At 37.2% G+C, this 72,089-nt stretch overlaps 1 long non-coding RNA gene across 1 annotated transcript; it reads right to left on the minus strand.

The window, feature by feature from the left end:
* Nucleotides 1-41,645: 41,645 nt before the first annotated feature.
* LOC143269484 (uncharacterized) lies at nucleotides 41,646-47,135 on the minus strand. The gene is made up of 3 exons (XR_013045909.1): nucleotides 47,017-47,135; nucleotides 43,807-43,920; nucleotides 41,646-42,097 (listed from the first exon to the last, which is right to left on the minus strand). It is a non-coding gene; the product is annotated as an uncharacterized LOC143269484 (long non-coding RNA).
* Between the last annotated feature and the right edge of the window lie 24,954 nt (nucleotides 47,136-72,089).

The raw sequence follows: 72,089 nt of genomic DNA on the forward strand, positions 1-72,089 counted from the left end.
TTATCTCTTTTGTTTATTTTGTTGTTCACTGAATCACCCCAAATTCCTATGATCATGCTTAGAAATCAAAAAATATTTGCTGACAAACATATTATATGTAATAAATATGTATTTTCAAAATCACACCAATGTCAGAAAGTCATATTTTGAAGGAAACAAATATACATAGAAACCACCTGAAATCATTTCAGTTGTACAAATGGATTCTATGAATCTTTTCATTTGCTCAAAATGTATGTTCATTTTTAGACAGAAATCTGACATTGTATTAAGTTAAAAGTGTAGAGTATAAATCTTGATTTATATCAATCCCATGACTTCAAAGAAAATAAAATTTCCTCAGGAAGCCGTGAGAGCAAGGCCTGCTACTCACCCATTGTAAGTGGACACAACAATTCAGTAGACCTTGTTGGTACTCTCTACCTCCTTTTTATGCCTCTCATGATTTTTATTTGCTCTTCAGCTCTGTCGATGAGCTGTGATTTTCACAGGCTTCCAAAGCATCTCAGATTCATTTTGGAAGAGGGTAAAGTCTTAATGAACAATTTTTTTTTTTAAAACAGATCCACTGAAAAGTTCCTCTAATTTGAAAGATTGTTTTAAGAAACCACTGAACCTTGGCCTGCATCATACTTCCTATTTAATCTAAGGTAATTGAGAATATTTAATTTCCACTAAATATTCATGTTTTCTATTTTTACGTGAAGGAGTTCTTTCTTTCTTCATGCTTAGATTTCTGTCTACAGCCTATAATAAGGAATATAGAAGGGAGGCCATAAGAGCAGACCTTTGCTCAGGAATGCCTCAGAAGGGATGCTTACAAGGTAGAATATTCACTTCTTACATCTCCTTTAAGACTAAGATATGCTCCCAAGACCACTTCCTTTCTCTGGCTTTCATCTGGATTTTACCATGGCAGGAAGAATTATCCAACAGACTTCCGTTTACATACCTGGACAAAATCTAGTAATCACAACTATTTGTAAAGTAATATTTTTCCATCTACATGTAAGAAGACTGAGAGAAGAAAAGAAAAAAATCACTTAAAAATTCAGCTAAAGTTTAATGTTATTTAAATTCAAATACACAACCCTAGAGAGTATACTATTATATTAACTGCAATAGTGTTGTTTCAGAAATGCAAAGCCTGTGCAATCAGACTGTAAGCAGCTACCACTTGCCCTGTTCTCACCATTCTACTCAGCTGAGACAAACCCTCCTACCGCTTGGCCAACTTTCGATTCAGACTTCAGAACAGTCTCTGATCCTGTGGGATAGGACATAACACAGTATCTTAAGAGGTAACATTACTACTGCCCATGCTAGCTCTGAGCCCAAAGCCACGGCCAAGAGCTTCCTTCAAAACAAGAGCAAGTAACTCTTTAGGTGTTGTAGTTCAGCTCCCGTCTCTCGGCTATAATTTCTCACTTAACAGAGGGCTAGCACTTTGCCATGATGCTAAAGGGTCATCTCCCACACCTGAAATTCCTTCTCTGGGCTGACAACTGCCTCCCTAAGCTTAGTCACCTAACTGAACTGTGTTTGTCAGATTTACCTAAAAAAGACTTCCAAATATATCATTTACAATCTTATAAATATTCAATTCAAATTTTCCAATGTTGTAAATTACAACTTCCTTTATTTCCATTTTCACATTCTATTGCACCAGAAAAGAACTGACTAAGTCAGGTAAATTCAGTTAAATGTTCAAATGTAATCAGTTTTGGATCCCCTCCCTCCATTTACACCTTCCTGCTAGAGTGATACTTAACTTTCAGTGTCTTAGACAAAGTCCTCTATTAGGATATGGAGAATCTGAGGAAAGCATTGATTTTTAACATTTTACATTTTTAGAATATGGCTGATACAATTAAATGAGACGTATGTGTGTTAAACACTAGTGTCACTTCTGATACATGATATTTGATAAGGATAGACATATTTTCTTAACCTTAATTGTTACTCATTCTCATTTAAATAGAATCCCATCACCATCATCTTTTAAATTCCTTTCTTCTAATCCTGATTCGGCACATGAATGGTTAGCTTTCCTCTCTGGAAATGCTCAGAAATGAATGTGCCCATATTCCTCTTTTTAATGTCTTCTTTCTAAGAGGAAGGCCTTCCTTGACAGGGGAAACTGAGTTTTCTCCTCACTCCCATTGGTACAAGTTTTTGAATGGGAGTGGATATAACAGGTGGGGGCAGGAGCTACTCTGGTGCTTTTCTGCCCCATCCCATCTGCATTGCCTTAGGGATAAAACACAGGCAATCTTTGATTCATGACATCTTCTTATACCTGGGTGGGTTCTCCATACCTTGGAGGTGATTGTGTAGTGGGTGACTGTTTGAGCCATCCCCTGAAGTACCACGCCTTGTGAGTAGCAGGTAACTGTTATACTTGCCTATGACTTTAAGGTACATGCCCCTGAGGCATGGCCACTTGGGGACCCTTAAGACCTGGGGTACATGTACATGGCTCTCTTCACTATTTCATGGTTTTGGATGCTGAGATTTTGGACCAGACAGATTAGCATGATACATAGCTGAACTTTCCCAGATCCTAAAATAAATCTCCCATGATTGTGAGTTAATGCCCATATAAATTCTTTTGCTCATTAAATAGATTCCATGGATTAAACTCATTGTCTGGTGCCCAACATGGGACAGAAAACCACAACCCTGAGATTAAGAGTCTCATGCCCTACCAACTGAGCTAGCCAAAACCTCTAAGCATATAGGCTGAAGATGGATACCTAACCATTGCAGAAGAACCTCGGGTAACTGTCCAGACATCCAGCTGTCTTTGTCATTTTAGATTTTTGGAAGTTGCTTACAATGCACTGCCTGTTTACTTAGGTAATATTATATCCTTCTGGGGTCTTTGATGTAGACTCAATAGTTACAATTTTAATTTTCCTTGGTTATGATAAAAGATATGTTAGATGTGAAACTTTAAACTCACAAATACAGGATAGATAGAATATTTTCTTTAATTTTGACAAATGCAAATAGACTAGATATTATAATTGTAATTCCTGCTTGATAACTGTTCTATTAATATGTAATTTTACTATGTTAAAGTTAAAACCTTCCTTTTTGCTTAGATAGAAAAGGGGAAGTACTGTGGGATGTCTTTCTGTATGCTATGATGAGTTGTTCCCACTGGCTAATAAATAAAACTGTTTTGGCCTATGGCAAGACAGCTTAGAGGCAGGTGGGAAATCCAAGCAGAGATATCAGAGATATGAGGAGAAGAAAGGAGAGCAGGAAGAGATGCCTAGCTGCTGCCCAAGGAGCAGTAAGCTGCTAGCAAGCAGACCAGTAATGCCACGGCCATGTTGAAAAATGTAGATTAATAGAAACGGATTAATTTAAGATGAAAGAGGTAGCTAGCAAGAAGCCTGCCATAGTCCATACAGTTTGTAAATAATATTAAGCCTCTGAATTATTGTTTTATAAGTAGCTGTAGGAATGCAGGTGGGGTTGGATCATGGGGTCAGGTGGGAGTGAAGAAACTTACCCCAACACTACAGAATTGTGTCTGTTGTAGTTAATATTGTTGTGATGGACATCCCATGAACAAGGAAACTTATAGAATAAAGAGTTTCTTGGGGTCTTACAGTTTCAGAGGGCTAGAGTCATGACCATCATGGTAGGAATCATGGCAGCAGGCAGGCAGGCATGGTGCTGGAATCATAGCTAAGAGAGTTCAGATGTTGAGAAAAATTACGAGGTAGAGAGAGCTAATTGGCACTGCTGTGGGCTTTTAAAACCCCAAACTTCACATCACATCTAGTGATACACCTCATCTACCAAATCCACATCTCTCAATCTTTCACAAACATTTTCACCAGTTAGGAGCCAAGCATTTATGTATAGGAGCCTGTGGGGACCATTCTCATTCAAACTACCAAGGCACTATTCCAAGAGATCAAGATCAGTTCCAGATATTGCACTTCCTGTTTACTTAGATAATATTATATCCTTCTGGGGTCTTTGATGTAGGTGAAGACTCAATAGTTATAATTTTCCTTGGTTATGATAAAAGATAAATTAGATATGAAACTTTAGACTCACAATTATAGGATAGATAGAATGTTTTCTTTAATTTTGCCAAATGCAAATAGACTATAATTATACTTCTAACTATACTTTTAAACAGTTGTAATTTTTATTAGACTTCTAAATGTTTGATACTTGTTATGAGGTAGTCGGACCTTTGAAAGATGTGGCCTAAAGGACATTTTCTAATCACTGGGAACATGGGTTTGAAATGAATGTTTTGACACTAGCTACTTCTTAATCTCATTCACTTCAAGACAGGAAGTAAAAGCCTCCCTAACACCCATTCTCAGCGCAATGGACTTCCTTAGTACAAGGCTCCAAATCAACAGGGCCAAAGGACTATGGACTAAACCTTTCCAACTCTGAGCTAATATATACTTTCCTACTGTTGAGCTGATTATGTCATGTATTCTGTTGCACTGACAGACAGATGACTCACACAAAAATCCATCTGGGTATCAATAATTAAGGTATATTTCAACTCTAGATTTGAATTAGTCCCATTGTTTTGATTTATACGTATAAAGTATCACCCCAAATCCTTTATATTACTACGAGTTTATTGCTCCTATATTTTCTAATAATCTCATGATAATATAGGAAGTGAACTGCCCACCATAATGGTAAAAGAAAAGAAAGGAATATAAGACAAACATTGAAAATATGCTTTTTTCTGCTAAAGATGCTGCAGGCTGCCTCCTGTGAAAAGATGAAGTGTATATCTAATTCTATGAAGTGACAAAGTTCTAAGAGAACTCAGGGAGCTTCTGTTCAAAATTCCAAAAAGGGAAATTCATAGTCCGACTAGTTCATCTGAGAAGAGATTTCAGATAAACTCTCATGAACAGAGACAATAGAAAAGAAAATAATGGTGATTGGAAAATGGAAGGTAGAGGATCAGAGACAGGAATGGAAGTATTAGTTAGATGGGGGATGACAGCCAGAAAAAGTCAGTAGAGCTCAGACATGGGTCTAGTATGGACAACAAAAGACTCATAATCCTAAAGCATGGCCTCAGAAGACCGAGAAGGGCTGACATTGTGATAAGTATACTTAGGAACAGTGAAAACAAATGAAATGTCACCAAAGTCAGCAAAAACAGAATTAGCAGAGCAGAATTAGAGGAAAGGATTGGAGTAAGAATTCAGAGACCTAAAACTTACAATTTGTTTCTGATGCTCATGAGTTCCATCTGTGTGTAAGTCATCATTTCTTCATCTTTGCCATTTAATAACACTGGTTCAAATATATTTATATTTTCCAACATTTTCACTTTACAATGATGGAATTGATAGTTTTAAATCTAAGTTATTATGTTTAGCAACTGGGTAAAAAAATCTTCAAATCTCAGTCCACTTCTTAATGAAACAGAAAGAAGTAAAGATACTTTAATGTGCCTTCCAGAATCTTTTTTCCTTATGTTAGACAATGGCTGTGAACCCAGACCATGCCTCTGATTTGGAACATATTAAAATTGAATGAATAGAACAGATTCTCCATTCAAAAAATGGAGAAAAGTAATGCATGTAAAATGGTTTATAAAATAACAAGTACATATCATTAAAATGAAATATTGAAGAGAGATATTCTAGACTTTTAACACAGGGAACACAACAAGGAAGAAGTGAGAGGAGGAAGAGGAGAAAGAAGGTTGAGGCACTACGGTTGTCAACAGATGCAGAATTGCTCATGAAAATCTGTATGAGCTCTGTAAGTGACTTTACAAAATGCCAAAAGAGCTGCATTATTGAAATAATTCAGGTTGGTTTAAAAATAAACTTTCATCCTTCAGACATTTCACAGTCTATAAAATCTTTTACCAGATCACACTAAAACTCTTCTATAACTGAAACATCTCCTAGATTAGCAAAAATATATAGATATCACTAAGATTTTTTTTTTTTAATTTTCTGTAAGATGACAGGTAACATCAGTGAACATATCCATAAATCTATACTCAGGAGTTCTGCTAGCAATATTTAGACTTAACAGTTTTTACATAAAGAATAAAAATAAATAAAAATATTTTTATTTATTAAATTTGTTCTTGGATAATTCCATACATATATAATGTATAATACATTCTGGTTACTCTTATTCCCCACACTCTTTAATCCCATTCCCACCTCCTCCTCTCTGCAAGTCTCTTTCCCAAATTCATGTCTTTGTTTTTTGAACCATTGATTTTAACAAGGACCGTTGGCCAACAGGTTTGGAAATATCCATTAGAGCCTGGTAGGCTCACTCATGGGTATACTATACACAACTATAGAAAGTCACTACCTTCCAGTCCTTCAGTAACAGTTTAGCAAGAAGGTATGCAAGCATTCATGAGATCTTTGCCTCAATAAATGACTGACTGTTGACAAGCCTAGCCCTACACTTGTCCAGTTCAGACAACCACAGATATGGTGAGATCCTGTTTGTAATGGCTGTGTCATGCCCTGGAGAAAACATTTTATAGCCCTCTTTATCTTCTAGCTTATATTCTTTCCACTTCCTTTTCCTTGATTTTTCTTAGAGGAGGTGATATAAATGTCCTGTTTAGGGATGAGAACTGAATCACTTATTCTTACCCATTAGTCTCTGCTTTCACTTCCTGTCATTGCAAAAAGAAGCTTCTCTGATTAAAGCTGAGAGCAACATGTTTTTGGATATAAACATAAATATCTAGAAGGCACTTTGACACCATATCAACTTAGCTAAATGATAGCAGTAAGTTCCTCTTAGGACCTATGAAATTCTCGGTCTTGGGCTTTGATCGGGTTTTTAATACCTGGTTTGATGAATTCCCTTCTATGCCTCCTATGAAGCAGAGTCCAACCTGAGCATGGTTGTTTACAACTCTCATCCCCTGACAGTTGTACCACTATCAAATGAGTGGTCAAGCAAAGGAAACTCAGATGAGTAGAGAGGCAGCCTATAAAACAGAAGTATTTTTTTTCCAGTTACATGACTAATATAGCATGAGTCTTAAATGGTCTTATTAATAAAAAAACCTGAAGCCAGATATTGGGGTGAATTCTGAAAGATCAGAGAAGCAGAACAAGCCACAGCCAACCTCACTTAGACAACTCATCTGATCCTGTTTCCACAAATCCTCAGATTCTGAGTCCTCACCCGAATGGATCTCAGCTGAACTGCTGCTAAAAGCCTAAATGCTTAAAAGCTTCTAGTTCCTGGTCTTCTTGCCTTATATATCTTTCTGCTTCCTACCATCACTTCCTGGGATTAAAGGTCTGTGTCTTTCCCAAGCAAGACTTGAGATCTCAAACGTTGGGATTAAAGGTATCACCATGCCTGGCTCTGTTTCTAGTGTGGCCTTGACCTCACAGAGATTCAGATGGATCTCTACCTTTGGAATGCTAGAATTAAAGGCATGTGTGCCACCACTGTCTGGCCTCTATATCTAATCTAGTGGCTGTTCTGATCTCTAACCCCAGATAAGTTTTATTAGGCTACACAATATATCACCACAGACTAACAGAATATTAATATCTAGAATACATAAAAAATTTAAAACTATAAATATTAAGAAAGCAAACAACCCAATTTTTAAAAATCTGCTTTGGAACTAAACAGTAAGTTTTCAAAATAAGAATTATTAATGTCTAATAAATACTCGTAAAGAAAATGTTCAACATCATTAGCCATCACAGAAATTTAAATTAAACTACATTAAGATTCTATCTCTCCCTAACCAGAGTGGCTTTGATTTAAAAAAAAATCAGGTGACAACAAATACAGGTGAGGTTGTCGGGAAGGAGAAGCCTCACACACTGTTGGTGAGACTGTGGACTAGATAGGTGGAACCACTATGGAAATCAGTATGAAGATTCCTTAAACACAGGAGAAAAAAAAAACACTTTGATTAGATCCAGTTATACTGCTCTTGGGCATATATCTTAAAAATGCTTTCTTAAATCTCTTTCAAGAATAGCAAAGGAAACTGTTAAGATGTGGCATGTCTTTGCTTTATACAAATGCTTTATGTTTTTCATCAGAACTCAGTGGCTGTGTACTTAAAATTAAAAAGTCCTGGTTTTTGTAAGTTGAGGCAATATCTCTTGTTTAAGAGAGCTAATGGCACGTGTATATTATATGCATCCTTTTCTGAAGTGCAAAATTTTATTTTGTGTCTTTCTCTGTCACAAACTATTTCATTCCAAGAAAAAGGGGAGGGGAGTAAGATTAAAAAAAAGAGTGTGTAACTTTGCTTCCTTTCTGGGCATGAGATTATACATTTTTATGGTTAAAAACTCTTCAACTACTGCCTTTATGCATGAATTAACAATCAAACATTGTGATTTCTTGAAAATTTAGTTACAGGGTGAGAAAAATATATTCAGCATGGATGAGGTACTCCATACATTTGTAAAAATCCATCCTGTGATATCCACTGTGCAGGTCAAGAAGGATGTAGAAGATATTGACCTGCCCCTTTGAGTGCATCCATGCTCTGAAGAACCTTTCCAAAAATTGGTATTAAAAACATACTGTCATATTTAACTTGATTAAGGTTAGATTATTTTTATGATTATTATTTCAGAGCCCATCTCCAACTTGAACAAACACCGTAATTTACCAGAGATAATTATGTGTGATTTTCTCCTTTAATGAAAGATAAATAATTTGGCAGTCTTGCTTCAAGTATTTTTCTATTTCAATGCAATTCATTGTTTGATGGGGTGTCCTTTATTCTTGTATGAGTTGGTGTGCTGAATGGAAGAGCTTTCTTTAGATCAATTGTGCTGCTTTTCTGTATAGCCCTGCTATTCACACCACAGTCTAAGAAAAGAGCATTAAAAGCAGATATTACATTAGTTCCTGCTCACAGACATGCAGTTCTTTGTTTATGACTTACATAACTTGCTGTAGTAGCAAAGCTTCATCAAATTGATACAAAAGAAATACAAAGTACATTTTTGAGAACCTAAGCTGCACGGACAAGCTTTGACCAGATCAACTTTTCATTACATTTCTTTTGAATTAATGCAGAAGTCACATTCTCCAGCCACATTGTGGGAGCAGCAGTGATTTGTTGTTTCATTATGTGAGACTGTACATATACACTGAAGTGGTAAAAAGCTAAAAGCCACATAGAAGAAATGCAGGGGCATCTGGCTCCAATTATCCAAATGGTTTCGACTGGATTCTTCACAGTAAATAATATTTGCATTTTCTATCAGTAGAGACTGAACCAAAAAGCAGAAATCCATCCACTCTCAATCTCTGTATGTACTTGACCTGTCCAAACAAACCTCCTGTGACATTAGAAAGTGTGTATATGCCTTATCCAAATATGCAGTTAGCACTTAAAGTACCGCCAGCACTAGTGAGTTGAAAATATAACCTCATTTAATTTTGATACTTAAATTTAAATCATCATATGTTTAGCATCTGTTGTACTGGACAGTGTATCTTTATGATACTCTGCAGTAGGCTCACCAATCAGGCCAGTTGAAGGAGGAAGCAGCCGGCTCTCAGTGTGTGCATCACCCTGAGGTTCAAGCTACATTGGCTTCCACCTTGTGTTCTGCTCTGTGGAGGAGGTGTGGAGCTAGATGGAAACAGGATATTCCCCTTACCTTTTCCATCAGAATCATCTTGATTTGACAGACAAGCAACATCCTGGGAAATATTTAAATCCTTCCACCCTACAGCACTATGAAACCCAAGTTATATTTATAATTTGTACTGTCATTCATCATTTCTTTATACCATCTCCTATACATTTAAATTTCACTTGACTATAGTCTCATTTCTAAGAGAACAGAGAAGAAATAAGAGTTCTTCCCAAATACACTTTTCTATATCCAATGCAGAGATAACTTTCTGATATGTGAACTATACTCTATTCAACTGCATAATCATGTCTTTACTTGGCTGTCTATAAGGCACACCAGAATGTACATCTTAATAGTGTAGATGTCCTTGATACAATATAATAGAATTTGTAACTTCTCATACCTGCTTCCCTCTCCAGCTCAGTATAAGACAACACTAAACCCAGAGAGACAATTCAAAAATGAGGTTAGTTTTCTTCTCTGTCTTCTTTCTACTGTACTTCTACTTATATGTCATAAGTCTTAATTGTTCAGTTCTACCTTCAAAGATTTCTGGAATCTTGTCTTCTCCCCAGAATTTTTATTGATCTATTACAACAGATTTCTTACTCTGCATCTCACCTTATGGCCTCCACTCCTCTCCTTAAGATCATAACTATATTTCATTGTGGGAACATACCAGTACATATGACAAGTAAGGTATCCAGACCTACCTTAACCTAGCTAATGACATTTCATGAGGCCTTTGGCACAGCCACAATGCTGTCCTTCAGAAACAATGTTTATGTGGGCCTTATACTTTCTATAAATTTTTATAGACTAAAATCTTAATAAACTTCATCCTCTTCACTTTGGTTTTCCCTGATTATTCTCATTACCTCATTCTGTCTTCATAGTTATGTTACTATATAAAATTATATTGTTTTACTATTTGACTTAGGTTCTTTTTTGGTGTGGGTATGTTTTCCCATAAGAATATTTCTATGAAGAAATAAGAATATTTCTATGAAGAAATAAGAATATTTCTATGAAACTGTGAGTCTCATATATTTCAAAACCACTCCACCTCTGCATTCATCAAACCTTTAAAAAGTGGCCCCATATTTGTTGAGAAGATCAATACAATGGGATTATATATCACTCATGCACACACATGCACATAGCAACACAGATAAAAAGATACTGACACTCACAGTTAAAGATTGTATATTAACACTCAAACACATTTATCAATAACGGCACACATATGCTAGACTCTGAAACATCATTGTCATTTTTTCTTCTTGTTTAATTTAAGAAACAAACAAACCTTTAACATAGGTAACAATATTTTATACAATATAGTTTAATTTATCTCTTCAAGGTTATTTAACACTATCTGCAGCCTCACTGTATTTCTCTTCTTTCTTTTTGTACTCAACAGACTTCTTTATGTAAAAAAGCTTTTGTTATTTTTTCTCTTCTGAGAGACCTCTTTATTTTGTACAACTTAATATCCAACAGCCATTCCTGTGCCATCACAAAAGTCCTTTCCCCACAGAAGGCTTTTGTGACCTCCCTAAACAGGTCAAACTTCCCATTTAAGCATGATGCTCCTATGACTGAATAAATGGATGGATGAATGCTGATGGTCTTGTTAATGATTATTGGGCCTCTGAGAGCATCTGAGTACTGAAACTTTATCTTTTCTTGAGGCTGTGGCATTTCAGAGTAATTAAAACTCATATGTAGTTACACATTATTCACATTCCCCAACTGCGAGTGATGCAGCCCTGGAGACAGAATGGGCCAGCAGGCTTTGCATGCTTTCCATCATCATAATGGTGACAGAGATGGAGTTGACATTGCAGAAGTTACCAGTGTTTCTATTTACCTACTGATATTTACTGTGTTCCCCTAGGACAACAAATAACATCATTTACTTCGGATAACGTAAGTTTGACAAAGCACTGAACATTAAAAGGAAAAGTGCCTGGACAGAATGAAAACACACTGTGTTCTAGCAAGAGGAAGAGATAGATGGGCTATATAGAAACATGAGTTCATCAAGCATTCAGAATGATGATTACAACAAAGGTTGACATTGGACTATACTATTTCATGTTCATTGGCATATCTTCTAAATATCAATTACAAAAAACGTTAGTGAAAATTATTAGGAAAATGGTATATTAAAAAACAGGAATACAAATTTCTCCTAGTAACAACTGGTTAAGTAAGTGAGTGGTCTCAAATACAAAGGGGAAAGCATGCATTTGAATTTGAGAAATTATCAACAGGTGATTAAGAATCTCATAACACATCATTAAACAAATTCTCCAGACTCCTTATAGGTACCATAAGTATGAGACAGATGCAGAACTCACAGAGACTTTAGGGCATGGAGGAGACCATTGAGATATCTGAGTTATTAGTGGGATTAGTCTGTACTCAGATTTTACTGCTTATTAATTATCCAGGACCTTGTACATACAAATGAAAATGTTAAGTGCCCCCAACTCAATGGGAGCCGACAGACAGCCAAGGGTATCTTTTACACAGCTTAGATGGCTTCTATCCTCCTTGATAGATTGAGGTTAGTTTTATCTCAGAGACCAGCGAATTCATTTTTACTTCTGTCAGCATCTCTACTTGCAAATCCTCCGGTAGCGACAGCCCTGCTGTCCGTTATCTAGCCAGATGGTAACCAGTCCACTCAGCTATGCCTTTCCCTCAAGCATGGCTGTCTTCACTTATAGGTGCCAGTGCTAGGTGACATAACAGAACAGTGGCCCTGATATTTTCTAAGCATCTCTTGAATTAGGTGCTTAGGAGAAGCTCAAGCCATAAAAACCAGCAGTACTGAAGATTCCCAGTATGAAAAGGCAACAGGTCATGTGTCCTATGAAACTCAAGAAGATAAGACAGATTGGATTTGAATAAGCTAGCAGATATCTTGCATTCTGAATAATAAAATTCAACTCCAAGCTTAGTTTGGAAGCATTGAGCTGTATTTCCATGTCTATTTTTTAAAAAGAATATTTTAGAATCATGAATTTCAGTTCTAACAAGTATATATAAATTATTTGATGAATATTTGTTGTACACTCACTTATTTCAATACATGGATTTGTGAGTGAAAGCAGAAAGCCAATTTCAGAGCTCAGCACTAAATACAGCACTGTGGATATGCTATATTACAGAGAAATAGTACTCACGTGGAGGAGGGAAGGTGGGCTTCTGGAAATAAGTAAAAGTTAATGGAACCCAATGTAGATAAACATTAAAACCATTTAAGAAAAAAAGCATGGAGGACCTTTAAGTGAGACTGGAAACTAGAGAATCTCTATATACACAGAAAAGAGGTTGCAAAAGATTCAGACAGAGAGAACAATCTGTCATTCAAACTGGGACTATCAATATTAAACAATGCTCTAAGATCTTGAGACTCAGTCTGGTAAAAAAAAAAAAATAGGTCAAAGAGGCATCACATTCCCACGTGGAACCAAGATAAAGGTATCCATGATGGTCTCCATGGATTTTGCTCTCAGGTATATGAGATTTGTAGCAAGCTGAGGTCTTGTGACATATTATGGCATATTAGGTTTCCCACTGAGGCAATGTCAACAGAGGAAGAGATATTTTAATATGAATGTATTTTATAGGTAGAATTTGGACCCAACACTTTAAGAAGGGCATAAAAATCTTAACATATTTATCAAAGGCAGTGAAATGATTTTCCTCCAGACTCATAATTTGGCAAGCAAAATAGGGACTCCATCAAAGATAATCAAGGCAAATGAAAGTAAGTAGGTCAATCTGTTTTACCCTTTCTTCTTTACTGCCTGTAAATACTTATTTCTAAAATCAACATTTATTTCCCATAAGACACTTGGATGGGCACAGAGATATTTTTTGAGTGAGCAAAATGAAGTCGTTTCCCTAAGAGAAAAACAGATGAGAGAAACAATAATTTTAATACCATGTAATAACTTCTGCAATAAAACAGGGCATAGGGAATATATGAGAACAAAGTCTAAAGTGATACATCCACTTAATAGAGTAACTTGAAACTTCTGAGCAGAGCCCACACTTTCTTACACAGTGCTTGTGAATTGCTAGGGTCCAGTGGATGACTGTACTCTGGCCAAGGGGCATGAGAACACCAAGTTCTAAGACTCTTTCAAGTGTCCTAGAAGGATGTAGACAAGATATTGTAGACATCAAATGAAGTGCAACCTCAGACCCCTAACTTTCTGCCTCAGATTATTTATTTTACAATCTTTCTAAGGCAATCATAAATTGTCATGAAAAAGCCAGCATGAATCCAAGTACTGTTTAAAAGAAAGAATTAATACCAGTTGTTGAAAAGAGCAATAATGTGGATAAACCTTCCCTTACCACTCAAAATTTACTCATGCTCACAAGTACAATATATTCTATAGAAAACTAAAACAATCCATTTAAAATATCCAATATGTAATTATTGTAAAAAATTACTGTGGACTTGAATGACCATTGATTATGTAGTATTACTTCTCATTGAGGAACTGAGAGGTGATGGGCAGGAACGCACAGAGAGAGAGAGAGAGACAGAGACAGAGACAGAGACAGAGAGACAGAGAGAGAGAGACAGAGAGAGACAGAGGGGGAGAGGCAGTGAGGGAGGGAGGGAGGGCAGGATGAATGTTAAGGAATGCTTAGTCCTTTAAATTGCTCAAATAGTTACAGGAATGTACAAAGCACCTACCCATATAATACTTAGTAAATTTTCTAAAATTGGTAACTTAGATGAATATTCTAAAGAATACAAAGAATTGACAATAGGGAAATTCACTTAAAATAATTGAAAGCTCACCCTACACTCTGCCTAGTAATTTCTGATCACAGTTATAAATAGTGCATAGTCATAAGGGCAAGTACTTTAGCAGTTTTGCCAGGAAACAAGAAAGAATTCAGTAAGCACCAGTGGCAGATTTGCAGTTCAATAAACAGCCAGACAGAAACACCACTGCGCAAGGGCTTTCCATATAACTGAGCAGGCTAGGTGGCTCAGAGGAGGAGAGAGAAACACTAAATATGAAACAGCCTGGGGCCTCGCTGAGCCAAAATCATAGTTATTTCAGAGTAGGTCAAACGAGAGTCAATAACAATGAAAGCAGGAGCACTGGGTTCATAGCAGGCTAATAATGCCCTTCTGGGACAAAGTTGGAGTTTGAATGGGGAGAATCAAATACTTAACTATCAAATATGGTTTTGGTGACTACTAGTTCTAGAAAGATCAATTGAATAGATAGAAAATTGATAAAGTCAGCAAGCCAAAAATCATCCTTAATCCATAGGCCAGTTATTTTTTCAATACTGGTTGGAGGACTCGTTAACAACAAAGAACTTTTTGGAAATAGGGATAAAATAGAAAACAAGGATGCTTAGTAAATATATGTTTCTGGATGCTGCCTCTGCCTCTGGCCTACCAGGTTATGTATATGTGTGTATAAGTATATAAGTGTATAGAAAGGAGAGAGAGAGAGAGAGAGAGAGAGAGAGAGAGAGAGAGAGAGAGAGAGAGAGAGAGAGAGTAATTTCAGGCCAAAATTTTCTTTGGTTATAAGTAAGAACTCAAGTTATGCCTCGTGAATAACTTAATCTCTTTTTTTTTTTTTTTTTTTTTTTTTTTTTTTTTTTTTTGGTTTTTTCGAGACAGGGTTTCTCTGTGTAGCTTTGCGCCTTTCCTGGAACTCACTTGGTAGTCCAGGCTGGCCTCGAACTCACAGAGATCCACCTGGCTCTGCCTCCCGAGTGCTGGGATTAAAGGCGTGTGCCACCACCGCCCGGCTAACTTAATCTCTTTATAAAGCAGGGCATGTGGAATAGAAAAGCACAAGCATGGGTGTAACAGTTAGAGAGCATGACATGTAGCTTACCATCCAGTGCTTTCTTTTTTAAAATCTATCTATCTATCTATCTATCTATCTATCTATCTATCTATCTATCTATCTATCTATCCACCTATCTACGTATCTATGTATCAATCTACCTATATACCTACACACACACACACACACACACACACACACACACACACACACACACACACACACACATTACATTCTATCTACAGTTTTCCTCTCTTCTCTCCTCCCAAATCCCACCTCTGCCCCCCAATATACTCCTCCTCAGTTTCTGTTTAGGAAAGGACAGGTCTCCCATGAGTATCCACAAAACATGGCATATCAGTTGCAGTAAGACTAAGTACCTCCTCATATGTTAAGGCTCTGCAAGGCAACCCAGTACGAGAAGTACCGAAAGCCTATAAAGAGTCAGAGACAGCCCCTGTTCCCACTGTTAGGAGTCCTAAAAGAAGACCAAGCTACACAACTGTAGTGCACATGTAGTGCCTAGGTCAATCCCATGCAGAATCCCTGGTTCAGTCTCTGTGAGCCCCTATGAACACAGGTTAGTTGACTCCGTGAGTTTTGTTGTGGTGACTTTGACCCCTCTGGCTCCTATAGAACTTTCTCCCGCTCTTTTGCAGGATTTCCCAAATTCTGCCTAATGTTTGGCTGTGGGTCTGAATCTGTTTCCATCAGTTGCTAGATGAAGCCTCTCTGATGACAATTGGGCTAGAGACCAATCTGTGTGTATGGCAGAATACAGTTAGGCATCATTACATTGACATTTTTTTCTGCAGGCATGTGTGTTTCTATCCGATGTCTCTGGGTCATCCACCCTGTGGTTTCTGGGACTCCAGGCAGTGACAGGGGTGGACTTGCACTCCTGGCATGGTTTTTAGGCTAAGCCAGTCATTGCTTGGCAATGGGAATCATAACATGGGATTCTCCTTGTGTTTTCCCACTGCTCACCCAGCTCAGGTCATTTATAGTAGTTATCAATTCTATAATATAAGATGTAAGTGAATCATAATTTAGTAAACCTTCTAACAATTATACAGTAAAATATTGGTTGAAGAATTTCCAGAACATTTTTTTGAAACAATGAAATATTGCCTGGTGGAAGTCAAGCAAAGTAACACTGTACGTACTTAGTAGAATGTAGCAGACAACCATTTTCAGGAACAGACAGTTTGTTTTCATAAGACAACTGAGTCTTTTGAGAGAAAAATGGGGCATGTCCCCCAACTGACACACATATTGGTTTCAGGCTTTTCCATGAAGTTTCTGCTAAGGAACACAGAGGAATGAGGACAGATATGTGGAGTGAGGGCAGTTGGCACTACGTAGAGGATTTCATAGGTCTATGAATATATGTGTATGCACAAACCCTGAAGATATACACTTGCATACTTATTGTAAAATCTGTCTCTGTAGACCACATATCCAGAGTGGAATTGAGCCTTTGTATTTACCAAAACAACAAAACAAAACACCAACCAACAACAGACCAAAACTTTGGAAGGAAGTTAGTAAAGACATATAAATTATTTACCAGTGTATTTTCATTTAGAACAGTAAATCCTTCCCTCCTGATGGGTAATACAGAGAGCAAGATGAGTGAAATTATTTTTCCTCCACAAGACTCCATAAGCTAGGGCACATCAGTGTATGGCAATTTTTGTTCTATAATTATCAATGTTGATTTAGTCACATTTCCAGTTTCAGATTAAGATTCTCTTGAAGTATTATTTAAAAATGACAAATTATGAATTTAAATTAAAAATAACCTTAAAGAAAATAAAATATCAAACTCATCTTGTAAACATCATAGTTGCTTCTATGTCTCAAACCCTCACTGACAAGTCAATTCCATTCCTAGCAGGTAGGCACAGAGGGTGGGGAGAAAAAGATTCATCTTGCTGTTTTACGGTAACTTGTGAGAAAGCATTCGACTTGTCACCTAACCGACATCACAGCTCTCAGTTGTTCCTGGTACAAACATGGGGTAGACATATTTTCCACCACAGCTGACCAGTACCTTCCAAAAAAAAAAAAAAAAAACCAGGAGCAGTGGACCCTAGAAAATAGCTACAAATGGGCAGTAAGTGAGCAGTCACTCTTTAGGTTGGGACCAGGGCTCAATTCTTCCATGAGAACTTACTTATAGAAGTATAAAAGACTAAGGAAAAATTTTAATTCAAAAATATTTTTAAGTGTGTGTGTGTGTGTGTGTGTGTGTGTGTGTGTGTGTGTGTGTTTGCACATGTGTATACTGGTTGCTGAAGAGTCCACAAGAGGCTGTTCTATAGCCAGGGTAACAAGCAGTTGTGACCCATCCAGAACGGTCCTCTGCAAGAGCTGACTCTGTACCACTCTGCACCACTGACCTGTGTCTCCAGCCCAAAGAACACCCTCTGAGTGAACAGGCAGCCTTCAGATTGGGCAAAAAATCTTTACCACCTATAGATCTGACAGAAAATTAGTGTCCAGAATATACAAAACAAGCAAGCAAACAAACAAACAAACAAAATATAAAAATCAAGGAAGCAAGCAACCCAATTAGAAACTGTCGCAAGGAACTAATCATCTTTCTGAAAGATGAAATGTAAAGAACTAAGAAATATTTTTTAAATGTATAGTATCATTAGTCATCAGGGGAATATGAATAAAAATTTCCTTGATATTTAATTTTACTCTAGTCAGAATGGTTAAGATAAAACAAAACAAAGCAAACAACAAACAAACAAAAATCTAAAGACAACAAATGCTGGAGTGGATGTGGGGAAAATGGGATACTTATTAACTGCTGGTGGACTACAAACAGGTACAGCCCACTGTAGAAGGAGGTTCCTCAAAAAACTGGACATATATTTACCTCATTATCCACCTTTTACCACTGTTGAGCATATTCTCAAATGACTCAACATCCTACTCCAAATATACATGCTCAACTCTGTTCACTGTAGCTCTAATTACAACACCTAGGATATGGAAATGACATAAATGTCCATCAATTGATGAATAAATAATGAAAATGTGGTGCATTTATGCAATGGTATTTTACTGAGAAAGGTACACTCAAGCATGATGAAAAATCACAAAAGCTAGAAACCTGAAGCACACTACACAGTGTGCTGGCTGCTTAACACATGGGAGGCTATTATTTCCTGGCGGATCAACTGGTTTGAGCCTCTTCCAAACAACCCAGCTCACTTGAGAGTCTTATGCTTGGCTGGGCTCTACTTTTACCAGGTTGCTAGACTGGTCTCTGAATCTTCCAGTCGGGTTGGCTCATCTCTGTTTCTTTCAGAATGCTCCTCTGAGCCTCTTTCAAGCATCTCAACTGATCTGTGAGTATCTCTCAGCAATCTATACTGCTTATATACTCTTAGTAATGGATGGGTCTAGTGAATCTAGTCAGCTCCAGGGACTTCCTGAACTATTTTGAGTTCCTTACTTCCTATTTTAGTAAGCTTCTATGCAAGGTAGAATGTTTCATATCCTTTTGTTATATCCTGTTGTTTCACCTTCTGGTAACTATCCTGTGTCATAGTTTCCTTTCAAGACGGAACATTTTAATATCCAAGGAAACTGCTGCACAATAGTTGAGCATATCCTATTGTGTCTCTTTCCACTTCCTTTTATTTCTCTCACCTTTCCTATTAATCCCCTTTATGCCCTATCCAGCTGTACTTTTATTTTCATGCCATATATAGATATAGATTTTATGCATCTATACTAAATATAAATCCACAAATAAGAGAACACGTATCATATGCTATTCATCTTTCTGAGGTGAACTTAATTCACTTAATATGAGTTTCCTCATTTGTATCTTTTTTTTTCTGAAAAATTACAAAACTCCATGTGTTTATGCTCATGCCATGGTGTATTTGTGGAGGCCAGAGCTTGTTGTCTCCTTCTGCCATGTGAGTTTCAGAGACTGAATTCAGGTCATCAGGTTTGGAAGCAAGCACCTTTAACAGCTGAGTCATTTTGCTAGCTCCAACTTACCGTTTGAGGCAACTTTTGTTCCTCCACCTGGAGCTTATCAATTCCTCTAGACTAGCTGGCCAATGAGCTCCAGAGATTCTCTTGTCTCTCCTTCCCAGCAGAGAGATAACAGGCACCTCCATACCCAACTTCTTCACACGAGTGCTGGAATGAAACTCAGGTCCTCACGCTTATTTTTCAAGCAATTGATCAATGTGGCCCTCTCACCAGCCCCGCCTTCTTTTTAGCTGAAAATTGAAAGATTTTATATGTATATAATGTTCTTGTTGTCCATTTCTCTGTTGTTGGACACCTAGGTCACTTAACTGTGTATTAGAAAGAGTGTTGCACTAAACACTGATGTATGAATATCTCTGTGATATCTTGACTTGGAAGCCTTTGGGCAAATATCAAAAGCAATAGCGTATCCCTTAAGAAAGAAACTGAAAGGAAAAGTGTGTGTGGGGGGATTAGAGTAAAAATGGTCTTTTTCACAGTTTCTGTCAAAGAGAAATGAAATCCCATATATGGACTCCAATAACACTGGTCCACATGTTCTTTATACATTTATGTCCAGAAAAGTTACCACTGATTTTGTCTAAATGTTGTTTTCATAGTAGCATTAAAATAATTGGTTAACTATTAAATAAGTTCCGTTGCTTCTCCAGGGAAACTCCTTCTGATTCATCAGAGAAATCCATATGTACCTACAGGCTTGGGCAAGTTCATTTATATTGTCACCTCTTACCTGTTCTTTTACTGTGAAAACACATAACACATTACTGGGGGGTTTCTGTAATTGTTATTATTTTTTCTTCTTCCCTTCAGTTTTCTCACAGAACACAGTACATTTACAGAATGGAACATGGACACAGAATGTGCAAACAAACTTTGCTCTTTCTACATGGCTACCTGGAGGCATTCTTGGCAAGTTGATCACTTGTCAGCCTTGGTTACCTAAGTAGATTTTCAGCTGTCTGCTATCTTCCCTCCTCCAAACTTGGTATCTGAAGATTTCAAAGACATTTCTCCAGCCACATTCCGAGCCTGTATTGTTTACTGTAGAATATTGCCCTTCAACTTATAAAGCCTGGCCCCCATCAGTGGCTATGGTGTTTTGCTCATTCTTAGTCCATTCTTTTAAATAATAATGGAGATCTAGAGCATTCAGAGCCAGCTCTTGTGGAGATCATCCACATTTGAGGCAGGTGTTAGATGCACACCTGTCCTGTGATGTGAGCCAAAATAGAGACACCTTATACATATTTATGGAAGCCATTTGATCGCCTGGCTCTGTAGTATGGCATTTTAAAAGTCAGTTATTTCTTTTTATTTGTATGTATGAAGGATGGCAGTTCCCCAGCTATTTAAGATAATCAAATATATACTTATACATGCTTAGATTTATTTATCCAATTATTAAATAAGCCTTACTAAGAACTCTCAGGCATTTTACATGCAATCACTGCTACAAATGTGCTTGCTCATAATTTCACAGAGGAGCTATATAAAGGTGACTGGTTGTGTGTGTGTGTGTGTGTGTGCGCACGCGCACACGCGCGCGCACACGCGCGCGCACGTATGTGCATATGTCTGTGTCTGTGTCTTTATATATGTGTGTTTTGAGACAAAATTTTACTCCATAGCCCAAGATAATTTGGAACTCACTATATAGTTCTGGATGTCCTCAATCTCATGGCTAATCCGTTTTGGCCTCTCAAGTATTAGAGTTCTACATATAAGTCACCATGTCTGATGGCAACTGAATTTTTGCTAATAAATTTGTAAATTAAATCATGAATAAAATTAATAAGTTGCTACTTTATTAATTTGAAATATAAATTTGCTAATATTTTTTGTAAAACTAATAAGAACAATGGAGCTGATTATATATATGTATATATGTATATATATATAAAACACACAGTATGTATATACATATATAATAGTTAAAGTACCAATTCCCTTAATATATAGTGTTTATTTCTGTGTTATATTTTTAAGAATGTACTTATTCATGAAGCATTTATAAAAATTAGGGCAATGTAGTAACTTTTCTTCCAGTTGAGGATGCTTTTTATCTTAAGAGCGATGGAAATAAAATCTTTATTCAAATGTATATAGAAATAATCTGCCTAAATATATATATATATATATATACACACACATATATATATATATATATATATATATTCATAGAGAATTTCATGCACTGTATCTTGTTGCGCTCTCAGCTCCTCTCAGAGTGCCCTCTGTAGCATGTCTCTTGTAGCAGCTGTCCTGGTTCTCTAGTCCTCTGCATCTTAGAGTCTTTCTCCCCTCTCTGTAATCTTTCCTGAGCCTTAAATGTAGGAACTGTTTGGTAAATGTGTTTATTTGTGGCAGCCGCCACACAATCAGCTATCCATTCATTGTGACCACTTGTAGGCTTTTATGGTGTTAAATATTTCAAATATATAACACATTCAATCATATGTATACTGGTACTTGAAAACATTTATTTGGAAATAATTATAGACATAAAGTTGTAAAACTAATTTCCTTTTATTATTTTCAAGACCCAACTTAAGATTTGGATATATTCATTTGTTTCTGATGATTTCACTTCCTTTATTGTGTTTTATAGCTTTTATATTTTTGACAAGTTCTGGAAAATTAATTTCTCAGATGTATCTCAGTTTGGGTTTGTTCGATTTTTTTTTCATTCTTGGAAAAAAGATTATGAAATGAATAACTTATTTTTGTCAATTACAGTGACAGCACTTTCAGCTCTGCTTGTGATATACTTGATTTCATCACTTTGTGAAAGACCTGGGCACATATGTCCTCAGATGTGGCCTATTCTCCATCCCCTCTGCAACCTACCATACATATACACTATCCTAGACATTCTACACTGTTCTAGATATCTCTGAGTTTTTCTGTACTTCTAGTCAAGTTTTATTTTCCAATGCTTTAAGCTATTATTCACATACCTATATACCATGTCTCTTTGTTGAAAACTAGCTCTCATTATATAGCCTAGGCTGCACCCAGACATCTGCTCCTCTGCCTCAGCTCCTCCACTACCACTGGAAAACTGCAGAATTTATACTTTCCCATAGATTTGATAAGTTATTCTAATAGTTGTTAAGTCTTTCACTTTTTAAAAGTACTTGAACAAATTGCAGATCAACTTTCTGTATTATAGTATATGGGTGATCGTAGCAATCGTAGCTACTTGGTGCATGTATCTTATAACTTCAATATGTGTGTTAGATCTTGGTTTCTTCTCTACTACATATAAGTACTTGGCTTTGGGTTGATTCTGACTCCAGATTTTTCGTGGCCTTTCCTACTGAATGCCATATACTGTTTATGTAATATATGGAAGCTCTAGATACTAAAGAAGTTTTGGAGTCCATCTAGTATATTCCTCTGTGGGAAATTAAATTTCCATTGGATGGAGAGGACCACCTAGGAAGATCAGCTCTATCAAGCTCAGACTGTTTCACAACTCATGACAGCTAATCGACTTCTGGCTTATGCTTCTCTCCAATTGTGGTGAACCACCATGAATTTCAATGAAAAGTTCAAATATTTACCACATCTCCATCTCTTTTAAGGCTTAAAAGTATGCTCTCTGTCTCTACCATGAACCTATGACTACTGCTTTAATATTTGTAGGAGATTAACTGCTGTCTTCTTTTATACCTTCAAAACTGTTGGTTTCATTTTCATTTTCCCCTGCCCCATGACACTGATGATGTTCCAAGTTTCTGCATTAATATTTTGTAGTAGAACTCTTGAGCTGGAAACTTGGTGGTTGCAGCTCAGCTTGGTGCATTTGGGCATTTTTTTCTCTCCTGACCATATGCTCTTCTGGTTGTATTGTACTCAGGTGGTGGTGGTGGTGTGGTGGTGGTAGTGTGTGTGTGTGTGTGTGTGTGTGTGTGTGTGTGTGTGTGTGTGTGTGTGTGTGTGTAGTGTGTTGATGTAACCAACCGTCTTATTAAATAAGAAACACAGAAACAATGTAAAAGAGAAAGCCGAGAAGTCAGAGCTCAGAGCTAAAATCTCACCCTTCCTCCTGCTGTCCCAGCTTCGCGAAAAGAGACCTACTTCCTGTCGATTTGTTTTTTTATAGTATGTTGTTCTGCCTTTTCATGGGTTGTAAACCCAAACACATGACTGCCTCGTCACTGTCTGAATGTACAGCCCCCTAGGTCTTAAAGGCATATGTCTCCAATGCTGACTGTATCCCTGAACACACAGAGATCTTATGGGATTAAAGGCGTGTGCCACCACCGCCACACTCTTGCTATGGCTCTAATAGCTCTGACCCCCAGACAACTTTATTTATTAACATACAATCAAAATAATATTTCAGTACAATTAGATTACCACCACATTTCCCCTTTTCTATTTTAATAAAAAGAAAAAAAGCACAAGGTTATAACTAACAAAAGAAAAACTATATACAAAAGTACAATAACTATATACAATATATACAAGTAATAAATACCTAAACAGGTATTTGACAAATCAGAGAAAATAATTCCATTATCTATCCTATTTTGGTAAATCCAAGATGTATCTAATGCACTTTCTATCCTAATTAATTTTCAACTATAACTAATCTTCAACCATAACTAACTAAACTTCAACTCCCTCAGAGACCCAAGAAGGGAATAATATTAGCTAACAAAAATAAAAACAGGAAGTGCATGCAAGCAACTTCCAAAAAATTTTGTGAGTTGACAGAAACAGCCAGTTGCCTGGGCAGTCACCTGAGGTTTCTCCGCAGTGTTGGGGCATCATCTTCAGCCTATAGGCTTAGTGTATCTGACAGACTCATTTGTGAAGTAGGATGTACACAAGGTCAACAGTTCAACCTCACATTGGGTGAGAGCAGTCCACGTACCAGAAACACCTGAATTCCACTAGTGTCTTGTCATGATTCAGGATTTTAAATTCTGGAAATTGTTGACAGTTTTTTAATTCAGCTGTCCATTCTTCTTGGCTGTGTATATATGGCTTCATCTCAGCATCCCCTTCTTCTCTACATCCCTCTATTAAATGCCAGTCTACTTTTGAGAGGCATGAGCTTTCAGCTGCTGTTCCATTGTACAACAGAATCCATCGGCCCTCTGCCTGTTAAGCTGCCTTCGAAGAAAAGGGCACTGTAACTTTTCCGGATGCAAAGGCCACTTCAGGGATGGGGCCAATTTGTCCTGGCCTCAGAAGATGCCTTTTGATAAAGCCATAACCACACTTGTTTTGGCAAGAATCAGTAGTCCCTTGTTTCGTGATCTGTCTGTCCATTTTGTCCTGTTGATTCGAGGATACTTTGTTGTCCAGTGGCTAACTTTTGCCAGAATGAAAGTTGACTCCATATGCAGTTTCTTCAATGCCCATATTTTCTCTAAAGTAGATTGGTACTGCCAGGAGCTGACATGTCTCAAAAAAGAAAAATTTTCTAAGTTATTAAAACATTGTAAATGCCATATTCTGTAGATCTCTGAAGGGTTCGAAGATGACCTGTCTAAAACATCTCTGCTCAATTTTTAAAACATATCTAATATGACTACAAGTTCTATTGTAATGTCTAACTACTAACTTTCATTTCTTTATATCCTAATAGTTGATAATAATAACATTCAAGGATCAGAAATTTGCATTACATTGTTAAATGAATGGTATAAATACAATTAGAAATATACATATAGCATTTTCTAACAATATCAATTTCAAATTTGTATACAATATAAAACAATCCAATCCAATGTAAAGTATTTAAAATTAGTAATTGTCTTTTTCTTTTCTTTCTTTCTTTTTCTTTTTTTTTTAACAAGAACCTTAAATCTAATCTCCTTTGCTTAGCCTTTTTCCTAACCCTTGACAATAACTTGTAACCAACCCCCCTAAACACTGAAAATTATCCCAGACCCAAAACCCATTAAAAAGACCAAAAAACCACCCGCCCCACACCACCTCTTTGGGAATGTGGGCGTCGTATTCTTAAAATTGCTTCCTGCTGGGTATGGGCGAAGTTTTCTTTATCCTGAAAGAAAAATTTTAGGTTAATTGTCAAATTCTAGGAGAGGTAACTATATCCTTCATTATCCAGTCTGTGTATAATGCCAAAGTTCAGGGTTTATCTCAAGTCCTTATTCAAGTAGTCTTTGAGACTGGATCATCTCAGCTAGTCATCTCAAAATTGCTCTGAGCACCTTGTAGTTCAAAGCTGATCTATGGATGATGTTTGTCAGCTTAATGATATTATTATTGTCCACGTGGAATTGTTGTTGTTGTGGGGCCCCATCTTTTTTCTGGAGACTTCAGTTGATGTTAGGCCTGGCCGTGATTTCCTGCAGAAAACTGATAAGAGACTCGAACACAAAAACATATATATGCAGCTAGCCTTTTTTCTAGAATTAGTTAGTACTCTATGTGACCATTCATATCTTAACAAAGTTTAAAATGTATATATATATTAATCTTGTAAATTTTGATATAAAATTTATACTTTGAGAAAAGTTTAAAGAATCAGAATAGAATCAAAGAGTTGAGATTAGTAATAGAATAGTCCCTTAATTAATTTTGCTTTTGTCCTGTACCATAGCAGAAGATGGCTCTTATTCTGGCATGATACAGGGAGTTTGCATTTTCCTTTTAACAACATGCTTGAGTTTAAAGAAGGAGAGAGCCATTCTCCAACTCCAAAGTCAGCTTTAAATTTTAATTGAACTGGGACTGTTAGAAGACTAATAGTGTTAAATCTTTAGAGAAAAGTAGAAACAAACATTTAGGAAGACATAAAAAATTTTTTAGATAATATATACCCATACAACGTTTCACTCTGTTTCTTGGGATAGATGATTTGTCACTTTTCTTCAGTTGTCTCATTTGTCCAGTGTTCTTCAGATTCCTTAACCTTCATTCTCCTAAAAGACAAAAACAAAAACCTTTCCCCAAGACTAATTTTGGGGATGTTCCTTTTTGGCAAGTTATTATCTGATGAAATGAAAAGGCATGTTTTATTGATACAAGTTAGTTTAAATTGGATGTTCATGCTGGTTGATGAACTATCACCTCCTCTAATTAAGAGGTCTCTCTTGTTCAAATCGAACCTTTATCAATTTTGATGGTACCCACAGCTTATCTTCTCCTGTAGAAACAAAAGCAAAACCACGTCCCCAATGTAATACATACCCTGGTTTCCATTCTGAGGTCAGCACATCCTTAAAGTATATAGGCTGATTTAATTCTGTAGTTTTTTCTATTATCCAATGTCTCTCTGCAGCTGTTGTTCCTTTCTCATTGGCATTCAGAAAATTCAAAGTTAGAAGAGCATTATGCAGTCTATTTCTAGGGGTTTTTGTTACCCATTTCTGTTTATTTAGCATATCCTTTAGAGTTCTGTTTGATCTTTCTATAACTGCTTGACCTGTAGGATTATGTGGTATGCCTGTAATATGCTTTATATTGTAATAAGCAAAAAACTGTTTCATTTTAACAGAGACATATGATGGAGCATTGTCAGTTTTGATTTGTGCAGGTATACCCATGATGGCCATAACTTCTAGCAAATGAGTGATTACAGAATCAGCTTTTTCAGAACTCAAAGCAGTTGCCCATTGAAATCCTGAATAAGTATCGATAGTGTGGTGTACATATTTCAATTTTCCAAATTCTGCAAAGTGAAACACGTCCATCTGCCAGATTTCATTTCTCTGAGTACCCTTTGGGTTACATCCTGCTGGTAATGGCGTCTGATTGTAGAAGGAACAAGTAGGACATTTCTTTATTATTTCTTTGGCTTGTTGCCAGGTTATGGAAAAATCCTTTTTTAAACCTTTACTATTAACGTGATGTTTTTTATGAAATTCTGAGGCCTCCAGCACATTTCCTATCAATAATTTATCAATTTCATCATTGCCTTGTGCTAGAGGGCCTGGCAGACCAGTATGGGATCGAATGTGAGTTATATATAAAGGATGATTCCTTTTCCTGATTGTATCTTGTAATTGAATAAATAGTGAAGTTAATTCTGAAGCATCAGGGATAAATTCTGCAGTCTCAATATGTAACACCACTCTTTCAGCATACTGAGAGTCAGTTACTATGTTGAGAGGTTCTGAAAAATCCATTAATACCAACAGAATAGCATACAATTCTGATTTTTGAACTGAATTATACGGACTTTGAACCACTTTACTTAAATTTTCTGATTTGTAACCTGCCTTTCCTTCTTTGTTGGCATCTGTATAAAATGTACGAACTCCAGATATGGGTTTTTGCCGTACAATTCGAGGCAAGATCCAATCAGCTCTCTTTATAAGATCAATTCTATTGCTTTTGGGATATTTGCTGTTAATTTCTCCCAAAAAATTACTGCAAGCTCTTTGCCAAGGTTCACTTTCTGTCCATAATTTTTCAATGTCCTCCTTAGTTAATGGTACGACAATTTCTGCTGGGTCTATGCCTGCTAATTGACGAAGTCTCATTTTCCCTTTGTAAATCAAGTCAGAGATTTTTTTCACATAAGTTTTTAATTTTTTATTTGGTTTATTTGGTAAAAATATCCATTCCAATATAATATCTTCCCTCTGCATTAATATTCCAGTAGGAGAACGCCTAGAAGGTAAGATAACCAAAATGCAATCCAGCTTTGGATCAATACGATTCACGTGTCCTTCATGCACTTTCTTTTCTACCAAGGCTAATTCTTTCTCAGCTTCAGGTGATAATTCTCTTGGACTATTTAAGTCCTTGTCACCTTCTAAGGTTTTGAACAAATTAGTCAGTTCATCATTTTTTACCCCAACAATAGTTCGTAGATGAGAAATATCTCCAAATAATCTTTGAAAGTCATTAAGAGTCTGTAGTCTATCTCTCCGAATTTGCACCTTTTGGGGTCTAATTTTTTGTAGCTCTATTTTATATCCTAAATAATTAATAGAATCTCCTCTTTGTATCTTTTCAGGAGCAATTTGTAATCCCCAGCGAGGCAAAATTTTCTTTACTTCTTCAAACATTATTTCTAAAGTATCTGCATTTGAGTCAGCTAGTAAAATATCGTCCATATAATGATAAATTATAGATTTAGGAAATTTTTTACGTATCACTTCCAATGGCTGTTGTACAAAATATTGGCACAGAGTTGGGCTATTCAACATTCCCTGTGGGAGGACCCTTCATTGAAATCTTTTAACCGGTTGAGAATTATTATAAGTAGGCACTGTAAAAGCAAATCTTTCTTTGTCTTTTTCTTGTAAGGGTATTGAAAAGAAACAGTCTTTTAAATCAATAACTATGAGAGGCCATCCTTTTGGTAACAGAGTAGGCAAAGGCATCCCAGATTGTAGAGAGCCCATTGGCTGAATTACTTTGTTAATTGCTCTAAGGTCTGTTACCATTCTCCATTTACCAGATTTCTTTTTAATAACAAATACAGGAGAATTCCAAGGGCTGGTTGATTCTTCAATATGCTGAGCATTTAACTGTTCTTCTACCAGCTCTTCTAAAGCCTGGAGTTTCTCTGTTGTTAAAGGCCATTGCTGGACCCATACAGGCTTGTCTGTTAACCATTTTAAAGGTAGAGCTGTTGGTGTCTTTGGAAGATCATCAGTTATTGTGCCCTGTTCTTGTATAATATGGATGGCTGGTGACCACTCATTAGAACAATATCTTCTAATATTTCTCTCAGTAACATGTGCTAGTTTATGATTTGTTTCTGAGATTGGAGGGATGTTAATCTGAGTATTCCATTGTTGCAACAAGTCTCGACCCCACAGGTTCATAGTTATGTTAGCCACATATGGTTTTAATTTTCCTCTCTGTCCTTCTGGACCTATACATTCGAGCCATCTTGCACTCTGTTTCACCTGAGATAATGTCCCAATTCCTAACAGTTGAACATTTACCTCCTGAAGAGGCCAAGTTGGATGCCAAAATTCTGGTGCAATTATGGTAACGTCCGCACCTGTGTCTACCAGACCAGACAACAAAACACCATTTATTTTTATTGTTAATTTTGGTCTTTGTTCATTAATAGAAGTTTGCCAAAAAATTTTCTTTATGTTTTCTCCTGAATTTTCTATTCTCTCTGTTTCATCATTCTGACCAGCATGATTTATTCCAATAGGCATTTGGTTATTTAATCGCTCTCCAGAGCGGGCATTTCCTCTATGGCTGCCGGAAAGGTTTGAACTGGATTTGCACTGGGGGCCTGCCTGAGGCCCCTCTGGGAGTTTCCCGAAGACTGAGGCAAAGGATTACCCTGTCTGTCCTTTGTTGATCTACATTCGTTGGTCCAGTGTTTTCCCTTACCACACCTTCTGCATACTCCAGAAGGAAGGGGCATTCTGTTGCCATTGTTCCTTGAAGAAACATTGTTTCTGGGAATGACCTGTCTACAGTCCCTTTTCCAATGTCCTTGCTTTCCACATCCAAAACATCTAACACTCCTCAAACCTTTTGAAATTACTTCTCCTACCCATGTATCATCATGCTCATCAGCTTCAACATTAATTGTTTCTCTAATCCAATCTTCCATAGGTGCAGATCTTGCCCTTAATGGCCTGATTATTCTTTTGCATGCTGCATTCGCATTCTCAAAGGCCAAAGATTCAATTATTGCCTTACCAGCTTCTGAATCTGAGACCATTCTCTTTACTGCTGAAGCCAGTCTTTGTAAAAAATCTGTAAAAGACTCTTTTGGGCCTTGCTTCACCTTTGTAAATGACTCAGATTTTTTTCCTGGTTCCTCAACTTTGTCCCATGCATTCAAGGCTGCCGTTCGACATAAAATTAGGGTTTGGACATCATATAAACATTGTGTTTGTGCTGAAGCATATTGGCCTTCGCCCATAAGCTGATCCTGGCAAACTTGTATTCCTTTATCCCTCCATTGTTTTTCTATGTTTTTAGCCTCCTCCTTAAACCAAGTCAGAAATTGAAGTCTCTGGCTGGGTTCCAGAACACCTTGTGCAAGGTCCCGCCAGTCCTGTGAAACTATCCTATTATATGTTGACCAAGTGTTTAACATTTGCTTTACATATGGGGAATGCATGCCATAAGATACTATTGCCTCCTTAAACCTTTTTAAATCCAACATTTCAATTGGAGCCCAAGTATTTTGTGTAGCCATTTGATCAGGCATCTGCTGTACGGTTACAGGATAAATTAAGGGTGACTGTGTGAAAACAGGCTTTCTTTCTGCAACCTTATGATCCCGACTTGAAACAACTTCACTGTTAATTTCTTCTGTCTGAATTTTTACAGGTTTAACAAGTTCTTCTAAAGCTGTTATCCTGGCACTTAAATTGACTATCTTTTTAAATATTAAAATGTGGATTATTATAGTGATAAGGTGCATAATTCCACCAATACTAATATTATATAGTTGTTCCATTGCCAGACTGCCTAAAATTTCGAACAAAAACCAATTTTCTTCCAGTGTACACATAAAACCCATTTTTTTTAATGTGGAAAAAATTCTCTTTTAGATAGTTTCCTTTAAAATATCTGATATATTATGACTTACCAAATCTGCGTAGAACAGTAGAAATCCGAGGGGATTTTCAAAGCAGCCACCTAGTGTCCCAGGTGTAAATCCAGAGAGAGAGAGAGAGAGAGAGAGAGAGAGAGAGAGAGAGAGAGAGAAAAGAGAGAACGCACAAGAAAGCGTAGCCGGCTAAAGCTTAAATGCAGCCACGTGTTCCCTCTTGTGCCGAGTTAAGGCTTGGGTCTGGCTTCCTTAAGCTCCGACCACGTGCATTGAGTTTACAGGCAGGGCCCTGTTCGGCAGGGCAGGTCTGAGTTGTTTGTAGCACCGGCTTTAGGCAAGCTGCTCACAGACCTAGGCCCGGGCTAGAAATTGCTACCCGGACTAGGACGCCGGCAGCTCGGACTAAGACACCGGCCGCTTCCTGCCGCTTCCTCCGCCGCCTGCCACCGCCTGCCGCCCTTGCGGGAAAGCGGACCTGCCGTCAAGCCAAGCGGTTTTTAATGGATTCTTGTCACGTTAGGCGCCAGATGTTGATGTAACCAACCGTCTTATTAAATAAGAAACACAGAAACAATGTAAAAGAGAAAGCCGAGAAGTCAGAGCTCAGAGCTAAAATCTCACCCTTCCTCCTGCTGTCCCAGCTTCGCGAAAAGAGACCTACTTCCTGTCGATTTGTTTTTTTATAGTATGTTGTTCTGCCTTCTCATGGGTTGTAAACCCAAACACATGACTGCCTCGTCACTGTCTGAATGTACAGCCCCCTAGGTCTTAAAGGCATATGTCTCCAATGCTGACTGTATCCCTGAACACACAGAGATCTTATGGGATTAAAGGCGTGTGCCACCACCGCCACACTCTTGCTATGGCTCTAATAGCTCTGACCCTGAACACACAGATATCTATGGGATTAAAGGCGTGTGCCACCACCGCCACACTCTTGCTATGGCTCTAATAGCTCTGACCCCCAGACAACTTTATTTATTAACATACAATCAAAATAATATTTCAGTACAATTAGATTACCACCACAGTAGTGGGTAGTTGTTCTAGTATATAATCAAGTTTGGGTGTGTGACTCTGTGTGTGACATTGTGCCTATGTATGCATGTGTACATGAGTGTGTATATGAGTGTGTGTATGACTCTGTGTGTGAAGCCTGTGTGTATGAATGTGTGTGTGTGTATGTGTGTGTGTGTGTGGTTTTTGTATGTATGTGGGTGAAGCCTGATGCAAATCATTTCCTCATAGTAGGAAAATGAAGTCCTCTTATAGTGATTTTGCCATCTTGATTTGTCATGCCTGATGGTAGTCCAATAGTACAATGCCTCACCACTATAGAGAACACCTTGAGTCCTTGAGGAATGTGCCCATCTGCCTTGAGGTGAGGGACAAGTCTCTCCTCTGAGTACCCCCAGTGCTCTCCACAGGTTCGCCTCACAAAATCTCTTCCTCTGACTTAAGCCTCATGAGGTCTTGATCTTGAGTCTATACAACCAAAGACATTCACTTTTCAATTGAAGTAGTGTCATTCATTTGTCAAAAACTGGAAACAAATAAGTCTCCTGGGATTTTCTTGTCTTTTGAGACAGGGCTACCTGTATAGACAATACTTGTCTCAAACTCCTGGCTTTTAAGGTTCATCCTCCTAAGTGCTTGGATTACAGATATGTGTTGACACACTCTCCCTCAGTCTTTTAAAAGTATTCTATTTTGTTTCAATTGGAAGTTGGATTCTATATTTCCATAAGATAATAATTCATATTCTCTACTAACATATCTTCCTCTGTGTCTGCATGATGTTTATCCTGGGAACACCTTGCTGATATCAACACAGAAACAAAGCTCAGGGTGAGGAACAGCAGCTTTATAGGGTCATCTTTTATCCTGCACATTTGGTCACACGCTACATTCAGTCTAACCATACACGGCATCAGCATGGCCTGTTTTTGTAATCTTTGTGTGTTTCTTTCAGCTTATATTTTGGCCTTTGAGATTCTACTTTTTGAGTTTTAACTCCATTGTATATATCTAACTTTCTTCCCTCATTACTTTTAGCTGCCTTGCTTAAGCCTAAATTAAAGTATTCTCTCATTTTTTTTGACCCATCTGATGCAAGCCCAAGTTGACATGTTCTTGGATGCACATTGGGTTCTTTCATTGCACTCATATTTCTGTCTTCTCTGGAATGCTTTATTAAGAAAGTGACATTGAAGTATATGGTTCCTTAACTAGTAAATAAGTTTCTTTCTCCCAAATCCTATGGGATATGGTAATACTAGTGCCTTTCCTCAAATGTTTGAATCCTAAATTCCTTTTCATCATCTAGTACTGAAGGATGTCAAACAAGATACTAAAATAATTATATTCATTTACAGTGTTCTCTGTTTGGAAAATTATACTTTATCAATATGTCTTTTATTTACATTTTTAGCTAGATAGTATATTAGATGTATCACTTAATATATTGAAATAGTTTTGATTGGGGATAAACATGTTTCTGCATTTCAATATTAATTATGTTAAATATTTTATCTGTGCTGTAAGATTAAATTGAAATTCGTGTTAATTTCCATGATTTCAGAAGAAAACATTTTGGCAACATTTATATAAGGGCCAAACACAAGTGAAATTTTAAGAAGTTCCAATGTAATGTTCACTTTGGGTGTACTTTCTTTACAGCATATTCCTTATTACAATTTAACTTTAAATTATGCAGGTAATTAAACTAATATCCTTCCATAATTTATTTTTTTCTGGCCAACTTTGTGAGCCTCAGAAATGACATGCACTAATAAAGACCATTTTGTGGTAAATATTCATTTTCCTCATATATGAAATCACTGCTTGGTTTAGTTAGCTCACTTAAGAGATTAACTCTATGCCTCACACATAGCTAACTAGTGTATCTATTTCCAGTTCCTTATGTAACTGTAGACACTACATGTCACTTTCTCATAAATGTCCCAATAGGAACATCCCACACTGCAAGTATAATGACCTCATCACACTTTCACAAATTGTGGAGGCCCATAAAGGTTTCCTAGTGAGATCTGAGCTTGCTTTACTTAGCAGGATTGCATAAGAGGATTGCTTGACCACGTGTTTAGTTACCAGGTAATTGGAAAAGGTCTACACTTGGCTGTATCTACCAAGGAGGAGGTCTTTTGTCTTGCCCCTTGGCACTGTTATAAAAAGTCCTTTGGAATAAAGTTCTGGGCCAGTAGATAAGGATCCAAGCCCTCCCGAGGCTATCCTGTATTTCTGTTTCTCTCCTCTCTATCCTTCTATCTAAATCTCTCATCCCTCTTTCCTCAAGAGTACCCTGGAGTAAAATGTGGAAGCTGATCTCCAAGCTGACCTCCCACAACAAATTAGACTAGTAATTTGAAGAGAATATAAACCATTAGGCATATTTTAATATGAGGATTGATTTGTATTTGGTACCTTCAGAAAATCTCAGTAACTTCTTATAACTCCAAGAAACTGAAACTAGTCAAGAAATATGTCTATTAGCTTTGAGTGCTTAACAACACTAAGTCTAAAGGGAGAAATGAGAAAGAAGACTTGGAGCTCAGAAAGACATACAAAAAAATCTCATCTACTCTGAGATCCCAATGGAAATACTGGTGTGAGAGACATGGAGGGCCATAGACAAAAAATTTCCAATAAATATTCCTATTCACAAAATATTCCTCTGCACAGTATATTCCCTAAAGTGCACTAAATAAAAACAATTGCCAAACTCACAGTTTCAAATAAGCTACAGTATCTAATTGAGAATATAAATATATAGCTATGGAATATAAATATAACTAAGGCTGATATCCATGGTAATCTCACAACGTTTAGTGAGTTGTGTTATTTATTCTGACATCTAACCTATACTTTAGGAACTAAATAGAAAACTTAACATGACATTTATTTTCTTTCCCTACTGCTTTTCATTATGATATATCTCGAAAGAAAAAAAGATAAAAAGAAATACAGAGATGATGAGAAAAATTAAATAATAATCACTGGAAGATAATGAATTTATATATATATGTAGAGTTACACAAAAATCCAACATCAGAATTAAACCACAGTTTACGGTGTTCTTTAGAGAAAAACAGGGCTAATGAACTAAAACAATGGTAACTCAAAACTCTATTATGTTATTGATCCTAGCATTCATTGGCTACATCCAAATATGAATGAAATAAAGGTGAAATAGATCTTAAAACTAATAAGCTAAAAGTTAAAGATCATTAAAAAATGAATTCACCACAAAGTAAATTATTTGTTTAGTCCTTTGGGGGAAAAATACTTTTTTTAAGGGGTGGCAGTGGCTTTTACTGACTTAATTGCCAATATACTGAAAATTCCTAATGAGCTTATTTTATATGACTATCACATTATGCCTCCAAAATTAACGTTAAAAATAAATCTTTGAATGATTGGTGATCATGTCCCTGTTTATTCTTGAGTATCGGTTCTCCAGTTATCTCCTCTCTCAAAGCCTTCCAGTTACTGAAAAGTGATTTTTTTTTTCTATGGGGCGAGTAGGTGTTTTATGAGACTGGGGGTATCCTGGAAGGTATAGGAGTTTTCAGAGCTCTTATTTTAAATGTTTGCATCCACTGTACTGTCCTGCATCAAATCTGCCTTTCCTTTGCTGGTTACAGCCTGCTTGTTTCTTCCTCAAGGCCTAGCATATGCATGAGTTGCTTCTTTATGAATTTAATGAGGAAACTTTGGTTCACCCTGATCTGACTCTCATCAATTTTTCTTCTGCTTTCATACATACAATGTCTTTCAGAGCTACACTTTCTCAACATTTCACCTTTAAGTGAAAATGAGTCTTGTTGAACTAGCTCAGCAGCAACAGTGATATGATTCCCAGGCTGTTAGGTGTTTTCTTCAATGGTGGGTGTAATAGGAGCTTAAACCTCCCTCTTGGTGTGATGCTGCATTGTAAAGATTGCACAAGAGGGCTACAGTTCACTTCAGGGACTATTTCTCTGTGCATAAATCTATGATCCTTCCTGTTGGCCATCAGACATATCATCTTCCTCTGTTTTGCCACATGGATACCCTCATCTATTTTCCTACCAATAAAATGTAAGAGAAAGGGAAAATAAAATTGATTTGGTACTGTATACAAGAGGCCAGTAATTGCTGCTCAGCCTACCATGGATTCCTACTGACAGTTTTGAAGTCACAATGTGATGACACGTGTGATGAGCTCATAGACAGCTTACGCAGATGTCCTTCAAGGTTTGAGAATAACGCTGGCAGGAATCACTGTGCACCCACCACCTGATAAGCCTTGTTGACATTTTAATCACCAGAGTTTGGGATTCTATCTAGCTATGAATGCCTCCCCATGTGCTTTCTTCATAAAAAATATGAGCAATAGACCAACGGCTTACTCTAGCAATGTCATCGGGAGACACATCACTTTGAAAGTACTCAGAAAGAGCGAGATTGAAGGCTCAACCTCCGGTCATGTTCTCTCTCCTCTTCTAATTCTCCTCCTCTCTGACCCACCCTCTCTGTTTTTTCCAGTTTCAGAGAACATGATAAATCCTGGTTCTCAGTGGGATGCCAATTAGTCTCTAATAACAAAAATGTTAGTCAATGAGGGCTTATCTCTCCCCTGTGCTGTTACAGATATATCAGCAAAGGGAGAATAGTCTTGACAGTCCAGAAGGATGAAGGTAGAAGCTGTTGTTTTGAAAAGCAGTACTTGCCTGCCTTCTCAATGGCTCTTCCTCTATACCAATTCCAGTTACTCTCATCAAGAAAAAGTGTCTAAAATCACAAACCCAAATATCCATGTTTTCAGAAAATGTCTGTCCAGTTAGTCTAAGCATTTCACCACCAAAGCTGCATGGGAACTAAAGGAAATCAGTAAGACTCGGGCCCCAGAACAGCTTTGTATTATTCCTGGACACTTCCCATCAACTCTACATGTCTAGAATTAGACTAAGTATCTGTCCAACTCTGTATGTCATGTAGTCAGACTATACCTCAATGTATTCCTCCTTACATAGAAAATATCATTACCATAGAGATCAAATACAATAAAATATTTCAGATAATATATTTTGAGGCAGAGTACCATGTAACATAAATGGCCTTTATTTAGGGGAAGATGGGAATTCTTGATCTTCCTGTCATTACCTCCCAGAGGCTGGTTTTACAGCTGTGTGCCATATTTTTTATCTCATTTATTTATTTTGTAGGAGGAAGGGTGCATAAAAAGGCACATATGTTGTGGTCACATGTGCCAGACTTCTCTTCTTCCACTATTTGAGTTCATGGGATTAAACTCAGACTGCCAGCATTGGTGGAAAGCACCATTACCCACAGACCCATTTTATAGGAACCATAGTCAGTAAGGATACCTCAAAAATCATTCCATAATCTTACATTGAAACCTATAACCAATTAATTCTCCTGTGGGAATTTCTGGGATCAAGAATATTTCAGATAGGACAAAAGACCCATTTGTTTATTTATGAAAAACACATAAATCGGTAATTTTAAAGCTCCATGTAAATACAACTCTCATCCCTCATCAAAGAAGTTTCTTTTGCAACAGAAGAACACTGTTACAAAAAGCCACAACTGATCAAATGCAGAGAACAACTGGTTGTATGTACACAACCCCCAATGATACATCTACAACACAACCCTTACATGTAAGGTTCAGGGAATGTTGTGGGAGCGTGGGGCAGAAAGATTGCAAAATCCAGACAACAAGGACACCTGCTTTGAGACAGCCTCTTCTACTAAAGAAATCGTCTTCACTATCAGATCTCCAAGTAAAGGGAAGCCCTGGTGACATTTCCCTCAAGCAGTTAATACAGAACTACAAAGGCTCTTTCCCTGTGACGTGTGGGATGACACTTGACCCCAGAGAAACAATGTATCCTTCCACAACTTCAATCTTCTTAATAAATAGGAGATGATGAAAATCTAAAATCAGTAATCATTGCTCATTCCTCCAGCTGTGAACTTTGTTGTTGCTTTTTTGAGTGCAAAAATGTTCGTCCTCCTTTTAGTAAATGGAGTCTCTTGAGGGAAGTCTTCAGAACTTTGGAAACACTGTAATATTCCCTAGGATTTATATCACAATGTCACAATCCTAAACCTTTATTCAGTAGAACAGCTGTGAGATTTCAAAAGTAGGAAACAGATATAAACTTCTGCTTTATTAGAGTTGAGTGCATAGTCAAAAACTCGATGACTCTCAAGCTCTTTACTAATCAATGATGATATTATTAGCTACTTCATAGGCATTTAATAACACTAATAACATAAAAGACTAACAAAGAGTTCAATATATACTTAACTAACAGGTATTAGTTCCTTTACATAAATCCCAAAAGATAATGAAAACACAGTAGTAATTGATATGCAAAACTGTCCATAAATCTACTAGAAATTATATTCAAGATGTCTATATTTCAAAAGATAATAGGAAGATAGAAGTGTGTGTGTGTGTGTGTGTGTGTGTGTGTGTGTGTGTGTGTGTGTGACACATACACAAGTGTGTGTACTTGTATGCTTTGGTGTATATTTCCTCAAATTCTCGGCAGTGCATAAGTTCCTCTTGGGTCAGAAAAGGAACCACAAGAAACTTATCTTCTGAAGGATGCCCCTGGGGAAAACTAAGGCATGCCAATGACAACTTGCAGTCATACTGGACATATCTGTTTAATCCAAAAGGAGCCATGATTCATGTTAGAACACACTTGGCCTTTTCTGTAGTAAATCTTTCTGCACTAGTCATTTCCATCCTGATCCATGGAGCTGCTATGCCAAAATAGCATGCTGAGATTTTGCAAGCTTTGAACCACAAAGGTTATTCTCAGCTAGTTGTGCTCAGGGAATCTGAGGAGCATGCAAAGTAATAAAATCAAGACACTTCCAACAAAATTACCCCCTTATTCCCTGCCATTAAGATAGTTCTGCTTTACTCTGCAGGACATAAAGAGGATTGGGTTGGATAAATCCTATTATTTATTACAACTACCATTTATAACAGAAATAGTTTCTTGCCCACGTGCCTAGGAAAATGGGAAAATTATGAGATGATTGCTTGTGGTCATAGAAACATCAGTTTCTAGCTGGCTGGGAACCCTGAACAGCAGATTTAAAAGGTGAAGGATGATGGAGAATTGGGAGTTGATAGAACAAAACACTGTAGCTCCACATTTGTAGTATTTATGTTGAAAGTCATAGAAAGATGGTCATTAGTAGCAATGTGGGTTGCACACATGAAAGGTCAAGCTAAAAATACCTCACTAGGAATTAAACTCAAAAAGGACAAGGACTTTACAACAATTCGCTGAAAGTACCAAATTCTAATTTTCACATGAAGGCAGTGAAAATCAGAATAAATGTAACCCTTTCGACTACACGAGCATACACTTTATTCTCATTCAATCACATGTACCTGATGATGTTTGAATGTGTGTCCGCTAATAGTTAAATGCATCTGTAATGTTGTTAATGAGGAAAAATTATGTTGTAATCTCATAAACTCTGAGGGACCCATATATCCTGCCATATTTGAAGTGATATAGCAATAATTTTTCCTTTTTAGTGTTATGGTTCTGATCTGTTACTGTTCTGATCCTAAATGTCAAGGAAAAACTTCATTACTTTAAAAAAAATCCAATTTAAAAAATGGGGTACAGATATAAACAGAATTCTCAATAGAAGAATCTCAAATTGCCAAGAAACACTTAAGGAGACTTCAAGATCCTTAGCCACTGGGCACTGGTGGTGCACACCTTTAATCCCAGCACTCGGGAGGCAGAGCCAGGCAGATCTCTGTGAGTCTGAGGCCAGCCTGGTCTACAGAGTGAGATCCAGGACAGGCACCAAAATTACACAGAGAAACCTTGTCTTGAAAAACCAAAATAAATGAATAAATAAATGAATAAATAAATAAATAAATAAATAAATAAATAAAATAAAATATCCTTGGCCATCAGGGAAGTACAAATCAAGATGACTCTAAGATTCCATCTTACACTCACTCACCAGAGTGAGATCCAGGACAGGAACCAAAATTACACAGAGAAACCCTGTCTTGAAAAACCTAAATAAATAAATAAATAAAATAAAATAAAATAAAATAAAATAAAATAAAAGATCCTTGGCCATCAGGGAAGTACAAATCAAGATGACTCTAAGATTCCATCTTACACTCACTCAACAGAATGGCTAAGAACAAAAACACAGAGAACAGCTCATACTGGAAATGATGCAGAGCAAGAACACTCCTCCATTGCTGGTGGGACTGCACACTTGTACAGCCACTTTGGAAATTAATGTGGTGGTTTCTCAGAAAACTAGGAAATAATCTACTACAAGTCTCAGCTCTGTCACTCCTGGGCATATACCTAAAGGATGCTCCATTATACTACAAGAACACTTACTCAACTATGTTCATAGCAGCTTTATTTATAATATCCAGAACCTGGAAACAACCTAGATGTCCCTCACCTAAAGAAGGGATAAAGAAAATGTTACAAGTGTAACATTTATACAGTGGAGTATTACCCAGCTGTTAAAAACAAGGACACCAGGAAATTTGAAGACAAATGTTTGTAACTAGAAAAACAAAATTATCCTGAGTGAGGTAACCCAGACCAAGAAAGATAAACATGGTATGTACTCACTCATACGTGGATATTATCTATAAAGTAAAGGATAACTATGTTATAATTCACAGACCCAGAGAGAGCCTAGGTAACAAGGAGGGTTCATGGGAGAATGACCAGATCTCCCTGGGAAGGGGAAATACAAGAGATTTCTTGAGGGGACTGAGGGCAGATAGGAATGGGATTATGAGTGATCAAATTGTGAGGAGACAAGGGGGTACTGAAAGAGACTACTGGAAGGGGACAGGAATTTCAGGGTCAGATAAAACCCTGGTTCAATGGTTAAAGTTTTACTGCAACTTGATATGCCATGTTTTGTTGATACTCATGGGAGAGCTGCCCTTCCCTAAACAGAAATGGGGGAGGAGTGGATGGAGGGGACAAAGTAGGGGTTTGGAGAGGGACTGAGAGAAGAGAAGGGAGGGGAAACTGTGGCCAGGAAGTAGAATTGAATGATTGAGTGAATGAATGAATGAATGAATGAATGAATGAATGAATAAATTAAATAAATAAATAAATAAATAAATAAATAAATAAATAAATAAATAAATAAATAGATTTATTTTTTTTAAAGTTACCTGGGACTTAGAAACAGCTCTTACTTATAGAGGGACGAGGAGTCAAGGATTCTCAGTCACATGTGGCCACAGAGCAGACCCACATTTAAACAAGATACAAGTGCAAGGGACCAAGGATTTGAGGTTAGCTTCTGGTTCTACAATCTCTGACGAATATTTGGCTTGGACCAGTGACTTAGTACATAATAAAGACCTAAGGCAAATGTCTTCCCACATTAAATTAAATTAAATCACATAAAGCCAGAGAATGCAAGTTGTTTTTTTTTTGCAAGGGGACTACAAAATTAGTATTTTTTTGCTGGATAAAAAACAAAATGAAAAGTTAAAAGTCTATTATAGAAAGTGAAATTCCTCTTACTATCATTTTCAATACAAATAATGAACTTCACAAATTGTGATACTTATCTCTCAGTACATTATTATTATGTTCATTTTCCTTTTGAACAAAAATTGGACCTTGATATACATACTGTGAAGGCAACTCTTGTTTTCCTCTATAAAGTTGCATTCATGCTTTGGAATTTACTCACCCTGTGTTATACACCAGTGATAGCTAGGTGTGCTGCTTCACATTTCTTAATATTCCCAACAGTGCCTGAGTTAATGTTAACTGTGTATTTTTCCATAATCATGTCCATATATATGTGCAGATGTATACACATGTACACAACTATTCTTCCCAGTTGGCCAGTGGAGGATCAAAGTGCTGATATTCTTCTCATCTTAATAGATTCCTTCCATGTGTCCTGGAAATAATATACTGATTTGCAGAGTAGGTGACAGTGTTTCTACCTTGACTCTTCTCTCTGTTTCAACACATAGTGTGTATGCTGGATTTCTTTGGATAAATTAGTAAATGCATCTGTGTGAAGCAAACAATTTATTTAAGCAGTTAGCAAGTGTATGAAGCACATAGTTATGTGCTTTTATAAATACTATATTAAATACCTGAGATTCATAGTATCCCATCCAGTTTTATTGAACACAAAATACATGAAATTCTCATACTTCAATGAATTGTATTTAATTACATATGAATTTAAAGCTTCTGAGCAGAAATGACTCAGTCATGTGATAATTGGTAGCTTTTTCCACAATATATATTTGTCTTTGAAATCTTGAAATCAATTGAGTATCATTTTTGTTGGTGCTCTCAGCTTCAACCAAATCAAATATTATGCTTTGTGATGGCTACTCTTGGTTGTCAACTTGACTACATCTGGAATTAATTTAAAACCCTCAAAAGGAGGTCACACTTTTGAGAAATTTATGTTTAACTTCAAGTTGGAAAATCTACTTCCAATCTGAATCTTTGCAGTAGAAAAGCACACATTTCATCCAGATTTTTAATCCAGATCTAATCTGGGCCACATCTCCTGTTGGAATTCTATATAAGGACATAGAAAAAGGAATCTCTCTCTCTCTCTCTCTCTCTCTCTCTCTCTCTCTCTCTCTCTCTCTCTCTCTCTCTCTCTCTCTCTCTCTCTCTCTCCTCTCTCCTCTCTCTCTCTTCCTCTTTGCCCTCACTTCGCTAGCAAGTCCATTTCTTCATTGACATTAAAACTTACTTCTTCAGGATTTCAGGGTACACTGAAGACCAATTGAGACACCCATCAGGGTGGACTGAACAACTCCTGGATTCCTGGGACTTCCCCTTCATAACCAGTCATTGTTGGATTAGCTGGACAATAAGGGATACATTTGTTAAGTTGTCTCTCAGAAAGAAAATTACACTTTCATTTACATAATTTCTCAGAGGAAAAGGAGGTACTACACAGAAAAGTTTAAGATCATATAGAATATAGTACACAAAGAAATTGAGTCTGAATAGACACTATTTTATTACTCTGACATTTGTAGAATCATCATTTCACTTTAAGGTTTTGTAATTGACAGAAATAGCATCATATTGCTAAATGTAGATCTTGGCTTCAGAACCCCGTGAGAGCAACATAATGCTTTCAAGCCTATTAGCTCATTTGGACAAAACAAAGTGAAGATTCAAAAACCTGACAGCCAAGGTCACAGTCAGCAAGAGAGCAAAGCAAAGAAGTGTCTTAAATTCAAGTAAATATTGCAGCAGCAGAGGTCATGAAGTCTCCGAGACTGGAGACAAATAAGTGGCAGAAATGTGGCAGATAAATGGGGAAAGAACTAACATATATTGATTTTTTCCAAGATATACCAGGTACTATGGCAACATCTTCTCGACAGCTCTTATTTCTCTTAATCCTCTCAACAGCCTCCAACAGTCATTTATACTGTTATTTATAGAAAAGGAACTGAGGCTCAGAGGACCTAAGTGGAGTTCCAGAGGGTTACCCACCTGCTAAACGTCAAGGTTAGAGTAACAAAGAAGATGTTCTTCTCACCACCTCCTGCTACAGTTCAGGGCAAAGAACCAAGTCAGAGTCATCACTCCAAAAATAGTAAGGAGTAAGGGAACTTGTCTCTAGAGTAGGTTTCTGAAAGTCATCCCGTGAAAAGAGGAGGTGATAGGTGGTTCCCTAATATGCATTAATTTTAGTCTTATAATTTTTCTAAATAACATTCCAGAGCTCACCCACATACCTGGATTTTATTAAGAATGCAAGTCTCCGGAATCAGTTCAGTCTCGTGAAAGCCAGTGTCATCTGAGCTGTAGTTTTAGCAAACAGCTCACATAGCTTCTTTAGTGTGGTAATGCTTTAGAAATTAAGATTTAAAGTCTCAACGTTAATAGTAGCATCATAAACCTTGACATCTTGTAGAAGCTGGCATTTAAAATTCACAGGGTAGAGATCTAATTTTTTTTTCTGAATAGAACTGAAAACAATTATCGCCAAGGAAATAGCACATCTTTTCCTTCATTGACAAATTAAATAGAAGTAGGAGAAAAAAATATATACATAGTATAAACCAATTTTAAGAATCATCAAATAAAATAAGCCAGGACTTACTAAGCACTAACAAAATTGTAGCTTATCTGACAATAAGTTAAAAGAATAGGAATAAGAACTAGATAGGTGGTTTACCAGGTCAAGATGCTTGCCACCAAACCAGGTGACCTGAGTTCAACATCAGGGACCCAGAGAATAGGAGGAAAAAATGACCCCTGCAAATTGTCTTCTGACCTTCACATGTTTGCCATGTTGTGTCTACAGATACACACATGCAAATATGCATACACAAACATAAGTAAATAAATAATAAAAATATTTGATTTTTATGAGGAATACAGAAGGATTCTTGCCTGCCTGAGAGTGTCGGGTTCCCTGGAATTGGACTTGCAAACAGCTGTGAGCTGTCATGTGGGATCTGGGAGTTGAACCTGGTTCCTCTGGAAGAGCAGCCAGTGCTCTTAACTGCTGTGTCATCTCTCCAGCCCCTATAGGAGGATTCTTAATAGGACAATTGCCTTTAAGTACCTAAGATGGTCTCTACTAATATACAGGAGAAAGAAACATAACTTAGAAGATATCTTTTCTTTACATCCATCCTACATGTCTTTCAAAAATACTATCCTGTAAATTTGTTGGGTTTTAAATTCCCAAAACTAACTATAACCACTGTAATTTTTATCTCGTTTCAAACAATATCATGTTGTTCATAAACTTTCAGGTCCAGCATTCAAGTATAAGGATATTTACAACCCATGAATAAGTTGGGTATTCAGTTAAGTGAATGCCATCAATACTTACTTTATTTCTGTATGTTTTTAGCACTACTTAGGTTGTTTAAATGAATCACATAATTTAATTCTGTCATGGTTCTGTGAGATGTAATGTTACCAACATGAACAGTTTACAAAACATACCAGAGCTTAGGAAAATAGGTAAAGTGTCCCAGTTATAATATGTATAAGTAGTAGGACTAGAACCTGGTCCTAATAATTGCCTTTATTGCCCAAATACTCACCACAGTGCTCTCAGCAATTCTAGGCATAAATATCAAGATATCTAGTATCCAAGCAGCATAAACGTCACCAACAAGAGAACTTAATTCTTTAAAGATAATAAATTTAAAAATTAATTTTTTTAAATGCATGCCACCAAGATGTCCTCCCCAAGAACTTCCTCAGCACAGTATGAAATTAAGGTTGACTTTACTTAGCTCAGCTTTCAGTACCTGTCACTTTTATGATAGGAATCAAAGTTGATCCTGAGAAAGCTGATTCTCAAGTTTGTTTGAAAAGAACAAAAGAAAGAATTCGAAGAGATCTTCATGTGGCTTAATTAACAAGTTCATTACTTATTTGAAAATTGAAAATTTGCGTTTGTTTTTCAACACGGTAGATCGGGCTAAAACCCAACTATGGTCAAGTGTAAGCTCAGTCAAAACACTGCAATAGGCTCCACTTGATATCCCCATATTGCTTGGGAGAGAAGGAGAACACTCATTGTCCAAAGCTCCTCTTTCTTAGTCTGCAGCAGCATTCTCTGATCTACAGGCTGTACACTGAAATCAAAACCCAGGGGAACCTTGCAGTGTACTGAACCCAGGAACACAAACACTTCAAGTATGTAAATTCTTTACACAGAATGTCAGCTGTTCTTTTAGATTTTAAAGGAAGAACGAATATTCTACATGTAAAATAATTGATAATGGTGAATAAGGATCCTACAAAATATTACAAAGCAGGAAAGGACTTCAAAGGTTATTAGACCATTCCCCTTTAATTAGATGCCATTTCTTATGATTTCGGGCTCTACATTTGAAATGTGGCATTGTAAGAGGAGGTGTGTCACAGGAAGCAGAGTTTGAGGTTTTAAAAGCCCACACTTCACCAGTTAACTCTCTCTCTGCCTCATGCCTGCGCATCAGACATAAACTCTCAGCTCCTGTTCTAGCATCAGGCCTGCCTTCCTGCTACCATGCTCCCTGTCACACTGGTTACAGATTCTAAGTCCCTGCAACGGTAAGCCCAAAGTCAAATGCTTTATTTCGTAAGTTACTCTGCCTATGGTGTTTTATCGCAGCAACTGAAAAGCAACTAAGACAAGAACTTTTTTGATTATTTCTTATAAGCTCTCATCTCACTGACTTAGGCTTCTAAATAATCCAACAGGTATAAGAAAGACTTCTCAAAACCAATGAAAGAACAAACATGTCCTTAACCCAGCATCTTCAATGACAGTGGCTTGAGGGAAAAAAAAAATAGAGACTGCGTTCTGTAGATCTTCCAACAAGCCAGTTAAAGGTATATGTTTAAGCTAATGATTCAGAATCTTGGAGATCTTCCCCCCCCTCTAACTCCAGCACTTACAGTGTAAGCTAGCTAGCTGCCTCTCAACCATTGGAAAAGATGTAATGACAATCCCATATCAAGGAGAAAGAAATTAAACATCAAATTTGCTTATTTTTCTTTAAAAAATAAATGGTGTGGCGTTTATTATTATAATAAAAGTTAACTGAAAAATTGTAAATTTCAGCCAACTGTGAGTTTGGCTTGAAATAACAAAAAGTTTTAAGTTTTTATCAATCCTACTCACACACACACGTGTGTGTGTGTGTGTGTGTGTGTGTGTGTGTGTGTGTGTGTGTGTGTGTTTGTGTGTGTGTATGCTATATATATATATACATACATATATATATATATATATACATGCATACATATATATACACATATATACACATACATATATATGCCTTTTGTTTCTTTCTGTTTGGCTGGATTTTTAATTGAATAATTGGATATTTCAGCTGTACATTCTCATAGCCAACTGTGCAGTAATTAAAAAGATCATTTCAAGTGGTATTTACATTTAGCAACATGTACTAAATTCGCCATATGTTTCCTACCTTTGTCAACTTGTTCACATGGCATTTTATCTGCAGGCGACAGCTTTGTTCCTCATGGCTGGAGTCACATACTGTGAAAACAATCACTATGAGGACTAGTGAGAAACTTCGTGGTAAACTCACCTGTGCGGAAGATGACATCTTGCATCAAAATTCAAGTGAATTAACTCCAAGACAACTAAGAAACAAAGAGGCTCCTTTTACAGTCCCCTTTCTTGGGTTCTGAATCCAAGACATAGGAACATTAGTGAAAGCTAGCTGGAAGAATCTTCTGCATGTCTGTGCTATATACATGTAAATTCATACCACCATGAGAATGCCTGTGCTCCATGAATGAACCCTCCACCAAAAGTAGTTATATTTAGTTTGATGGACCAGTAAGATAGAGTTAGAAATTTAGAGCCGGGTGGTGGTGGTGCACACATTTTATCCCAGCACTCGGGAAGCAGAGCCAGGCAGATCTCTGTGAGTTCAAGGCCAGCCTGGGGTACAGAGTGAGTTCTAAGAAGGGTGAAAAGCTGCACAGAGAAACCCTGTCTCAAAGAGAGAGAGAGAGAGAGAGAGAGAGAGAGAGAGAGAGAGAGAGAGAGAGAGAGAGAGAGAGAGAGAAAACAAAATTTAGTTATTTAGTTCTTTTTCTCCTCATCAGGAATATTATTTTTTTTCTTTCATCATCTATAATTATTTGAAGGATAAATAGTAAAATAAAATAAATAAGCCAAGGTCTATTGAATTAGTTGACCATAACTTCTAGTGCTAAGTTTGAAACTAGATTTTCCTAAACGAGTAGAAATTTTATGTGAAAAAAGACTCAAAATTTTTATAAACCTAAAAGCATTATTTATCTCTCTATTGTGTCTTCCAGTAAAAAAAGAGAGAGGCTTATTAATGTAATGAGACTTCACATTTATACTACTCAAGTTTCTTATGCTGATAAAGAAGGACTATTTTACCCTCATGGGTTCCTGTCTTGTCTAGTCAGTGGGAGAATTACTCTTCTATTTGGAAGTCTTTAGTGCATGAAATACAAGATTATCCAAGTATATGTCTTATTTTCATAGTTTGTCCTACAAAAATAATCATAGAATGCTCTTCTTTAAAAGACCCTTGAAAAAATAGTTAAATGAAGATTTCATGCTTGTTGGGTAACATTGCTTCTAGAAGTGATTTTTTAAGCATTCAAAAATCCAAATGTCAGGTATAGGATACCTCTTTATGAGTTGTTCCAGGAAGGACCAGATACCTCCATAGCAATGTGGGCTCTTTTTATAACTTCTGATAGCCAATCAGAATTAGAATATGTCCATATTACTGAAGATACCACAAACTATCTGTAACTTCAGTTTCTGGGACCCAATGCCTCTGGATTCCACATGCACATATCCACAGAAAGACATACATATATAACTAAAAATATAAAGTAAAATAAAAAAATGCTTTCATTTCATAGGATGTGATCTCTGAAATTTTCTGGTTTCCCTTTGTTTCAAAGAATGTTTTACATTGGAGTGAGAAACCATCTAGCATACCACTTCCTATGTTTCAGAAAAAAACAAAAAACAAAACAAAACAAAGCTTCTCTTGCACATGTCTAAAAAAAGCACTTATTTGTTTTTTTTCTTTTTCATAAGAACAACATGTATATTTTCTCCCATAGAAGTGGGACTACATCTACAGACATGAGCTCTTTATGAGGTCAACCAGTTTATTAGGAAACAGCATGTAATAAAGAATTCTCAAGAATCATGATGTGTTTACACATGTACATATTTACACATATGTGTGTCTACGTATTTCCTTTGCGAACACAGGGTGTTTATTAAGAAATAGTCAGAACACAGATGTAATTAAACGGATCAAGATCCTGAATCTAGTTCATTATAAAGCTGGTTTTCTACACCATAGAATTTGTAATAAGAGGGAGGTAAGGATACTTATCTTATTTCTTTTACTGTGCTGTGAGAAAATGTCCTAGCAAAGCAACTTTGGGCAAAAAGGGCTTCTTTTGCTTCACAGTTCCATGTTACAGCCCATCATACTTGGGAAGTCACAGTGACAGGAGATGAAGATCCAGGGAGCTGGTCGTATCACATCCATAATCAGGAAAAGTGAGCAAGGAATGCATTCTTGCCATTCTCAGTTCACATATCCACTTACTGTGCCCAGATTCCTCCCACAACTAAGATGTGCCTCCCCACATCAGTTAACATAATCAAAACAGTGACTCAAAGGCATACGCAAAGACCTAGCTCCCATGTGATTCTAGATTCTGTCAAGTTGATAATTAACCAGAACCAGAACAACTCCAACTACTATCTATTTGACACCTAAACTCATTACTTTTATTTAGGAAACTACATAAACATACTTTTTTATGTTTTTATTTTATAATTAATTTAATTTTACATATCAGCCAAGGATTCTCCTGTCCTCCCTCATCCCAACCTTCCCCCCCAATCCACCTCCTCCAGGGCAAGATCTCTCCTGGGGATTCAGCTCAGCATGGTAGATTCAGTTGAGGCAGGTCCAGTCCCCTTCTCCCTACACCAAGGCTGAGCAAAATGTCTCAGCATAGGCCATAGGTTCCAAAAAATCAGTTCATGCACCAAGGACAGGTTCTGGTCCCACTGACTGGGAGCCTCCTAAATAGTTCAAGCTAATCAACTGTCTCACTCATCCAGAGGTTCCTTAGGGGAGCTGGAGTTTCCAGCTGGATCAGGAATAGAGTGGGAGGATAAGGAAAGAGATACCATGATAAAGGAAGACTCCATGGGAACAGGAAGAAGCAGAGTGCTAGAGAAGTCCCCAGAAATCCACAAAGATACCTCTACAATAGACTATTGGCAATGGTCAAGAGAAAGCCCGAGCTGACCTACTCTGGTGATCAGATAGTGGAACACCCTAACTGTCATGATAGAGCTCTCATCCAGTGGCTGATGGAAGCAGATGCAGTGATCGAAGGCCAAGCCCCAGGTGGAGCTCCAGGAATCGAATCAGCAAGAGAGAGGAGGGATTATATGAGCAAGAGATATTGAGACCATGATTGGAAAAAGCACTGGGACAAAGAGCCAAACTAGTGGAAACACATGAACTGTGAACCAATAGCTGAGGAGGCCCCCATGGCACTGGATTAAACTCATTACTTTTAAGCAATCATCTTCCAACCCTTGTTTCCAAAGTTCCATGCCCATGTGTTAATGCAAAAGATGCATTCATTTCCATTTTTAAAATCTCCTTGCCTTTAAGTTTTTTCATAACTTCAAAAGTCATAAATCTCTTAATTGCGAGTGCCTTTAAAACTAAAAAAAAAAAAAAAAAAAAAAAAAAGATGTTTAAGTACTTAAAACATACAATGCTACATAGTAAACATTCTTATTTTAAAAGAGAAGACTTGGGGCATATAGCAAGAACCAATCATAGCAAGGTAAAAACCAAAATATGCCAGGGGAAACATTAACTCCTGTAGCCCAATGATCGCACGTGGACCCCATAATGTAATGTTCTGAGCTCTAAATCGCTCTAGTGCCTTCACTCCTCCATTCCTGCCATCTCCTGCACGCACAGATTTCTCCTTAGGACAGATGCACACCCTGTCTGTAGCACTCCTTTGCGGACATCTAGTCTAGACTAAAGGAGTCGTATCTCCAGTATCCTGGGAAATAGATGGCAAGTAAGACATTGCCTTCGCAACGTAACACATTGGCCTCTCAGAGAGCTCTGTCTAAGGGAATCCAACTGAGTCACACACTGCCTGGCCTCAGCTGTGCTCTGGGATACCCCTCAATGCTGTATATTTCATGCATCTAAAACCAATTCCTTATGAATGATGCTGCAAAGCTCTGATACCAGCTGAGATGCTGGCTCATGCTTTTCACTCCGAGACCACAGCTACATCAGAGTTTTGTATGCTGATCACAGGAAATATCTTCCTAGGCAGTTGCCCCAGAGGAGCAGGGAATCTCCTCAGCTTAGACATCCACGGCTAGGCCCCGGGTGGAGCGCTGGGAGTCTAATTAGTGAGAAAGAGGAGGGTTTATATGAGCGAGAATTGTTGAAACCAAGGTTGGATAAAGCACAGGGACAAATAGCCAAACGAATGGAAACACATGAACTATGAACCAAAGGCTGAGGGGCCCCCAACTGGATCAGGCCCTCTGAAGAGGTGAGACAGTCGATTGGCTTGTTCTGTTTGGGAGGCATCTAGGCAGTGGTGCCAGGTCCTGGGCTCGTTGCATGAGTTAGCTGTTTGAAACCTGGGACTTATGCAGGGATGCTTGGCTCAATCTGGGAGGAGGGGACTGGACCTGCCTGGACTGAGTCTATCAGGTCGATCTCAGTCCTCCTCGGGGGAGACCTTGATCTGGAGGAGGTGGGAATGGGGGTAGTGCTGGGGGGAAGGGGAGGGGGCAGGAAGGGGGAGAACAAGGGAATCTGTGGCTGTTATGTAGAACTGAATAGTAATGTAAAATAAAATAAAATAAAATAAACAAACATTCCAATCTATTGCATGAAAAAAAAAAAAAAAAAGAGTTCTTCCTTGAGCCAGGTGGTGGAGCACATGCCTTTGATTCCAGCACTGGGGAGGCAGAGCCAGGTGGATCTCTGTGAGTTCAAGATCAGCTGGTCTACAGAGCGAATTCCAGGACAGGTACAAAAACAACACAGAGAAACCCTGCCCCTCCTCGCCCCCCCCCCAAAAAAAAGTTTTTCCTTGAAATAAATTTGGATTTCCACAAGATGAGGTCTTCAAAGGGGTGGCGTCTCCTCCTCAGTGTGCTTTTCCCGTCCTCTCACTAAGGTGTGGGGGGTTTTCCTTCACTGGTGTGAACTTGCTTATCAATTACAACTGCTGCCACCGTACTGGAGTCACTATCAGCATGCCCTGACATTTGCACTGCCAACCAAGTTACTTCATTATTTGTAAATTCAACTTCATCTAGACACTTGAGACATTGGGAGAGAAATCATCTGAATTTCTGACACAGCCGCTTTCCCCTTCTGCATTTCTCTCAGCATTGGTGTCTTCCAAGTTCCCACCAGAATGGCCCATCAGCCTCTGCTCTCAGCATTCAAGAGCCTTTGGAGCTTAATCTTCTCAACTCTCCAACATTCTTCTAAGACACCAGCTCCAAATGCTCAAGAACCACATGGACAGGTTCATCACAATGGTTCTGTAAAAAAGACGTCTTAGTAATAATTATCCCTGTGGTGGATAATCTTCATTGTCACCTTGATGTACATATTTAAAAATCACTGTGGAGACACAGTATTTGCCAATATGACTTGTTTCCTGAGAAGTATATCTGAACAGAGAAGATCCACCCAGAATATGGGAAGCATCATCCAAAAAGCTTTGGACCTAGCCAAATAAAAGAAAACAAAAGACAGAAAGTAAACTGACCAACAACATTCATCTCTTTCTGCTTCCTAACTACTGACACAATGTGATCAGCTCCCCCATGATTCTGCCAATATACCTTCCGCACCCTGACGGACCGTAGTATCAAACCATAAGCCAAAATAAACCCTTTCTTATGTTGCTTTTGTGAGGCATTTTGTCACACACAAAAAGGCCATTAATGGAAACCTCTTATTCCGACATGTTTTAGGGAATTTCTGATTCTAAAGGCACCTAGCTGAGGAGAAGGGCACCGAGATCCACGTTCTATGAAACAGGTTCCGTTAATGAAATAATGATGGGCAAAAGAGAATGGCCTGCAAAATGCTCCCTAACTCAACAGCTCCATAATGCTAAGTCCTATTGTTCAGAACAAGTCCTATTGTTCAGAAAAAAGAAGCACAGTCATACCAAATAATTGCTACATGAAATACAAAATAAAGACAAACGTCTCTGGCAGGGTGGGGTCTCAATAATGGTGTCGCAGAATCAATACTTCAGTTACCAAGTGATGGGTCGCAAAGCAACTGGACAGGGAGTTTTTCATCTCTCCCGGGAAGTTCAACCTTTCTGACATACATGGAACTCCATTTTAAGCTTTTTAAATACAACCATCTCTGGACTTTTTTTTATAACTCTTTTATTTAGCTGAAATAAAACAAAACACAAAAAATTGATTGTATCAGTATAAATTTAACTCCCCTGCCGAAGCATTTTTCAAAGAGCTATATCCTCCATTATTATCCTCATACATACTGGCACTACTTAATGATCTCAGTACAACATTGCTAGTTTTATACAGTGGCTTGAGGTGAAAAATAGCATAAAACAGGACCCATTTCACATATATCCTCAGAATCATTATCTTAAATTATTTGAGGATTATCACTTTAAATAAAAGTTAGGCTTCTGCTAATTCATTTCACTCTAGCTCTACGGGGTATGGAGCCAGATTTATCTTTTTATATTTTTCACCCTGTTGGTTATTTTTCATATTAGATTTATTAGGGAAGAGGAATAAAGATCATTATGGGTTCGATATAAATATTATCACATTGGCCAGCGAATATTGATGTCTCCCTCCGAACTGGCAACCAGAAATGAGAGTAGAGGGAAGCCATCAGTCTGCCCGCAGATGCACAGCACCGGCTACTGCTTCAGAAGGAGTTACAAAGTATTTACTTAGTCACAATATTCCAAATATTCCCGTTGCCATTTTAAATCCTAATTTTTAAATCTTTTATCAGTGTTTCCATCTTTTTCCTGCTCATTAAGCAACATTTTCCAAGGCCATTTCCATGTAATTTATACCTCATTTAACATTATCATCACTTGAAATTGCTCAAAAATATGGTTAGTTCCAAAGATTTTCTACAAAAATTAATGCTGCATTTCACTGCTCAGTTCAGGGTACGAGGCATCTTAAAGGAATAGGAATCATCCACAATCTAATCTACAGAATACAGAATCACACATATGGCAAAGGAAATATAACCATGACTATTCAGAATTCTTTCATCAGGTTGTCTGTATTATTGGGTGAACACTTGTGAAATATTTTCTCATCAACAGAATAAGAAAAAATGGCCTCCCGTCTCAGTCCTTTGACAGACTGCTCCATGGCTTCCCACTGCTAAGCTGCCTTGAAACATTTTCCCGGTAGCTGTTGGTTACTGGGAGCTCCATGAATATCTTTCACACTGTCCATAATAGGTTACTTACAATTGTAGTTACTTCCATCGTGGTTTGAAAATTTAAATTGTTAGTGAGGATTAAGTCTCTTATCTAGGCTGATGAGTAGAACCTAAATTATGTAAAGTTAATACAATTGAAAGTTAGATATTAGCAGTATGGTGAGTGAAAACTTACAAAGGGAAATAATTGGGAAATGTTAAATTGTGTGCGAGGGAAGAAATTAAATATGGTGTCACTGTGTCTTTTCTACTTGAGGTTTTGGAACTTATGATAGTGAGTAGGGAGATAGATGGAGGTGGAGTGGGGGAGTGGAGAGGACACAAATTGTAATCAGAAGATCACAAGAAGTAGCTTTCAAGGCTTTCTTGGGAGTAAACTTATGAGTCATCATTGGGCACCCCCCTTGGGGGACCTAAAAGGGGCACATTTAGAATTGTGCACCCATTCTTTACACAGCTCTTCTGCACATGCTCTTCTCTCATCGGGTCCTTGACCTCATGGTTGAAAATAACTATGGCACCATAGTCAAAAATTATTTTCTGACTTCAGCCTCAACTCTATCTAATCAGCAAGTCTTGATTTTATTTTTTCTCACATCCATGTACACTTATTATAAAGATGAATGTTGTGTGTCTGAGTAGGAGCTTCAGAAACATCCTAATCCATCATCATACTCAAGAACATCAGCAACGTCAGCTGTGACTGTTGCCTTCCTATTCCTTCTCCGTCTGTAATATTATTCATATTCTGTTCCTAAAATACTGTATGAGTTTCATTCAATTACTTTTACAAATACTGATGTCTAGTGAGATTTCTGTACCAATGAAATATTTAACATAAATGAGATTTAGGGGGTTCAGTTAAAAATAGAAAAGAATATACACTGAATGAAACACTGGAATACTTTCCACAGAATTAACTGGAAAATAAAACTAAGATGTATTTTATGAAAGTAATGTCATATTATCATAATAATATATTTTTTGTGTCTTATTTTCATAATAACAAGTATTCTCCCCCGAAGACATAGTATTACTTTCACTGTTTCCCTTTTTACCTATTACTCATGGCCTTTTAATAATTTTAATTAATTATGCCATCAGCAGGTTTTATTTCCATATCTTTCAATGAGAGCTCACTGATAGGTTTTTAGAACACAATAAAGCCGGGCGGTGGTGGCGCATGCCTTTAATCCCAGCATTCGGGAGGCAGAGGCAGTTGGATCTCTGTGAGTTCGAGGCCAGCCTGGGCTACCAAGTGAGTTCCAGAAAAAAGGCGCAAAGCTACACAGAGAAACCCTGTCTCGAAAAACAAAACAAAACAAACAAACAAACAAAAAAGAACACAATAAAAAGTGGAATCTGAGATTCATGTATTTACAGGAAACGCCATAGACTATTGCGAAGATGGTGTTGACTCGCTAATTGTCATGCTGCAGGGTTGTTTTCAGTGAGACCCCTGTCATGGGAGTCTCACTCTTGGCCACTGTAGACAGATGTGAATCTGCTGAAGTTCTCTTTGACACAGAGGTTTCCCCGATTTGGTCCCCTGTTCTGATCACTGTTGCCCACTTCTTCTTACAACAGATTTGTAAACCAACAAACTACTTTCCCCCACACTAGAAATACAAACTCACAAAGAGAGACTTTTTTCCTTTTATTTTTTATTTATTTATTTATTTATTTATTTATTTATTTATTTATTTATTTATTTATTTTACAATACAATTCAGTTCTACATATCAGCCACAGATTCCTTTGTTCTCCCCCCTCCCGCCCCCCTCCCCTTCCCCCAGCCCACCCCCCATTCCCACCTCATCCAGGGCAAAGCCTCCCCTGAGGACTGAGATCAACCTGGTAGACTCAGTCCAGCCAGGTCCAGTCCCCTTCCCCCAGGCAGAGCCTAGCGACCCTGCATAAGCCCCAGGTTTCAAATAGCCAACTTATGCAATGAGCACAGGACCCGGTCCCACTGCCTGGATGCCTCCCAAACAGAACAAGCCAATCAACTGTCTCACCCATTCAGAGGGCCTGATCCAGTTGGGGGCCCCTCAGCCATTGGTTCATAGTTCATGTGTTTCCATTCGACAAACCTGCTTTTTTTTTTTTTAACAACACCATTCAGTTCAACCTAATAGCCACAGATTCCCCTGTTCTCCCCTTCTCGCCCCCCTTCCCCTCCCCCTCCCCCCAGCCCACCCCCCATTCCCACCTCCTCCAGATCAAGGTCTCCCCCGAGGACCGGGATCGACCTGGTAGACTCAGTCCAGGCAGGTCCATTCCCCCCCTCCCAGACCGAGCCAAGTGTCCCTGCATAAGTCCCAGGATTCAGTTCCTGCAAAGAGAGACTTTTTAATTGGCCTGGACAGTATCTGTAGTTAATATATTGACCTGTCACATCAATGCACTGAAGGAGTCACTTGGAAATTCATTAGAAGTTCACCTAGGGTCAGAGCCTTTGGCTAACTCTCTGCAGAGGATAATCTAGGGACCATGCTAAGAAACTACTCTGAATGAAGCTATGAATTGTAGTCTATTGACAGAGGTAAGAGAGGACTTTATAATCTATCCATCCATGACTGCTGAGTAAGAAGAAACCAAGATGTCACTCAACTGCTGTGGATATCACTCTATATAAATAAAACACTGATGGCCAGTGACCAGGCAGGAAGTATAGGTGGGACAAGGAGAGAGGAGATTTGGGGAAAAAGGAAGAAGGAGGGAGGGACACTGCAGCCACCGCCAGGACAAGCAACATGTAAAGACGCCGGTAAGCCACCAGCCATGTGGCAAGGTATAGATTTATAAAAATGGGTTAATTTAAGATATAAGAACAGTTAGCAAGAAGCCTGCCATGGCCATACAATTTATAAGTATTATAAGCGTCTGAGTGATTATTTTATATGTGGATTGTGGGACTGCGGGGCTTGGTGGAAGCTGGAGAGAAGCCCTCCAGCAACACTCAACTGATAAATGGATAAAAATATATGACACATACATACAACAGAGCACTAATGATAACAGAGCAGAGAGCTACAAGCTTATGAAGGGGTCCTATTAGATGACTATTGCTAAGCGAAAGAAGTTACTCCAAAAGACAATCATAACACTCCAAGCATATGACAATGTAAAAAAGGAAAAGCTAGAGAGGTAATGAAGCCATCAATGGTAACCAGAGTTTGGAGATTATTAGGGCAATGACACCATTTTTTATCATGATGTAATAATAGATACATAAAATTTACATATATCACAACTCAGAGTCTGAAAAACTCAGAAGGAACTCTTAATATGAACTATCAATTTTGTTAGTTAATTAGTCATCAGTTGTAACAAATGTACCCAACTAGAGCAAATTGTTAATATAAGAGGCAAATTAAAGGTTAGACATAGGACTATGTGGAAAATTTTGTAATTTCAAAACAAATATTGTGTTCAAATAAAACTACTCAAAATGAGTTCTGTTATTTATTTACCTTTAAATAAGGAGGTAAACAAAATGAATAGTGAGTAGAGGGGAAATATGGAAGCTATGAAAGACTGAAAAAGAATCTCTCAAATATTTTTCAGCAGTTCCAATTTGCAAAGCAAATCTACAGTGATATGTATTAATATGAGTACTTTTCAAACAATTCTAGTAAATTCAATTAAATCTCACCATTTCTCTGTTGGAAGACTGAAAATCTGAAGTGTTATTTTAAGCATATTAAAAGCTTTGGAGTGCAAAAGCTAGCAATTACCAGAATTCCTAGAATACTGAAATGTGTTTGCTTATTTTCTGTGAAAAGAAACAAATTTTCTCTTCTTTAACTATGGAAAATTGGTAACTGAGGACAATTTCCTGTGGAAATATGAAAATATCATTTAGCAGTGTAGTTAGGGGGAAATAAAAATATATTTTATGTTGAAATAGTACACTGGTTTCACCAGAATAATAAAATATGTAAACATACAAAGAAATAGTAGCCATATTAAAATATCCCATATCCACAGTCCATTTTGGCTGGCCCCTTCTGAATACTACTGTTAAAACCTTCACATTTAAAACAGAGAGGTAAGAGTAATGAGAGAGACAGAGACAGAGATAGAGAATAGAACATCATCTTTTGTCATGAAAGTGATCTAAAAGTTCATGAAAAACAGGAATTATAATTTCTCCGAATATTGAAAGAAATGCTTCAGAACTTATTTCAATAAAGCCTTTAAAAATGTTGAGCCAAGAGAACTAGTAACAAATGGGAAATGAGAGGTGCTCACAAAGCATACTCAGAAAATTTGAAAGAGAACATTAAAAAGTGCTTCATTAACCCAAAGGTGGAAGGAAGAGATGTAGTAAAAGAAAGCAAACTTGGACAGAGCCATGCATACCTCCAGAAAGTAGAATCCCAACCCCTGCCAGAGTCCAGATGTCTAAGGATCTGCACTGAAGCTTCCTAACTCTGTGGATGTTTCTGTGCTCAGAAACCGCACTTGTCCTTAGCCAAATCAGGACCAATCCTGATACCCCATTTGCACATCAACACCAAGTGGCCATAAGACTAAACGTCAGGCACCACACAGATGATCCAACATCTGCCAAGTTGGGATAACAGCAAACAGAAATCCAAATACCCATTCAACAACAGAGAAACAATTATCTGTACCAAGAGACAATGAATGACCTAACTATAGATGCAAAGGTCCCATTCAAACACACTGCATGAAAATTCAAGCTAATAAGACTCCTTCAAAATGTAGTGCTCCCATGGCAATGTGCTCTGAGGAAAGCAACTTGGATGCACACAAGAAATAAGAATTAGTCATGAATGGTATTTATAAATACATTCAGGGAACTCAGAAAGGCTGTGAATAAATTTCATAATACAAACCAAGAAAACACAAAATTTGAATGAAATAGGAGTACAATTCAAGTTATGAATCCAGAATTTAATAAGGATAGAATATTTGAGGAAATCCCAAACAGAAATAAAACTGAAAATGAAAACTCCAGTAAGCTAATAGAAAGCTCAGTTGGAAAGCATCACCAATAGACTGGATCAAATGGCAAGGAACATATCATGTCCGCAAAACCGAGTAGAGGAACTGAATCACATAGTCCAAGAAATGGTAAATCTAAAACTTCCTTTAACAGAGCATGCAGGAACTCTGTGAATATCTAAAAAATGAAAATCACTCATCTATTCATTTGTTAAATAAAGATTCATGAAGTATTATGTGCAATCATTTTTCTATACCCAAACAACTAGTAATTCCTGTGTTCTTGCATGGCCTCAAGGATTAACCTGCCTAGAATAATAAATGAGTGATTAAAGGACAAACATGGATACACAGAAAAGCTGGGGTCAGGTGGACTGGGCTCTCTGATGGGAAAGCCACAGCAACTGGGAAGCTCAGTGTGTTATATACGTTCGAACAAGGAGGCAGAGCTATTGCCTACAGCTGGACAGGACAGTTTAAACTGACCTCAGTAGGAGTAGTCTTCAGGCTGAAAACATCCATGAGGAGAAAGCTACAGTGGACATTTCCCTTGCACACTCTTGCATTTGAACACAGGGAAGTTTTCACCATTTGCATGAGCTTATTCTGGGGAAGGCTTTGCCATTTCTGCAAGCCTACCCCAGAGAAGGATTTGACATCTTCCATGGGACTGAGGTATTGAAAAACCCTACAAATAATAAAACAATAATACAATCTTACATCCTTTTGAGAAATAATTTCCTCTCTCTGAAATTCTCTCACCTTCTGCTCTGAACAATTATCTCTTCTTTTCAACCCTGCCAGCTTCATTCTAGATATGTAGCTCTTACAGAAGAGACAGTGGTCAACTGGAAACCTACCACCCCATAACCACATGCTGTGGAATAATCCTGTACACTGTGAAAATGTGTTGCTCTCATTGTTAATATAAAGGTGATTGGCCAGGAGCTAGGCAGAAAATATAGGCAGGACAGCTAGATGCAGAGACACAGAGGGAGCAAGACATGCTGGAGGACAGGTAAATCCAGGAGCCACCATGGCAATACATAGATAAAAAGAAATAGGTTAGTTTAAATGTAAGAGCTAATTAGTAGTAAGCCTGAGCCATTGGCTAAGCATTTACAATTTATATTAAGTCTCCTATGGTTACTTGGTAGTGACTGCCACGACACATAAAAACTTCACCTACACCCACACGCACTTCAGCTGTTTTGTTCTGGATTCTAACAAGAGACAGTATGAGTCTGGAACCTGCTGCAATGACATTATCATCAAGAAGCTGCTAACCTGTGGACAAAGTCAATCCACAAAGGGCAAAGCTGAAAGAATGATTCTAGAAAGATTAAAGTTTCCTGTCACAAGTACAAACACCTTTACTAATAAATTCCTGTTGCCTGATAATATTGATATTTTAATGGTGATCATAAAAATTTACCTATTCCAGAAATAGACACTGTGCAGTCCATATGAAATGCATCCCAGGGTCCAGAGTCAGACAGTGAATCTCGCCTTCTAATAAATAGCTCAGTGGTAGAGCCTTGACCAAAAGGAAGATGACATTTAGGTTTCTTCAATAGTCTTTCCTTACTCTTTGCATGAGGATCTCTTATTCATTGTTCCAATGTTATTTCTGCTGGTATTTGTCTCTTTTCTACCCTGTAGTCCTTTAATTGAATCATCTTTGTTCACTTTCATTTGTTGTCCCTTCCAACGTGCTTCAGTAATTTTAAATTTTAATGTCCATACTTCTGTCACTAGACATTCCACACAATATAATATCATTAGAAACGAAAATAGCTCACAGTCTGTATCATAATCCTAGATCAATACTTAAATAGAGGTTATAGTAAAACTCTTAGTAAATTACATATCAGACTTTAGTCATTTGAATATTTCATTTTCATCTTAGGCCCCTTGCAATTGAATCTAAATGAGAAGAATGATCAAGGCCATTCATCTTCTTGAAATAGGAGAGCTGGGTTCAAGGAAGGGCCACATCCATCACTTTCCACTGGAGTGATTTTATGCAAAGCAGTTAACCTTTTTGAGCCTCATACAAGTGGTCAAAATTAGGATTAATATCAAAAATATCTGATTATTTTATAAACTGTAAAACATTATACTTCTTTAATGTCTCCATGTTTTTATTCAATGATATGTTTTGAACACACACATACTCAGGAAATAGGCAAACCATTAAGTATTTACTCATAAATGCTGTCAGTGACTCCAATGGACAATGAGGAAGTCAGCAAAATGAAAAATCAGGGAAATAACGTGGGAAATGTCTTCCTAGAGTAGAAAACAGAACACTGTCACTGATTCATTTTTTAAAGATTTGATAACATGGTACACAGATAGACCATGTTTCTAAGCCTTATTCACAGATATGGCATGTACTAATAAAACATGAAAGTATGTATGGAGTAATTTGCATACCACTACGAGGCCAAATAAAAGAGTAGATAAGTTCTCCAATAATCTTCCTCCTTTTAAGTGTTAAAGGCAAATTTGATGGCTTGAAGAATGGTAAATTCAGACTTAACTTAGAGGGAGCCTGGCTAGTTGAGTTGTTATGAGAAACAAAGGTGCCTTTTTCCCTAGAAGATGTGCCTCACATAGATCAATGAGAGAGAAAAATAATGCTGAAACCATTAATTATTTGTTCTAACTTTTCTTTCTGCTTACCTGGCATTTCTATTTCCTGGTCCCTTTAAAATCTTAACTCTTAAATTTCAAAACATTCTTGAATTGTCTTGAAATGCTTTCCCTTTCTCTTTATATCCTTTTCATCAATGATTATAGAATTTTTATTTTATCCTTGGTGAGAAAATACGTCATTTGATCTCATGGATTTCAATGTCCTCTTCATGATGATAATTCCTTAAAAATATTTTTAAAGATTATTTTATTTTATGTGTTTGTGTGAGTGCCTGCATGTGCATGCCTTGTGCCTACAGAAGCCAGAAGAGAACACTGGATAACCTGGAATTGTAGTTACAGGTGATTGTAAGATACCATGTGAAGAATGTGAGCTGAATCCTGGTCTCCTGCAAGAGCAACAAGTGTTCTTTACTATGGAACTATCTCTCCAGTCTCTAATATTATTTTATGCCAATATGCAAAATCATAAAGGACTTACAGATTTATGGGTTACCATGAGATGTTTCAGTACTTGTATACATAGGCATATCTATCTCATCAATATTTATCATTACTTTCTGGTGAAAACACACATGAAATATGTCCTAGCATTTTAACTCATGTAATATATTATCATTGGTCAATATTTCCCTATTCCTTCCCATTAACATATGTGGTCTCTGTTACCCACAATTCTACTCAAATTTATACATGTAAAGGGCTATCTTTAGCAAAGATTTTTTTCCTAGCATTTCAGACTAATTTATCTAATTGCTAATTTGCATGCCAGTCTGGATAACTAACTCTTAGTCATCTCAGACCTGAGATACCTAAGAGTCCCTGTACTTCTTTCCAAATATGTTCCTCTCTGTCTTTCCAGTCTATCTGCTTCTCCCAAAATTTATTTAAATTCTCATACTTATAATATATATTTATATATACTTATATATAATATATATATATAATCTTCAAAGTATATGCAGATTTAACTACTATGTAGCATCTCTGGTATCTCTATGAGCCTCTATCATCTCATCATCTCACATTGGACTATTACAATGTCATATTAGCTTTGTTCAGGACTTGTTCTTATATTCTCTGTTGTCAACATCACATCCTTAGTCAGGTCCTGTTTTACCTTTAAGTTTCCCCGGTAGCTTATTTTATGCTTAAAGAAAAAAGTCTTAGTCAAAGAAAAGTCTTCACACTCTTTTCTAACAGCCTGTTGTGCTTTACACTTACTTTCTCACTCTCCTTCCCTTCACTAATTTCGCTTGTCTTTTTCAGTTTTCTTTGTTTTTTTTTTTTTGATTCATGGGGTACTCCAGGTACCCTTTCACCCCATATTACTTTATACTTTGCACTTAACTGTCTTGTACCTGTTCTTCTTTTTCCAAGGACCTCTCATAAGATGATCCCTTATCTTCTCTGAATCTTTACTAAAAAAATCACCTTGGCAAGATCTTCCCAGTCCATTTTGCCTAAAATGACAACCTCAAACCATTTTCATTGATCACCTTTGTTTAATTTTTTCTCCTTGCTATTTCTCCCTTGATAATACTTTACATGTTTTTTATTTTTAATGTTGGCTATGACTACAACATCAGCAGGAGTATTAGTTATAGGAATATACATATTTTTGTTGCAATTGTTAACTGCGTTTCTGATCATAGAAAATAACATGGTAGTTGAATAAGTGTTTATTGAATAAATAAATAAACACTATGTATTTCATTGTTTTTTTTCTCTTTATTTGACCTAGTGTGTTAGAGTATATCCTGGTAAAGGATAGGAGGCAGATTGTGTTGCTGAAGTTTACCAATGAAACCAGCAGAAGGGCATATGTAGTCGTAAGATGATCTTTGAGAAATGACAAGATGTGATGTGTTATATATGCAAACAAAGGCCGAATTTAGATAAATTTTTTTCCTTATGGTAAGTATAGAGATTTTACTAGAATCAACAGAAAGACAGTGAATGTTTTTATGTAGTAGAGTGAAACAACCAGATTTTCCCTTTAAGAAAATTTATCTGACAACCAATATAGAATAAAGTGGGGTCAAGCAAGATGAGATAAGGAGAATAACGAAGAACTATTTCAGTAATCCTACAAATGTACAAAGTAAGAGGAGGCACATTAAGATATATCATGAGAAAAAAATAATGACATTTCATCATGAATGAAAACCTGAAACATAAGAATCAATTTGGGGTAATGAATTGGGATGGCATTGACACCACAATCATTCTCACATTTTCTCAGTTATTCACTTCTGCCTGCCCTAACACTGGTTACTCACAGTACTGGTACCAAGGAGGGAAACCTAGTCTATGGTTATCAATATGTAAAATATTTCCTCCTTCTTTCATTTTTCTGTAGACCATTTGAAGCCATTGTTTCAGACTCTAGCATGACTTAGAGAAGGAATGCATACTCAAGATAGACAACTCATGAAAGAGTTCCTGCCTCTTTAGAGTCTGTTGTAAAAGCTGGAACCAACAAGGTTGATATCGCATAGCTTCTGCATTCCTTGATTCATATGTCATTGGTCCTCTTCTTTATGAGGTTAGTCTTGCATTTCTCTGGTAAAATGTTATTATTTGAATTCATTTCCCAGGATAAACTATATCCAGGTGACGATATGCAATTCTGATGTTTTAACTTGGAGACTGGGTGAATTCAGTCCCTATGGGGGAGATGAATCAGTTTTCTATCCATGGCATGAGGCACAAAATACTAAAGCAGTGCACAAGTAAATATTGTATAGTCTTCTGCAGTTTAAGAAAGATTCTTGGGACTGGAGAGATGGCTCAGAGGTTAAGAGCACTGACTGTTCTTCCAGAGGTCCTGAGTTCAATTCCCAGCAACCATATGGTGGCTCACTACCATCTGCAATGTGACCTGGCGCCCTCTTCTGTATACATAATAAATAAATAAATAAATAATAAAAAAGAAAGATTCTTAATGATAGACACTGACTTAGAAGTTATCAGTCTAAGAACTATGCTGTAATATTGAGTACAGGGGAGAAGGGGAAACTGCCTATGGAATATAACTCTATAGAACTAGACAGAGGCTTAGAACTATCTGAAATATAACACAAGAAAAATTAAAAGGTTTCAGTGAATTTAAGGAAGAGGGAGTTATAAAAGGAGCAGATATAGCTGAGATGAGAAATACAAGGACTAAAAAATGACAACTTTTGCGACTTGCCCATTATGGCTGATACTGTGTGAATTTCTTTCTGTGAAATGGAGGTGTCAGACACCACACTACAGTAGGTTAGGCAGTGTCAGAGAGGTTGCAAAGCAGAAAAGATTATAAATTCCCTTTTTTAAAAGCCATTACTCAGAAGGGAGCAAGGTCACTGGCATTTTTACCCTAAAGAGAAATATCACTGCAGCATGCTTTTCTAAATGGCATGAAACAGCAGTGGTATTTAAAAATTATGCAAAGCTTATTAGAGATACCATCCTCTATATCCATTGCAAATATTAAAACTGCCAATTTTGGTAGCTGGAAGACATCACAAATCACACACAATCATTACACTGGAATTATTGGATATGTTCATACTCTTGCAACAAAATAATATGGAATTAATCCTCCCCCTTTGCACTCCAAGAACACAATCACCAGAGAAGACAATCTGCTAACGATACATTTAACAGTATTTCATAGAGCTTCTTTTCTTGTTGTCAAGCAAAAAGAACACTTGAGTTGACCTATAATCAATATTTACAGGGAAGAAGAGTCGTCAGAAATTCCACAAGCAGAAAGAAGTATATGAGAACAGATTTAGCTCCAAGGTGTCTATAAGCAGTCTGACCAGTGAATAACTGCTGCAAGGAAATTAAGAATGTCCTGATCTTGCTGAAAGTTTTTTGAGTCAGGAAGGTGCTGATTCAACTCTGATAAGGAGAACAATGTAATATAAAGATACGCAATGACCAAAAAAAAAAATTAGTGGCAAAAATTGGGATATGGGTGTATGGAGAAGAAAAACATCTTTCACCTCAAGTGTTTATGGTTTTATCAATACATTAACTATTGACTTTATGCCGGAACCTGTGTTACTTATAGTTTGGTAGCTGTGTAAATAGAAATGTGTATGCCCTGTAGATCTGCAGACATTTCCCCCTTAGTGTCTAATTAAAAACTATATAACCCTCACCAGACCTGAGCTCAGCAAAATCCAAGTTTAATAGAGTTGCCTCTCCTCATAGCTGGGAATCTTTACAGAAATTACAAAACATTCCATAAAGAAAGTGACCTTTTTTTTTTTAATTTGCTCAGCCTCTTGTGTCATTGGAAACATGAATTCAGAGTTTTTATCTATTGCTTACATACCAATTATCTCAGATTCCCACCACTCAGGTTATAGTACCTTATCCAAATTTAGACACAGACCTACCATAAATTCCATCCATTGAAAGTAAGACCAGATTGTGTGGTTCAACCAAATGATATTAAAGCCTCAGGATATAATGTGTGGAGTGAAACTGGGGTGTGGCAGGAAGCAGAAATGCACAGAATTACAAATAATTTCTAACCAGAGGCTGAAGAAGCAGGTAGGGTTGCAGTAGATTATATGCCTAGCATGTGCTGAGCTTAATCTTTAATGCTAAAAGCAAAAGGAAAGAAAATGGAACAGAAAAAGAGTTATCATCAGAGCCCACATGTGGAGATGCTTCCTATTTTTTTTTCTTCTGAGCTTTTGACCTATAAGGGACTTCTTGCATCCAAACTTGGAATGTGACTTGATACACTTCCTAGCTAGACTCCTTACTCTGGTGTTCTTCACAGAAGAAAGACACTTATTGTCTGAAATTAAGTCGTTCAAAGATGCAACACAAATACCTTCCTGTAACATCATTTTCTTGAAATTGTGATTTCTATGCTTCAATTTGCATACTGAAAAGGTCTATCAAGATTTTTTTCTTTTCTGAAGTAAAGGAAGTATAACCTCAGAGGTGAAGTCAATCACATTTCCAGCTTCATTATTATCAAAAGTGGGGTTATTAAGGTCAAATTACAGCTAGACATACATAAATTTTAATTTTTAAATACTGTCAAACAATGGGAGCCAACGTATCAGACATCAAACAGCAAGCAATGATGAAAGATGGAGGACAGATGAAAGATGAGGTGCTCCCTATAATGGAGTGGCTTATCACATGAAAAAGGCTTCGAGGGTACCACACAGGGTACGTAAAGCATCCGACATCCTCACTCAATCAGGGGCCAGGAAAGCCATAATTGCTAGAGCTCACAGGTAGACACCATACTGCTCTAAGCCCTTTATCTTCTCAAAGTTCATTTTTTTTTGTTTTTTGGAAATCACCCCCCAGTATTATTTTTAAGTTACATTAAACTAATTCCTGTTCTCTGAGCATGCCTGTCTTTGCATTCTATGAAAATGATTTCTGTCACCTGTTTTTGGAGTGCATGGTGTCCTCCTTGTCAAAACTCAGTTGCCAAATTGAGTGTCCTTTTGGATGATCTGACTCGACCCACAATCATAACTTTTATTCTCTTGGTTTGTAAGGTCACTAACACTGTGTTTGTTAAAACAGAATCCTGGGTCTTCTCTCAACACTGATAATCCATGAATGCATCACTTCATTTATTTATGTACATCTCATGCTACTGGAACAGAATTTAACACAAGTCATCTTGATTTCTAAGCTCTTATAATGTATCACAATGATGGATATGGCTGATCAATGAGCTCTCACAATAGCCGAAGCTGTTATGTAAGCTGCCAAGGGATAAAAACAACCTATATTCCTACCAGCTGTAAAGCCTATGAACCACAACAATGAACGTCATGGCAACATATCCCCAAGGGTGTAATAGTAGCACTTACATCTTATGCGTAACCAATATCAATTTAATTGAACTTAAATCCTATTAAATAGGAGGGAATTCATGCCTGGTACTGTAATTCAGCCAACTATTATTGGCTGGTAAGTTCATAGACTCCAGAAGAGAACCTACTACAGCAGCCTTCCTAATCCAAAATATCTAACTGCATTCTAAAGTGTTATACTTTTATCAACAGATAAGTTTAGTTCTCACCCTTCATCAAAAAAGTTCTTCTTTTTCAGCAGACAGAGACCATTATGGTAACTCTAAACTGATCAAAATACAATGAACAACTAAGCATGGAGTGCCAATGGCCAATTGATAAGTCTATAATAGTAACCCTTCACCTAAAGATCAAGGAGCACCACAGAATAGTGGACAGAGAGACTTCAAGAACCAGAGTACCAAAGGTGTCTGCTCTGAGATAGTGATTTCTAAATGTGACAAGAGAGCTGCACCTATGAAATCTAAAAGTTATGGTCACCTAATCAAGACCTGAACATGAAATTGTTGGTATGCCAATTCAAATGGGGTGAGAGGAATCTCAAAAGTCCTATCCCTAGATTAAATAACCACAGATAATAATAGAATCTAAGAAAGTGAAAATATCTCTTCTCCTGGAATGAATCCCTGATAGTTTATCCAATCCCAAGTGGTCAGCCCTGAAAATATGCATGTATGAGCAACATTAAATGGATGCTATAGCCTATAGATGGTAGACAGGTAGATGAGATGGCTAGATGGATGAATAGGAATTACAATTTAAAAAGAAAAGGTTGTGAATTTGAAAGTAAGTGATGGAATACAGAAGGAATCAGGGGTGGAGAAGGAGGGGTGGTAATGATATAAACTTAGTACCAATGTATGAAATTATCCAAAAATTAAAAATTAAGTTAAAAAATTCTATGCTGATCCAGCCTGAGTAGGAAGTGTCTGAGAAACAGAACTTGAGGTTTGAGGTGGCAGGGTAGGCCAGCATCCCAGCATTGTCTGACCTTAGAGGCATCCTCCTGAGCAACTTTGTCCGCAGTCCGGCCCTGTAGGTTGGAGTCAACATCCTTTCCTTGCATAGTCATTAGTTCCATATTCATGGCCTTAGCCAGATGCACTATTTTCCTATCAGTCTAAGTTGGATTCCTGTGAGTGCATTTGTCTAAATAAAAATAACTTTTATGATTATTAAATTAGGGTTAAGACAAAAAAAATTTAGTCTATAATCTATGTTTTGGATAGTATCTTTTTGTGGGATGATCTGTGAATCTTACCATCATGAAAAACATTTTGATGAGAAGTGACTTCAGGTTCTCAACACACTACTAAAATATCATGCTGTACATAACCCAAGTTAAAATTTTATTTCTAAGGAAGTAAATATACTCAGCATGCCAAGTAAACAACTTTAGGAAATGCATCTGCTTTTAATTCATCGGTGTTGAAAGTCTGAGCAGAATGGAACTTATTTCCAATTTTCTAAAAGTGTAGCCATGACTTTGGGGCCCTAAAACGTATGCACTTCAGTCTTTTCTCTGGGAATGATACCAAAGCACCACCACAATCCAAGATTGCAGAGAAACAAACTTCCTTCTCCAATAGCAGGAAGAAAACAACATGAGTAAGTTTGTTCTAGCATTATCTTGTGTAGCAGCAGTCTTTTTTTTCCCCCTGATAATGCTAGGCAATTTAATGACAAGGGTCTCTGCTTCTCACTGAAATCCAAAGGAACATGATTTAACCATTCAGCAAATGGTGAATACGAATGGACAGAAAACTGGGAGTCACTAAACTCCTAGCTTAAGCTTATGATTGGTGTGTAATGTCATCCAGGAGAGCATGAGGAAGTTTTCAAAGCATGTAGCCCCTAGGCAGTATAAACATTGGGCTCAGACATTTAAACAAGAATGGTCCAACCAGCCCTTGAATTTGCAGTGTTTTTCACTGGGGAGAGTTTTCCTATCATACATACTTTCTTTTGTGACCCAGTGAGCAACTCAGAGAGATGGTTTAGAAATAAACTTATCCCACACGTCTTAGCTCAAGATATCAAAACTGAAATTGCATGACATGTGAAATAAACACTGCAGATATGTTAACATAAAATAATACAGCCTGATATTTTAAGGCACCCAATAGGTCTCATGCAATGAGAAAAGAGAAACCAGGAGAAACGATTGATGTTCTTTTATTGGATGATGGACAGAGAGCTGCAATGGGTTAACTATTTCCCTATTTAAGGAGAGAAAGAGGGAGAGGGGTAGGAAAAGATAGAGAGGGAGAGAGAGAAGGGAAGAGGGAGAGAGAGAATTTTAAATACTATTCCAAAAATTACTCCACTAATTTAGTTAAAAAACTAAGCTTTCTTTTCCATCTTTTAATTTTAATATCTCCGTCTTTATTACTCACTGTAACAAATACAGCTTATGTTTTTCGTGATCCCTTTTGATTGTCAACCAAAGCCATTAGCAGATAAAAGACTTCTCCATGATGCTGTTCCACATTCCAATGATTAAAGCAGATAAAAAATGTCAGTCAGGCTGATTTCCATGTGGGTCTGTGCTAATTGTTGCTTCATGTTATAGAGCAATCACCATTCTGCTTGTGCAACGAGATATGCAGCCATTGACAATGTATCAAATTAATCATTTGAAAACATTTATAAGAAAAAACACTTTTGGCAAGCCAAAACCATTTCTCTCTCCTTAAATACTACCCAATGAATAGCATAGTGCTATTCCCAACGATCTGTTCCTTGCTTTCCCCCAAGTGATGGGGATAGAACACTATGCTTAGGCTAGAAGATAATGAAGATACAGAAGATAAGGAAATCTGCTGGAAATGAAATCATCTCCATACTATGGCTCTGACGACCTTTCTTCCTCCTTCTCCATCACTGTGTAGCTGAGAGCCGATAAGAATCCATGGAAAATACTTTATCATAAGATGTAAGTGGTAGGAAGTCATCATTCCATACAGTGTCCTAGCACCATGAAGTCACACAAGGCAAAAACCAAGTCCAGCATTTCTGGTACTCTGTCAATCATGTCATTGGGTCTTATCTCATCTCCTCATGTGTTAATTAGTCTCTCTGTCTTGTAAACAGCATATGATTATTTTGATGTATTCAGACTCAAGAAGGAAGTAAGCAGAGTAGAAAAATAAAATATTGATCTCTTCCCATTTAGGCCTCATCTTTTCCTCCTCCTTCCCTCCTTCATCCTGCCCACCTTGCTTCTCATATATCCTGAGCAGAGTTCACTGATCCTTTCTGCTTTTAAATTAAACATTCTTGTACTTTTGAACAATGTAAAAAAAAAATCAAAAGAAATATCTTTTGATAAAATTCAGATCTAAAGTGCTATTAATATCTAAGAAACTTTAGTTACAAAATTATTTTATATATTTTTTCATCTTACTTAATAAAGTGTGTCATAACCACCCCCCAAAAAAGTTGAATTAAAATTAACTAATAGTTACTGAAATCAAGCCATTCATCAGATAGGGATATTAGTAGCTGGTGGGCAACTATTTGAATTCCATTAAAAAATGTTCTTACTAAAAAGGCTTTGTTTTTGTCCTAGTATACTGTCTTTATTTAATTTAATTTTCATGTCATACCAGTTACAAGCATGTCCTGAGTTGGAAGTCGGCCTCTGCTACACAGCCGGTGAGACTATGTGAGTGTGGTGAGGAGGGTGAGGAGGAGAAACGGGGATAGGTAGGGAGGCTCGGGCTAGCTATTTCAACCATCAAAGTTTGTCTCTTAATTTCATGAGCATTGTATCACACTTTAATCATTGACTACAATGACTAGAATTACATTGTAACTATAGATTATTTCAGATATAACTACATCTCAACAAGGTTCAGTTCTCCAATCAACATACCAAACATCCTTTTTCTGTTATGTCTTTCTTTTCTTCCAGCAATATTTGTAGTTTCTCTTATATAGGCTTTACACATACTTAGGTAAATATACTCCTAAGTATAAGATAATTTTTAAATTATTATAAGTGATGCTTTCTGTTCTTCATAAGCTGTTGTGCATGTATTCTTAAAAGATGCTTGTTTTCTCTGCTGTGATCCATGAGTACATTGTAAACATATACCATGACCCACCAAAAAAATATTTCCCCTTTAAAAAGTGTCCTAACAAAGCTGTGTTTCATATCTAAGAAGGCATTAGCTAAATTAATTAAATATAATATATATAATTATGAGTATATAATTTACTCATTTATATGTATATAATTTACTTCAAGAGCAGGTCTTTTAGCTCTGATATCTAGGTTTTTGGCTTATTCAGTTAGATTTTATCTACAGTTTGACACATTAATACGTTTGGGTTCTTTGTGTATAAGTCTCCCATCATCTTAGCACTATACTCTCTTTTCTTTTTTCTTTGGAGACAGGGTCTCACATTGCAGCCCTGGCTGGTCTACAACCTGCTATGTAGACCAGGCAGATTTTCAGCTCACAGCAATCTAGATGCTTCACA

The sequence above is a fragment of the Peromyscus maniculatus genome, chromosome 19 (assembly GCF_049852395.1).
Source record: "Peromyscus maniculatus bairdii isolate BWxNUB_F1_BW_parent chromosome 19, HU_Pman_BW_mat_3.1, whole genome shotgun sequence".
Classification (NCBI taxonomy): Eukaryota; Metazoa; Chordata; class Mammalia; order Rodentia; family Cricetidae; genus Peromyscus; species Peromyscus maniculatus.